The 72,089-nt window shown below is 43.0% G+C and overlaps 1 protein-coding gene and 1 pseudogene across 2 annotated transcripts; one reads left to right on the top strand and one right to left on the bottom strand.

Annotated features, from left to right (window-relative positions):
• Nucleotides 1–15,765: 15,765 nt before the first annotated feature.
• On the bottom strand, nucleotides 15,766–16,025 carry LOC309831485 (V-type proton ATPase subunit e 1-like; annotated as a pseudogene). The gene has a single exon. The product of its transcript is annotated as a V-type proton ATPase subunit e 1-like (transcript).
• Nucleotides 16,026–29,325: 13,300 nt separating this feature from the next.
• On the top strand, nucleotides 29,326–62,689 carry SLC22A16 (solute carrier family 22 member 16; the record flags this gene model as incomplete). The annotated part of the gene is made up of 8 exons (XM_082668702.1): nucleotides 29,326–29,393; nucleotides 39,170–39,649; nucleotides 42,742–42,859; nucleotides 48,344–48,875; nucleotides 51,990–52,117; nucleotides 54,238–54,347; nucleotides 55,360–55,459; nucleotides 62,443–62,689. 8 exons carry the CDS (start codon nucleotides 29,326–29,328, stop codon nucleotides 62,638–62,640), a joined length of 1,734 nt encoding a protein of 577 aa, XP_082524828.1. The 3' UTR covers nucleotides 62,641–62,689.
• Nucleotides 62,690–72,089: the final 9,400 nt, after the last annotated feature.

Here is a 72,089-nt window from a genome sequence, read left to right as displayed (position 1 = left end):
AAGAAAATGGTAATAGGAACATACATATCGATAATTACCTTAAATGTGAATGGATTAAATGCTCCCACCAAAAGACAGAGACTGGCTGAATAGATACAAAAACAAGACCCATATATATGCTGTCTACAAGAGACCCACTTCAGACCTAGGGACACATACAGACTGAAAGTGAGGGGATGGAAAAAGATATTCCATGCAAAAGGAAATCAAAAGAAGGCTGGAGTAGCAATTTTCATATCAGACAAAATAGACTTTAAAATAAAGAATGTTACAAGAGACAAGGAAGGACACCACATAATGATCAAGGGATCGATCCAAGAAGAAGACATAACAATTGTAAATATTTATGCACCCAACATAGGAGCACCTCAATACATAAGGTAAATACTAACAGCCATAAAAGGGGAAATCGACAGTAACACATTCATAGTAGGGGACTTTAACACCCCACTTTCACCCATGGACAGATCATCTAAAATGAAAATAAATAAGGAAACACAAGCTTTAAATGATACATTAAACAAGATGCACTTAATTGATATTTATAGGACACTCCATCCAAAAACAACAGAATATACTTTCTTCTCAAGTGCTCATGGAACATTCTCAAGGATAGATCATATCTTGGGTCACAAATCAAGCCTTGGTCAATTTAAGAAAATTAAAATTGTATCAAGTATCTTTTCTGACTTCAATGCTATGTGACTAGATATCAATTACAGGAAAAGACCTGTTAAAAAATACAAAGACATGGAGGCTAAACAATACACTACTTAATAATGAAGTGACCACTGAAGAAATCAAAGATGAAATCAAAAAATACCTAGAAACAAATGACAGTGGAGACACGATGACCCAAAACCTATGGGATGCAGCAAAAGCAGTTCTAAGAGGGAAGTTTATAGCAATACAATCCTACCTTAAGAAACATGAAACATCTCAAATAAACAACCTAACCTTCCACCTAAAGCAATTAGAGAAAGAAGAACAAAAAAACCCAAAGTTAGCAGAAGGAAAGAAATCATAAAGATCAGATCAGAAATAAATGAAAAAGAAATGAAGGAAACAACAGCAAAGATCAATAAAACTAAAAGCTGGTTCTTTGAGAAGATAAACAAAATTGATAAACCATTAGCCAGACTCATCAAGAAAAAAAGGGAGAAGACTCAAATCAATAGAATTAGAAATGAAAAAGGAGAAGTAACAACTGACACTGCAGAAATACAAAAGATCATGAGAGATTACTACAAGCAATTCTATGACAATAAAATGGACAACCTGGAAGAAGTGGACAAATACTTAGAAATGCACAACCTGCCAAGACTGAACCAGGAAGAAAGAGAAAATATGAACAGACCAATCACAAGCACTGAAATTGAGACTGTGATTAAAAATCTTCCAACAAAGAAAAGCCCAGGACCAGATGGCTTCACAGGCGAATTCTATCAAACATTTAGAGGAGAGCTAACACCTATCCTTCTCAAACTCTTCCAAAATATAGCAGAGGGAGGAACACTCCCAAACTCATTCTACGAGGCCACCATCACCCTGATACCAAAACCAGACAAAGATGTCACAAAGAAAGAAAACTACAGGCCAGTATCACTGATGAACATAGATGCAAAAATCCTCAACCAAATACTAGCAAACAGAATCCAACAGCACATTAAAAGGATCATACACCATGATCAAGTGGGGTTTATCCCAGGAATGCAAGGATTCTTCAATATATGCAAAACAATCAATGTGATACACCATATTAACAAATTGAAGGAGAAAAACCATATGATCATCTCAATAGATGCAGAGAAAGCTTTCGGCAAAATTTAACACCCATTTATTTTAAAAACCCTGCAGAAAGTAGGCATAGAGGGAACTTTCCTCAACATAATAAAGGCCATATATGACAAACCCACAGCCAACACTGTCCTCAATGGTGAAAAACTGAAACCATTTCCACTTAGATCAGGAATAAGACAAGGTTGCCCACTCTCACCACTATTATTCAACATAGTTTTGCAAGTTTTAGCCACAGCAATCAGAGAAGAAAAAGAAATAAAAGGAATCCAAATCGGAAAAGAAGAAGTAAAGCTGTCACTGTTTGCAGATGACATGGTACTATACATAGAGAATCCCAAAGATGCTACCAGAAAACTATTAGAGCTAATCAATGAATCTGGTAAAGTAGCAGGATACAAAATTAACGCACAGAAATCTCTGGTATTCCTATACACTAATGATGAAAAATCTGAAAATGAAGTCAAGAAAACACTCCCATTTACCATTGCAACAAAAAGAATAAAATAACTAGGAATAAACCTATCTAAGGAGACAAAAGACCTGTATGCAGAAAATTACAAAACACTGATGAAAGAAATTAAAGATGATACAAACAGGTGGAGAGATATACCATGTTCTTGGATTGGAAGAATCAACATTGTGAAAATGACTCTTCCACCCAAAGCAATCTACAGATTCAATACAATCCCTATCAAACTACCACTGGCATTTTTCACAGAACTAGAACAAAAAATTTCACAATTTGTATGGAAACACAAAAGACCCCGAATAGCCAAAGCAATCTTGACAATGAAAACTGGAGCTGGAGGAATCAGGCTCCCTGACTTCAGACAATACTACAAAGCTGCAGTAATCAAGACAGTATGGTACTGGCACAAAAAGAGAAATATAGATCAATGGAACAGGATAGAAAGCCCAGAGATAAGCCCACGCACATACAGTCACCTTATCTTTGATAAAGGAGGCAGGAATGTACAGTGGAGAAAGGATCGTCTCTTCAATAAGTGGTGCTGGGAAAACTGGACAGGTACATGTAAAAGTATGAGATTAGAACACTCCCTAACACCATACACAAAAATAAGCTCAAAATGGATTAAAGACCTAAATGTAAGGCCAGGAACTATCAAACTCTTAGAGGAAAACATAGGCAGAACACTCTATGACATAAATCACAGCAAGATGCTTTTTGACCCACCTCCTAGGGAAATGGAAATAAAAACAAAAATAAACAAATGGGACCTAATTGAACTTCAAAGCTTTTGCACAGCAAAGGAAACCATAAACAAGACCAAAAGACAACCCTCAGAATGGGAGAAAATATTTGCAAATGAATCAACTGACAAAGGATTAATTTCCAAAATTTACAAGCAGCTCATGCAGCTCAATAATAAAAAAACAAACAAACCAATCCAAAAATGGGCAGAAGGCCTAAATAGACATTTTTCCAAAGAAGATATACAGACTGCCAACAAACACATGAAAGAATGCTCAACATCATTAATCATTAGGGAAATGCAAATCAAAACTACAATGAGATATCATCTCACACCAGTCAGAATGGCCATCATCAAAAAATCTAGAAACGATAAATGCTGGAGAGGGTGTGGAGAAAAGGAACGCTGTTGCACTGCTGGTGGGAATGTGAATTGGTGCAGCCACTATGGAGAACAGTATGGAGGTTCCTTAAAAAACTACAAATAGAACTACCATATGACACAGCAATCCCACTACTGGGCATATACCCTGAGAAAACCATAATTCAAAAAGAGTCATGTACCAAAATATTCATTGCACCTCTATTTACAATAGCCAGGTCATGGAAGCAACCTAAGTGTCCATCATCTGATGAATGGATAAAGAAGTTGTGGCACGTATATACAATGGAATATTACTCAGCCATAAAAAGAAACGAAATTGAGTTATTTGTAGTGAGGTGGATGGACCTAGAGTCTGTCATCCAGAGTGAAGTAAGTCAGAAAGAGAAAAACAAATACCGTATGCTAACACATATATATTGAATCTAAGGAAAAAAGAAAAAAAAATGTCATTAAGAACCTAGGGGTAAGACGGGAATAAAGACACAGACCTACTAGAGAATGGACTTGAGGATATGGGGAGGGGGAAGGGTAAGCTGTGACAAAGTAAGAGAGTGGCATGGACATATATACACTACCAAATGTAAAATAGATAGCCAATGGGAAGCAGCTGCATGGCACAGGGAGATCAGCTCGGTGCTTTGTGACCACCTAGAGGGGTGGGATAGCGAGGGTGGGAGGGAGGGAGACACAAGAGGGAAGAGATATGGGAACATATGTATATGTATAACTGATTCACTTTGTTATAAAGCAGAAACTAACACACCATTGTAAAGCAATTATACTCCAATAAAGATGTTAAAAATAAATAAATAAATAAAAAAGGATGTACTGTTGAAGAAAACACAGAAGGCTCTTAAATATATGGAAAGATACTCAATCTCACATATAATAAGGAAATGCAAAAAAAGAAGAACAACTAAAAAGAACATTTTATATATCAATTTGGCAAATCTCATAAGTTTGCTAACATACTATGCAAGTGAAAGTGAGGGAAAAATGAACATTATTACACATACTGAATGGAGTGTAAATTGGCACAATGACTCTAAAGGGCAATTTGGCAATATCTATCAAGATTATAGATATGAATATATTTCCACCCAGCAATCATTTCTAGGAAATTAGCCAACAAATAGCTCTCATATGTGCAAATGGTATACGTGCAAAGTTATTCATTGTAGTATAATTTGTAATTACAAAATACTGGAAACAATCTAAATGTTCAGCAACAGAAGTTTGGTTAAATGAACTACTGTATATTCATCCAATGGAAAAAATGTCATGCAACTATTGAAAAAAGAGATGTGGTGACTTGGATTATTCTTCAAGATAGAGTACGGCAAGGTGCAGAACCATTTGTGTGAAAAAAGGAAACTAATAGAAATATATTTAGTTTTGCTTGTTTATTCATAAAGTGTTTCTGAGTGGATCCCCAGTATCTTAGGTCAGTCTGCAACTAGACTAGATGCCACAGACTAGATAGCTTAAAGAAAAATGAATTTTCTCACTGTTCTGGAGGCTGGAAGTCTGGGATCAGGGTGTTAGCATGCTCACGTCCTGGCGAGGACTCTCTTCCTGGCTGAAGATGGCTCTCTTCTCCCTGTGTGCTCACATGGTGGAGAGGGAGTAAGCTCTCTGGTATTTCTTCTTATAAGGGCACTAATCTAATCCCATTATGGGGGCTCTACTCTTATGACCTCATCAAAACCTAACTACCTCCCAAGGGCTCCATCTCAAGATACCATCCCATTGGGGTGGGGGGACTTAAGGCTTCAACATATGAATTTGGGAGGGGGGGATACAATTCAGTCCATAGCACTAAGTAACTGATAATAGCAGCTGTCTCTTGGCCCAAGGAGGGAAACAGGAGCTAGGGGATAGGACAGTAAAGGTGATTTTTCACTGTTTGCTCTTTATACCTCTGTAATTCCCCAACAGCAGCTGGATGTCCAACAATTTGATTCAATTCTGATACTATCTACCTGGAGTTAGTGTCAGATCCCACAAGTGAAAGGGCTCAGTCCCACAAGGCTGCCCCCACTTCAGATGCCAATCACAACTCCTGGGCCACCAGTAATTCTGACCAACCAGCTATAAATTGGGGGTTCCCATGACCCCTTTCTCAGGTATGATAATTTGCTAAAATGGCCCACAGAACTCAGGAAAACATTTACTGGTTAAGTATAAAAGAGGCAAATGAACAGCCAAATGAAGAGGCACATAGGAGAGGTCCAGAAGGGTCCTGAGTGCAAAAGTATCTGTCCCTGTGGAGCTGGGGCGCTTCATCCTTCCAGCATGTGGATGTGCTCACCAACCTGGAAGCTCTCCAAACCCTGTTTAGGGATGTTTATGGAGACTTCATTGCAAGGGTATGACTGATCAAATCACTGGCCATCGGTGATTGAACTCCATCTCTATCCCCTCTCCTCACCCCTCCCCAGTGGTTGGGGGGTGGGACTGAAAGTTCCAACCCTCTAATCAAGGCTTGGTCTTTTTGGAGACCACTCCTGATCCTGAAGCTATCTAGAGGTCCACCAAGAATCACCTCATTAGCACGAACTCAGACACGGTTGAAAGGGGCTTGTTATGAATAACAAAAGACACTCTGTCACTCAGAAAATTCCAAGGGTTTTAGGAGTTCTGTATCAAGAAGGGCATGGAGGGGGACACAAAGACCAAATATATATTTCCTATAATATCACAATACCTTTTCTTTTTAAATTTTTTTTGATGTGGACCATTTTTAAAGTCTCTGTTGAACTTGTTACAATATTGCTGCTGCTGCTTTTTTTTTTTTTTTTACCAGAATATTCTCACATTTTATTTATTTCAAGGAACTTTCCACCAGAAGTGTAAAGAGAAGAAATAAACTACCCTGGTAAAACATTACATTTTAACAAAACAGTGAGATCCAAATGAGACAAAGCAGAAAAACTGACATACTTAATGTTCATTATCTTGAAATGGCTTAAAGTAGTTTGCCTGCTGAAAAAACAGAGACTGCAAAAAGGAGGAAACAGAGAAGTCTGCCAAGATGCCCCCTTGAAGATTTTCAGCCCATGGGGAAGGAACTAAACCCCTTAAACAAAGGTAAAGAACCGAAGAGTAACATCTGAATTCTCCACATCTCGCCAGCACCCAGCTCACATGGGTTTTAGAACTGGCTGATCAAGTCACTCACTGACTGAATTGGTGAATAAAATAGCAACACTTCTCATGAGCATTTAACAACATTTCATGCACGTGACAAACCCCATTCAGGTCCCAATAGTTTATGGATGATTCTTGTCCATTACTATACATCTCAAACCCTCTATTTTGAAAAATATGTCAAATTGATTATATATTAATTATGCACATAAACGATCTTATATACACTAATAATAAAGGACTAGGAATATGCTGAATTACCTGGTGCTTTTCAAAAAATGTACGGTTTTATCTCTACTTCCCTAATATTTTCCTTCCAGCTTCTGCTGTATTTAACTCTTAATTTCCTGAAGATTAAAACCCCCTTTCTCCTTAACTTATTTTTATCTTCAAACCTCAGAGGAAATGATTGTACAGAAAGGTTACATCTGAGGCTGATGACGGAGACAGAATTGAAATTCATCACTTCTAGGGGGTAAGGAAAGGACCCCCGCCCCAATCCTCACAAGGTCCAAAGGGCAGCACAAAGGGCCAGTCTAGGCCCTGAATGGTCTACCAGGACCGCAGCAGTTGTGCCTTTGCACCCGTTACTGAATTACACCATCACCTGGGGAAGGAAGGAAAAACATGGAACGCTTCATGAATTTGCGTGTCATCCTTGTGCAGGGGCCATGCTAATCTTCTCTGTATTGTTCCAATTTGGGTATATGTGCTGCTGAAGTGAGCACTGTTTCTGTTTTTTATGTTTTGGGTTTTTTTGGCCGTGAGGCATGTGGGATCTTAGCTCCCCGACCAGGGATCGAACCTGCACCCCCTGAATTGGAAGGCAAAGTCTTAACCACTGGACCGCCAGGGAAGTCCCCCACAATACCTTTTGAATTTTGACCTATGTACACACACACACAAAATAGTATTAAAATACTGAAGAGGGGGGAATGCTCAAAAAGCCTGAGTTAACCAAGTTCACATAACTTGCTAGGGTGAGACCTGGGCGTCAGATTTCCTTACTTCTATTTAAAGATTCTTTAAAATGTGTCATGATTATTTTTTCATCTCTTTGAAGATGTTTACTGCTTTTGTGACTTCAGGGGTCTGAGATTTCTAGTTTTCATATTTTAAAAAGGTGAGTCCTCCAGACTTTGGGGCATGGGACACTTGTGGGAGATCAACATTAATGTAGTTTTTCTCCAATGATCAGTGCAAGACATAATATACAGAGACAGTTATTTTATATCATGCAAATTGGGGAAGACTTGGAAACCATCCCATACAAAATACCTCTCTACTAGTCTGTTCAAAGACCTGAAAGAAATCCTACTACTGTAAACCTCTTAAGAGAAATGCAAATATTTCTAAGAGAGGTACTCTCACACTCTGAACAACCATTATTAACTCCGCCTGAAAAAATGAGTTTATTAGGTTCCTACCTCCAGGTCAGATTCCAAGAGCAAGCTCCTAGAGGAATGGGACTAAGGATAGTAAATTTCGGTAAAAAACAAAGTTTTAAGGCCCAGTTTTATCATCTGTAAAATGAGTGGGCTAGACCAGTGTCGCCTCAGATTTTCTTCCTAAATACTGCTCTGCTACATACCTTATTTCGTTTGTTCCATGGAAAAACTGGGATGTGTGAAAAGGGGAGAGGGGATTGTTTTTCTTCCTTGTCAGATGAGGAAACTGAGGCTCGAAAGAGTTGGGTCTCTTGTCCAAGATCATCAGGCAAGGAGCCTGTTTGACATGATCATTAAGTCCAGGTTCAGTGACCTTTCCACATCATATTCGTTGCTTCATCTTTTGAGCCCCTACTACAGTGTACGGTGCTGGGATACAAAATTGAAAAGATGAGGCTCCTGCCCTCTTGGGGTCTGGCCGCCATTGGAGAAGATAAGTACCTAGCCACATGGTCAGCTCCATGCTGGAGAGAGAGATAGATGGGAGGATGGAGAGTTGGGAGTGGGGATCAGCTAAAGCTTCACAGGAGAGGCACATCGCTGAAGCTGAACTCGGAAGGATGAGCAGGTGTTTGGCATAAAGAAAGGGAGGGCCAGTGCTCTCAGGAGAAAAGATTTCACCTTAAAGTGGGACGCAAGGTGCAGTGAGTTGTCTGCAGCAGATTGTCAGAGAGAAACTTTGGGGCAGAGGGGCCTTTCAGCTTCTTTTGGATAACATCATTTGTCATTCCCTTGTTCAGGTCTGTGCCAGATTGTTGGGGTCCTAGGCTCCTTCTAACTGGCTCCTCTGCCATCCCTATGTGGTCCTTTATTAAAGGGGCTATATTATGAAAGAGGATGAAAAGTGACAGACGAATAACCGACCACGCCATAACTTCTTCAGTTGTTTTATACTTAGTTTTACTTCCCAGATTATGGAGTAGGGGATTGGAATCACCCTTGAAGTTTTCACAAGATTCAGTAACACACCCAGGTTACAAGTGAAGGACAAAGACAAAATTTTCATCATTGATTAAAAGAAGAAATCCATCAAGGCTACTGCCTGGGCCAGCTGGAGTCATGGGTGAGGGCTCCTGGAACGGGACAGGTTGCTACCAGTTGGCTTTGAGACACCGCATTGTGCAAGCCTCCCCTTAACATCCCAGAAACGCACTTTGGAAGTAGAACTAGGAAGTCTCTCTCTTCCCTTCCTCACGTTTGCTCCTCAATTTTTGACCACTTGGGTCAGTATCACTCTGACATACATCTGTCTCTGACATGTCAGTGGTTCTCATTTAGCTCACTTACAGACAGACAGACAGACAGACAGACAGACACACACACACACACACACACACACACACACACACACACATACAGACCTCTTGTACCTCTCTCCTGAAGTGGGTGAAATCCATCTTCTGCTACACTCTTTACATTTCTGACACAGATACAATACTCAGGGCTCCTAGCCAAAACTAATTAATTTCATGTTCTTAAAAGAGACCTAAGTTATTCCAAATCTTTTGTCCATTTTACAAATTCCCTCTTGTTTGCTTGTTTTCTTTTACGGTAATGGGGGAACACTGCATTCACCTGAGTCTTTCTTAACACATTGCATTTGTTTATAAGTCAATCCTTTTAAAGCTGCTCCAGGTAGATCCCTTGGTGGGTGTGCAAGTGAAATGCACCAGAGAAAGACTGTGCTGTCTAGGATAAGAGAAAATTGCATAGTTCACGAAAGAGAGTGGGAGGGAGGGTGAAGATGAAAAGAGGAAGGAGGAAAGAGAGGAGCCCGAGGGGCCAGGCCACCATCTTCCCAGTCAGCCAGGTTTGTAACCTCAGGGACTTCTCACCTCTTCACATTTATGTGCCCTCCCCAGGCAGCCAGCTGCCAAAGCCTGCCATTCTTCCTTCTCTGCCTTTTAAGTGGGAATCTCCTTCATTCTGTTCTTACTATCACATCTTTAACCGGGATCCTGAACACTGAGCTCGGAGTATATCAGCCTCCCAGCGGACCAATTTATCAGCTTCCCGGCTGACCTTCCTACCACCAACTTCTCTACCCTCTGTCACACTCCCATTATCAGACCAATCTTCCTAAAACATACTTTGTCCACCACATTGGACAAAGCCTTGGCGGCTCCCCACAGACGTTTAACTAAAGCTCGCTAGTTTTAGCCTAAAATTCAAGGCCCCATGCATGTGGCCCTAACTTATTCTTTTTGGCCTAGCTTCATAGCATTAGCTATTAGTAAACACTTACCAAGGGCCAGGCACGCTGTTAAAAGCTTCTAAATGTTGTTTGGCTAGTTGGAATCTCTTTCCAGGAAAGGCGTTTGTTCCCCCGTTAGTGAGATCCCGTCGGGTGGCCATTAACGAGAGCTGAGCATGTGACACAGACCAGCCAATCAGAGCATTCTTCCACCCCAAGCCGCAGGCCAGCCAATCAGAGCATTCTACTCTCCCCCATCTCCAAGCCCAGCTGTAGGAAATTTGACTTAAAGGTACGAGAGAGAGTGGGTTTCTCTCTTCTTCTGGGGTTGAAATCTACACAGAAAAGCAGAGAAGAGCAGAGAGGAGAAGAGATGGAGAATGAGAGAGAGGGGGAAACCTGATGACATTGTCCCTCTGGATCCCACCACGCAGGCAGCTAGTTATACGTCCGGCCTTTTACCATGAGTCAAAAAGTCCGTTCCTTACTTAAGCTTTTCTGAGTTAGGTTTGCTGTTATTTGCAACTGAAACGATGACTAGAGCACTTTACAGGACTTAGCTCATTAGACCCTTACCATGGCCCGGTGAAGTAGGACTGTCACTTTCAATCATTTTGATGAGTCAGTGACACTAGAGAGATGTGCCTTTCCCAGGGTCTCGCAGCTTTTATTGCGGAGATATTTACGACCAGGCGTCCGACTACAGAGCTCTTACGGTGTGTTCTAAGGCCCTTCAGGAAGACATGCCCAGTATTTCCTGTGTGCCAGGTAGGAGGCTGAGTGCAACACACGCCTGCTCCCATCCCATCTGCTCATGTGTTGCACACTATGGCCTCACGCAGGTCCTGACTTTTTACATCTGGATCTTTACTCAGGCTATCTTCTCCACCTGAGCATGCTCCCTACCCCACCTCTGCCCGGCCATATATACTGAGCCTTCAAATCTGAAATCAAATGTCAAATCCTTCTGGAGGCCTGTCCTCAAAGGCCTCACCCAGAAGAAATTACTTCTTCCTTTGAGTTTTAAAGACTTTGACTTGAACACAGGGCCAAATGGGTGTTTTCCGGGGCTTACTGCACAGTAACTTGTGGGCATTTCTGATGGAGGTTGAGGGGACTTGTGGTTTGAAGTCACCAGATTTCCACTCCAGTCATTTCAACGGTAACTCTGCAAAACCCACACGTTTTGTAGCAAGCAGTGCCAGTGTTGTGGTCATGAGTGGTAGCTTTAGAGTGTACAGGGCTGGGCTGGAACCTGGCTCTGTAACTCTCAAGCTTCGGCAACCTTAAACAGATTGCTTGTTCTCTGGGTGTTTCATTTTTCTTATCTGAGTACGGAGATGAGAACAGCATTGATTTAGAGAGCTGTGAGAAGTAAATGAGATAACCAACATTAAGGCCTTAGCATACTATCTGGCATATAGCATATATCTCTATCTATCTATCTATCTATCTAAAGTTTTTATGTAAGGGATCATAGCTTCTACTCATGTTGCCTCCTCATACAGAGCAGACACAAGTAAAACGTGTATTTATTAAGCGAAGGACCAGTCTTACAAATATCCACTCCCTTAAACCGTCTCCCAGGCTTCTACAGCAAATGACCAATTACAGCTGCTTGAGGAAATGAAAGACAGTTGGAAGCAGCAGGATAGAGGTGGTGGGGTGGGAAGGAAGAGGGAAGATGGGGGTCAGGAAATAAAAGCCCCTTTCAAGGAAGAGTATTGGGACTTCCCTGGTTGTCCAGTGGTTAAGACTCACCCTCCAACACAGAGGGTGTGGGTTCGATCCCTGGTCAGGGAGCTAAGATCCCACGTGCCTTGTGGCCAAAAAAGCAAAACATAAAACTGAAGCAATATTGCAACAAATTCAATAAAGACTTTAAAAATGGTCCACATCAAAAAAAAAATCTTAAAAAAAAAAGAGCATTATAAGAGCAGCGAAGGTAATCAAAAACCGGAATTATTTTTGTTCCTTAGACCACCCCTTCCTTCATCCCTTATTTGTCTTCTCTCAGTGGACATCAGGTGAGGTAGCCAATGACATAGGCTCCATTATCTTTTGGAATTGTGCAGCATTACCAGTTCAATCCTCCTCCTATAAGTGGGCATGAGACGGTCGTGCTACAGTGGTGGCAGCAGCTGCACCTGCAGTTGCAGCAGCCTGCTGACTTCTGGGCTGCAACTATGGTGGTGTGACCTTGAAACAAATATTCAAGCTGTGGCCCCTGACTCCTCCTCCAGCCCTTCCAACAATATTGAAAGCATATAATCCCTTTTATTGTATCCCTCTCTTCTTGAAATACCTAGAGAGGTTTCTGTTTCCAGCACTAACTTCTGCTTAATACATATAATATATTTAAAACAGCATATTAAAATTAGTTTTAAAATGTTAGTCAATTTAAAGTTTATTTTAAAATATATTTATAAACATGATATATAGATATGGAAATTATCATGAAGATGATCACCCATGGCTGGATACTAAAGTTGAGGAGACACAGATCTCATTTAACCCTCATAACCAAGTTGGCACTATTATTACCTACAAGAGAAAACTTTGAGAGGTTAAATGACTTGCCCAGGATCACACAGGTACTAAGTGATTGTTCTGACTCCACCTTTTTTAAACTGGAGAAAGGACTTGGAACTTCATTTGATTGTCATCAAGGATCAGACATCAAGCAGCACCTGAGCTGTGTCCCGAAGAATTAATTGATTTAGCCAGTAAGTTGGGGAGGTGGGGGGGGATTTCTAGGCTGAAAGAACAGCATGAGCAAAGGGATGGTGGTGTGAATGAACATCCCTCATCACAGGATCCAATGGAAACTTACAATTCTGGAGAAGAGGGATATGACTGGAAGTGATGCTTGAGAGGTAAGCAGGGATCCAGTCCTGGAAGGCCTTGGAGGCCATGCTGAGGAGATGAAACAATTCTGAAAGCCAGGGGGCATGGAAGGATTTTACTGATGGCATGGTCTATTTACATGGGAATTTTAGAGAGGTCATTCTGGTAATCTGAGGCGTGATGGGTGGAGTTGTCCAGTAGAGAGCTGGGATAAGGGGCTAGAGCTATGGGAGAGCAGTGGGCTGGGGGAGTCTATAGGTAGGTGATGAGAACAGAAATCATCTATCTTTTTTTTTTTTTTTTTCTTTTTTTGCGGTATGCAGGCCTCTCACTGTTGCGGAGCACAGGCTCCGGACGCACAGGCTCAGCGGCCACGGCTCACGGGCCCAGCCACTCCGCGGCATGTGGGATCTTTCCGGACCGGGGCACGAACCCGTGTCCCCTGCATTGGCAGGCGGACTCTCAACCACTGCACCACCAGGGAAGCCCAGAAACCATCTATCTTTGCATGGTTGATGGTCCACATTGAACAAGACGGGCCACATTGGGATGAGGGCTGGGATCTGGAGGCTGTGGGACCACAGGACATCAGAATATTTTCTCACATGCCAGGGACCCTAAGTCACCCAATCTAACAACTACTCTTAGATTTAGAAGGATGCACGAACACTGTTTTCTCTTAGGCCCCTTCCTTTATCCCCTCCCTATCTGCCCATGTCCCTTCCACCCACTGGCAGAAATACATCTGCACTGTATTTGTGTTAAAATAACCTCATTGTATTTCTAAGATGGAAAGTGTGCTGTTAGTGGGCTCCTCTTTAGGAAAACCCAAGACTTGTCTGAGTGGTGGGTAATGTTTGAGCCAGGCCCTTTTAGTTTTCTTCCATTCATTTGTGGAGAAACTGGTGCCCTTAGGAAACTGCTTAAATTTTGTTTCATTATTCCCTATGTTTGGATTATGTCCATTCAGTCATTCAATACATACTGACTGTATTCAGTCATTCAACACACCTGCTATATGTCAAAGTTCCTGCCGTCATGGAGATTATATTCTATAGTAGTGATAATATATATATATATATATAATATAGTAGTTATATATACATATATATATATAAGGTTGAAGAAAAATAAAACAAGGTGGCATGGTAAGGGGTTAGAGAGTGATGAAGACTGATACTTGAGGAGGAGCAGAGGAATCTTCTCAGAAGAGGCAACATTTGAACAGTGACCTGACTGAAGTAAGGAAGTGGCCATATGGTTCTTGGGGAAAGAGGTCTCAGGTAGAGGAAATTGAACTCAGAAACAGAGACTAGATTTGTGGTTACCAGGGGCAGGGGGTGGGGGTAGGGGTAGGGAAAATGGGTGAAGCTGGTCAAAGGGTAAAATTACCAGTTATAAGATGAATAAATTATGGGGATCTAATGTACAGCATGATGAATACAGTTAACAATACTGTATTGTATACTTGAAAGTTGCTAAGAGAGTAGATCTTAAAAGTTTTCACCAAAAAATTATGTGAGGTGATGGATGTGTTTCCTAACCTTACTACAGTAATAATTTTGCCATTTATACATATATCAAGTCATCACATTGTACACCTTAAAATTACACAACGTTATATGTCAATTATATCTCAGTAAAGCAGGGAAAATAAAAGTTACAGGAAAGTTTCCAGACTGTGGCAGGCGGGGCGTGGTTTTTTTTTTTTTTCTCGTTGTTTTGGTTTTGGTTTTGGCCGTGCTTTGCGGCTTGTGGGATTTTAGTTCCCCAACCAGGAATCAAACCCAGGCCTTTGGCAGTGAGAGCGTGGAGTCCTAACCACTGGACCACCAGGGAATTCCCTGTTTGGTTTTATTGTTGTGGCTGTTTTATTTGGGACATAATCTTAAATTGAAAAATAAAAAGAAAGTCAAAGTGAAAAAACAAAAAAAAAGAAGTTCTGAAGTCGAGGGAATAGCAAGTGTAAAGTGCAGGGACCGGGATGTGTTTGCTGTGTTAGAGGAATGAGCTAGGAGGCCAGTGTGGCCGGAGTGAAGAGTGGTTGAGAAAGAGAGGTAGGAGATGAGTCAGAGAAGCAGCCAGGGTCATGGAAGGACTTTGATTTTATGCTAAGTGTGCTAGGAAGCTGCTGAGCAAGGGAGTGTCATGATCTGAATTTTATTTATATATATATATTTTTCCCCATAGAAAGCAGAAAAATTATTTATTCCAAAAGATGGCAGAAATAAGAAATTCATCCTGAAAATATACTTTGGTATATATTTTTGGTATAATTCTGGTGAGACAGATTTTCCCTCTGAACATGTTCTCCTACTGACTGCCCCACTGCAGTCTTACCGTGTATAACAGTTTTCAAACGCTTCCCTCATTCTCATGTTGTGAGCAGGCAGCAGCCACCTTCAAACCCACAGGATCCGAGGAGACACAGTAACATTATTTCTCAGAAGGATGGTACTTTCTATCTCGGAAGAGTACATAAACATTTTGTGGAGGCAGCACAGTTTAGATTAAATAGACACATCATTCATCAAATTGTAAAGAAGGAGACAGGAAAAAATACTGCATTCTAGAATAAGATATTCAAATGTGGTGTGAATGTTTAAGGCAGCTGACGGCCAAAGCAGGCAAGTCAGGGAAGGTGGTCTGGGTATGGAGGTGCTTTTGCATCTAGAGGAGTTCTCTTCGTGACCTCAATGACTGAGCCCTGGCGAGCAGGTCTTCTTCCTCAAGACCAATGATGTTTGAGGTACCTACCAGATGGTTTCATTTTTCAACTGTGGTCCAAAGCGAGGGTTAAGTTGGGCCAGAACTGCAATCAGCCAGAAGAGATAGCAGCAAACTGAACAGGTCACCAAGAGGGTGATGATGATGATGATAACTCCCCAGTTGGGACCCTTAGGGATGAACCCAGGGCACCAAGAAGCCAAGGAAGCCCTAGAACACACTCATCACGACGAGAGGCACTGTGAAGCCAGTATACGCCATGGTTGCTGCGGGAGGTGTCAGTCCCTGCCCCGCCACCTCACTTTGGTCCCCTCCGGAAGTGTCAACTTGAATTATATTTTTCAGGAACGCTTGCCTGCTGTGTGGGGCGAGGGAGGAAGCAAGGGGATCAGTTAGGAGGATGTTGCATAATCTAGCAAGGGATGATGGTTTGGATAAAGAGGTTAGCAGTGGAGGTGGAGAGAAGTGTTCAGAATCAAGCTCTATTATAAAGGCAGAGCAACTAGAATTTTCTGATGAAAAAGGATGTGGAGTGTGAAAACGGGAGAGGAATAAAAGAAGATACCAAGGGTTTTGGCCTAAGCAACTGGGTGAAAGTAGTGCCATTTACTGAGGTGGGAAGTTCTGGAGAGAAGCAGGATTGAGGGTGGCCATGGTAAGTTTGAGGTGGCTTTTAGATAGGTGATGGAGACATGGAGAAGGTAGTGGTATTAACAAGTCTGGAGTGCTGGGGTGAGGTCAGCTTGGACATATAAATTTGGGAGTCATTAATGTAAGTTTTGAAAGCCATAGGACTAGATCACGGATTGGTATGCTGTTTTCTGTTTGCCAGCAGAAGGGCAAACAGAAGGTCCAGATAGTAAATATTTTGGGCTTTGTGGGTCATACAGTCGGTCATAGTTACTTAAGTCTGCCACTGTAGTATGAAAGCAGCTGTAGGTAATCTATGAATGAATGAGCATGACTATGTCCCAATAAAACTTTATTTGTAGAAGCAAGTGGCAGGCCAGATTTGGCCCATGGACTGTAGTTTACTAACTCTTGGGTTACATGATGCTACTAGGGAGAGTGTAAAAAGAGAAGAGAGAGCTCAGAGCCCTGGGGCTCTCCAACATATAGAGAAAATGGGAGGAAGAGGAGGATAGAAGAGACTGAGATACAGAAAGTGGCAAAGAAAGAGGAAAATCAAGAGATGGGGCTGGCACAGAAGCAAAGGAAGATGTTTCAAGAAGGACAATATGATATTGTGGTGCCAGTAAACACTGTGAAAGATTTTGAAATGAGCGCCCCCCCCGCCCCCACCTGCCAAATAGAATGTCTGTCTAGTATACCCTTTAGGGTTATCTTCATCTTTCATTGTCTTTGAGCTATTTTATAACTTTTTAAGTTGTGGAAAACTGATCATAACCAATGATTCTTGTCCACAGAAATGAATTGCATCCTGTGGAATGCAACTGATTGCGCTGGTGGAATGCAATTACCCTGTGGATAGACCAGTTCTGCATCTATTTGTAAATCTGTTCTAGCATTCCTTATTGCTTTAATACTTGGGCTTCATTGAATTCTTCTTTGAACTGATTGTAACACCTTATTAGTTCCCTCATTAATTAATGATTAAAAGAGGGGCTTCTCTGGTGGCTCAGTGGTTAAGAATCCGCCTGCCAATGCAGGGGACACGGGTTCGGGCCCTGGTCTGGGAAGATCCCACATGCCGCGGAGCAACTAAGCCCGTGCACCACAACTGCTGAGCCTGCGCTCTAGAGCCCACGAGCCACAACTACTGAAGCCCGCACGCCTAGAGCCCATGCTCCGCAACAAGAGAAGCTACTGCAATGAGAAGCCCACACACCGCAACAAAAGAGTAGCCCCCGGGCTTCCCTGGTGGCGCAGTGGTTGAGAGTCCGCCTGCTGATGCAGGGGACGCAGGTTCGTGCCCCGGTCCGGGAAGATCTCACATGCCGCGGAGCGGCTAGGCCCGTGAGCAAGGGCCGCTGAGCCTGCGCGTCCGGAGCCTGTGCTCTGCAACGGGAGAGGCCACAACAGTGAGAGGCCCACGTACCGCAAAAAAAAAAAAAAAAAAAAGAGTAGCCCCCACTCGCCACAACTAGAGAAAGCCCACACACAGCAACAAAGACCCAACGCAGCCAAAAATAAATAAAATAAATAAATTTTAAAAATAAAATAAAATCATTGATGTGTTCATTGTATATTTGTATGCGAGTCATGATTTTACCTTTTTTTTAATTTTTTTTAATTCATTTTAACATCTTTATTGGAGTATAATTGCTTTACAATGGTATGTTAGTTTCAGCTTCACAAAAAAATGAATCAGTTATATATATACATATGTTCCCATATCTCTTCCCGCTTGCGAATCCCTCCCTCCCACCCTCCCTATCCCAACCCTCCAGGCGGTCACAAAGCACCGAGCTGATCTCCCTGTGCTATGCGGCTGCTTCCCACTAGCTATCTACCTTACGTTTGGTAGTGTATATATGTCCATGCCTCTTTCTCGCTTTGTCACCGTTTACCCTTCCCCCTCCCCATAGCCTCAAGTCCATTCTCTAGTAAGTCTGTGTCTTTATTCCTGTTTCACCCCTAGGTTTTTCATGACATTTTTTTCCTTAAATTCCATATATATGTGTTAGCATACGGTATTTGTCTTTCTCTTTCTGACTTACTTCACTCTGTATGACAGACTCTAGGTCTATCCACCTCATTACAAATAGCTCAATTTCGTTTCTTTTTATGGCTGAGTAATATTCCATTGTATATATGTGCCACATCTTCTTTATCCATTCATCCGATGATGGAAACTTAGGTTGTTTCCATCTCTGGGCTATTGTAAATAGAGCTGCAACGAACATTTTGGTACATGACTCTTTTTGAATTATGGTTTTCTCAGGGTATATGCCCAGTAGTGGGATTGCTGGGTCATATGGTAGTTCTACTTGTAGCTTTTTAAGGAACCTCCATACTGTTCTCCATAGTGGCTGTATCAATTTACATTCCCACCAGCAGTGTAAGAGGGTTCCCTTTTCTCCACACCCTCTCTAGCATTTATTGTTTCTAGGTTTTTTGATGATGGCCATTCTGACCGGTGTGAGATGATATCTCATTGTAGTTTTGATGTGCATTCTCTAATGATTAATGATGTTGAGCATTCTTTCATGTGTTTGTTGGCACGCTGTATATCTTCTTTGGAGAAATGTCTATTTAGGTCTTCTGCCCATTTTTGGATTGGGTTGTTTGTTTTTTTGTTATTAAGCTGCATGAGCTGCTTATAAATTTTGGAAATTAATCCTTTGTCAGTTGCTTCATTTGCAAATATTTTCTCCCATTCTGAGGGTTGTCTTTTGGTCTTGTTTATGGTTTCCTTTGCTGCGCAAAAGCTTTTAAGTTTCATTAGGTCCCATTTGTTTACTTTTGTTTTTATTTCCATTTCTCTAGGAGGTGGGTCAAAAAGGACCTTGCTGTGATTTATGTCATAGAGTGTCCTGCCTATGTTTTCCTCTAAGAGTTTGATAGTTTCTGGCCTTACATTTAGGTCTTTAATCCATTTTGAGCTTATTTTTGTGTATGGTGTTAGGGAGTGATCTAATCTCGTACTTTTACATGTACCTGTCCAGTTTTCCCAGCACCACTTATTGAATAGGCTGTCCTTTCTCCACTGTACATTCCTGCCTCCTTTGTCAAAGATAAGTGACCATATGTGCGTGGGTTTATCTCTGGGCTTTCTATCCTGTTCCATTGATCTATATTTCTGTTTTTGTGCCAGTACCATACTGTCTTGATTACTGTAGCTTTGTAGTATAGTCTGAAGTCAGGAAGCCTGATTCCTCCAGCTCCATTTTTCGTTCTCAAGATTGCTTTGGCTATTCGGGGTCTTTTGTGTTTCCATACAAATTGTGAAATTTTTTGTTCTAGTTCTGTGAAAAATGCCAGTGGTAGTTTGATAGGGATTGCATTGAATCTGTAGATTGCTTTGGGTAGTAGAGTCATTTTCACAATGTTGATTCTTCCAATCCAAGAACATGGTATATCTCTCCATCTATTTGTATCATCTTTAATTTCTTTCATCAGTGTCTTATAATTTTCTGCATACAGGTCTTTTGTCTCCTTAGGTAGGTTTATTCCTAGATATTTTATTCTTTTTGTTGCAATGGTAAATGGGAGTGTTTTCTTGATTTCACTTTCAGATTTTTCATCCTTAGTGTATAGGAATGCCAGAGATTTCTGTGCATTAATTTTGTATCCTGCTACTTTACCAAATTCATTGATTAGCTCTAGTAGTTTTCTGGTATCATCTTTAGGATTCTCTATGTATAGTATCATGTCATCTGCAAACAGTGACAGCTTTACTTCTTCTTTTCCGATTTGGATTCCTTTTATTTCCTTTTCTTCTCTGATTGCTGTGGCTAAAACTTGCAAAACTATGTTGAATAAGAGTGGTGAGAGTGGGCAACCTTGTCTTGTTCCTGATCTTAGTGGAAATGCTTTGAGTTTTTCACCATTGAGGATGATGTTGGCTGTGGGTTTGTCATATATGGCCTTTATTATGTTGAGGAAAGTTCCCTCTATGCCTACTTTCTGCAAGGTTTTTATCATAAATGGGTGTTGAATTTTGTCGCACGCTTTCTCTGCATCTATTGAGATGGTCATATGGTTTTTCTCCTTCAATTTGTTAATATGGTGTATCACGTTGATTGATTTGCATATATTGAAGAATCCTTGCATTCCTGGGATAAACCCCACTTGATCATGGTGTATGATCCTTTTAATGTGCTGTTGGATTCTGTTTGCTAGTATTTGGTTGAGGATCTTTGCATCTATGTTCATCAGTGATATTGGCCTGTAGTTTTCTTTCTTTGTGACATCCTTGTCTGGTTTTGGTATCAGGGTGATGGTGGCCTCATAGAATGAGTTGGGGAGTGTTCCTCCCTCTGCTATATTTTGGAAGAGTCTGAGAAGGATAGGTGATAGCTCTTCTCTAAATGTTTGATAGAATTCGCCTGTGAAGCCATCTGGTCCTGGGCTTTTGCTTGTTGGAAGATTTTTAATCATAGTCCTAATTTCAGTGCTTGTGATTGGTCTGTTCATATTTTCTACTTCTTCCTGATTCAGTCTTGGCAGGTTGTGCCTTTCTAAGAATTTGTCCATTTCTTCCAGGTTGTCCATTTTATTGTCATAGAGTTGCTTGTAGTAATCTCTCATGATCTTTTGTATTTCTGCAGTGTCAGTTGTTACTTCTCCTTTTTCATTTCTAATTCTATTGATTTGAGTCTTCTCCCTTTTTTTCTTGATGAGTCTGGCTAATGGTTTATCAATTTTGTTTATCCTTTCAAAGAACCAGTTTTTAGTTTTATTGATCTTTGTTATCGTTTCTTTCATTTCTTTTTCATTTATTTCTGATCTGATTTTTATGATTTCTTTCCTCCTGCTAACTTTGGGGTTTTTTTGTTCTTCTTTCTCTAATTGCTTTAGGTGCAAGGTTAGGTTGTTTATTCGAGATGTTTCTTGTTTCTTAAGGTAGGATTGTATTGCTATAAACTTCCCTCTTAGAACTGCTTTTGCTGCATCCCATAGATTTTGAGTCGTCGTGTCTCCATTGTCATTTGTTTCTAGGTATTTTTTGATTTCCTCTTTGATTTCTTCAGTGATCACTTCATTGTTAAGTATTGTTTAGCCTCCATGTGTTTGTATTTTTTACAGATCTTTTCATGTAATTGATATCGAGTCTCATAGCGTTGTGGTCGGAAAAGATACTTGATACAATTTCAATTTTCTTAAATTTACCAAGGCTTGATTTGTGACCCAAGATATGATCTATCCTGGAGAATGTTCCATGAGCACTTGAGAAAAATGTGTATTCTGTTGTTTTTGGATGGAATGTCCTATAAATATCAATTAAGTCCATCTTGTTTAATGTATCATTTAAAGCTTGTGTTTCCTTATTTATTTTCATTTTGGATGATCTGTCCATGGGTGAAAGTGGAGTGTTTAAGTCCCCTACTATGAATGTGTTACTGTCAATTTCCCCTTTTATGGCTGTCAGTATTTGCCTTATGTATTGAGGTGCTCTTATGTTGGGTGCATAAATATTTACAATTGTTATATCTTCTTCTTGGATCGATCCCTTGATCATTATGTAGTGTCCTTCTTTGCCTCTTCTAATAGTCTTTGTTTTAAAGTCTATTTTGTCTGATATGAGAATTGCTACTCCAGCTTTCTTTTGGGTTCCATTTGCATGAAATACCTTTTTCTATCCCCTTACTTTCAGTCTGTATGTGTCTCTAGGTCTGAAGTGGGTCTCTTGTAGACAGCAAATATATGCGTCTTGTTTTTGTATCCATTCAGCCAATCTGTGTCTTTTGGTGGGAGCATTTAGTCCATTTACATTTAAGGTAATTGTCGATATGTGTGTTCCCAGTCCCATTTTCTTAATTGTTTAGGGTTCGTTATTGTAGGTCTTTTCCTTCTTTTGTGTTTCTTGCCTAGAGAAGTTCCTTTAGCAGTTGTTGTAGAGCTGGTTTGGTGGTGCTGAACTCTCTCAGCTTTTGTCCTTGTAAAGGTTTTAATTTCTCCATCAAATCTGAATGAGATCCTTGCTGGGTAGAGTAATCTTGGTTGCAGGTTTTTCTCCTTCAACACTTTCAATATGTCCTGCCACTCCCTTCTGGCTTGCAGAGTTTCAGCTGTTAACCTTATGGGGATTCCCTTGTGTGTTATTTGTTGTTTTTCCCTTGCTGCTTTTAATATGCTTTCTTTGTATTTAATTTTTGACAGTTTGATTAATATGTGTCTTGGCGTATTTCTCCTTGGATTTATCCTGTATGGGACTCTCTGTGCTTCCTGGACTTGATTAACTATTTCCTTTCCCATATTAGGGAAGTTTTCAACTATAATCTCTTCAAATATTTTCTCAGTCCCTTTCTTTTTCTCTTCTTCTTCTGGAACCCCTATAATTCGAATGTTGGTGCATTTAATGTTGTCCAGGAGGTCTCTGAGACTGTCCTCAGTTCTTTTCATCCTTTTTTCTTTATTCTGCTCTGCAGTAATTATTTCCAGTAGTTTATCTTCCAGGTCACTTATCCGTTCTTCTGCCTCAGTTATTCTACTATTGATCCCATCTAGAGTATTTTTCATTTCATTTATTGTGTTGTTCATCATTGTTTGTTTCATCTTTAGTTCTTCTAGGTCCTTGTTAACTGATTCTTGCATTTTGTCTATTCTATTTCCAAGATTTTGGATCACCTTTACTATCATTATTCTGAATTCTTTTTCAGGTAGACTGCCTATTTCCTCTTCATTTGTTAGGTCTGGTGGGTTTTTATATTGCTCCTTCATCTGCTGTGTGTTTTTCTGACTTTTCATTTTGCTTATCTTACTGTGTTTGGGGTCTCCTTTTTTGCAGGCTGAAGGTTCGTAGTTCCTGTTGTTTTTTGTGTCTGTCCCCAGTGGCTAAGGTTGGTTCAGTGGGTTGTGGAGGCTTCCTGGTGGAGGGGACTAGTGCCTGTGTTCTGGTGGATGAGGCTGGATATTGTCTTTCTGGTGGACAGGTCCACGTCTGGTGGTGTGTTTTGGGGTGTCTGTAGACTTATTATGATTTTGGGCAGCCTCTCTGCTAATGGGTAGGGTTGTGTTCCTGTCTTGCTAGTTGTTTGGCATAGGATGTCCAGCACTGTAGCTTGCTGGTCGTTGAGTGAAGCTGGGTGCTGGCGTTTAGATGGAGATCCCTGGGAGATTTTTGCTGTTTGATATTATGTGCAGCTGGGAGGCCTCTTGTGGACCAGTGTCCTGAAGTTGGCTCTCCCACCTCAGAGGCACAGCACTGACTCCTGGCTGCAGCAGCACTGACTCCTGGCTGCAGCACCAAGAGCCTTTCATCCACAGGGCTCCTTAATTTGGGATGATTTGTTGTCTATTCATGTATTCCACAGATGCAGGGTACATCAGGTTGATTGTGGAGCTTTAATCCGCTGCTTCTGAGGCTGCTGGGAGAGATTTCCCTTTCTCTTCTTTGTTCTCACAGTTCCCAGGGGCTCAGCTTTGGATTTGGCCCCGCCTGTGCGTGTAGGTCGACGGAGGGTGTCTTTGCTCAGACAGGACGGGGTTAAAGGAGCCGCCGATTCGGAGGCTCTGGCTCACTCAGGCCACGGGGGCAGGGCGGGTCACGGAGTGTGGGGCGGGCCTGCGGCGGCAGAGGCCGGCGCGACGCTGCTAGCCCGGGGCGCGCCGTGCGCTCTCCCGGGGGAGTTGTCCCCGGATCCTGGGAACCTGGCAGTGGCGGGCTGCACAGGCTCCCCGGAAGGGCATGTGGCTAGCGACCCGCGTTCGCACACAGGCCTCCCGGTGGTGGCAGCAGCGGCCCCAGCGTCCCATGTCCGTCTCCGGGCTCCGCACTTTTAGCCGCGGCTCGCGCCCGTCCCTGGAGCTCTCTCAAGCAGCGTTCTTAATCCCCTCTCCTCGCGCACCAGGAAACAAAGAGGGAAGAAAAAGTCCCTTGCCTCCTCGGCAGGGCCAGACCTTTCCCCAGACTCCCTCCCGGCTAGCCGCGGCGCACCAACGCCCTGCAGGCTGCGTTCACGCCGCCAACCTCAGTCCTCTCCCGGCGCTCCGACAGAAGCCGGAGCCTCAGCTCCCAGCCCCTCCCGCCCCGGCGGGCGAGCAGACAAGCCTCTCGGCTGGTGAGTGCCGGCCGGCCCGATCCCCTGCGCTGGAATCTCTCCGCCTTGCCCCCCGCACCCCCGTCGCCGCGCTCTCCTCCGCGGCCCCCAAGCTCCCCCACTCCGCCACCCGAAGTCTCCGCCCGCGAAGGGGCCTCCCAGTGTGTGGACACTTTTCCTCCTTCACAGCTCTCTCCCGCCGGCGCAGGACCCGTCCCCATCCTTTTGTCTCTGTTTAGTTTTTTCTTTTGCCCTAACCAGGTACGTGGGGGGTTCCTTGCCTTTTGGGAGGTCTGAGGTCTTCTGCCAGCGTTCAGTGGGTGCTCCGTAGGAGTTGTTCCACGCGTAGATGTATTTCTGGAGTATCTATGGGGAGGAAGGTGATCTCCGTGTCTTACTCTTCCGCCATCTTCCCGGAAGTCCATGATTTTACCTTTTAAAATTATTTTTTAACGGTGGACATTGAGTAAAATAAGGATTGAAAACTGACCATGGAATTTGGCATGGAATTTGGCAAAGTCATGGTGACTTTGGTAAGAGCTATTTTGGAGAAGTAGTAGTAAAAGATTGGAGCAGATGCATAAAACTAAATGATAAAGACACATGGGCACAGGAAAAAGTAAATAGACCAATGGAACAGATTTAAAGAGTCCAGAACAAACCCACATGTAAATAGAAACTTTATAGATGGCAGAGGTGAAAATGCAGAGAAAAGGATGGAATATATTCCATAAATGGTGCTGGGACAATTTTTTACATGTATGGAAAAAACCAAAATTGGATCTTTACCTCAAATCAAATAATCTGTTCCAGTGGCTTTAAGACCTAAATAAGAAAAGCCAAAGGCTAAAACTTTTAGAAGAAAATAGAATATTTTTGTGACCTCATGGAAAAACAAAAATTTAAAACAAAATACAAAATCACAAACTATAAAGGAAAATATTTATGGATTTGACTTAATTAAAATAAAAAAGTACCACTTCTGATCATCAAAAACACCATAAAGAGATTGAAAATACAATTATTCCTAATGCTTAACTGACAAAGGTGTCTGGAATATGCAAAAAGCCCTTACAAATCAAAATAAATAAAAATAACCTAATAGAAAAATGTGCAAGAATATGAATAAGCAATTCTCAGGAAAGGAAAACCAAATGATCAATGAAGATATGAAAAGATGTACAACCTCAGTACTAATTAGGGAAATGCAGATTTAAACTCCAACATAATACCATTTCACATCTCTGAAACTGACTAATGTTTAAGGGTCTGATGAAACAAGTATTGTGACAAAGGTGTGGGGAATTTTATAGCCTCCCAGTTGGAAGGCAAATTGGTATGACCACTTTGGAGAGCAATTCAGCAATATTTAATAGTTGATGTATGTGCCTTACAACACAACAACTCCATTCCTAGGTGTATACTTTAGAAAAACTCTAATATATGTACATAGGCACTCTTTATAGCAGTATTGCTGTAGTAAAAATCTGAATACAATCTGCATGTCCATCAATTAGAAAATGGTTAAGTAAATTGTGGTTTGTTGGAACAATGGAGTACTAAATAACAATGAAAAAGAAATGAACTAGAGCTACACATATTAATATGTATGAATTTCACAAACATTCAGAGGAAAAATCAAGTTGCAGAGTACATGCACATACCTAGATTTTAGTGATATATCTTGCACATTTTTTGTTAGATTTATCCCTAAATATTTATATTTTCAGTGCTATTAAAATGTTTTTTTTTAATTTCAATTTCCAGTTGTTCATTGCTAGCATAGAGACATACAGTTAATTTGTTGTATATTAATCTTGTTATCATGCAACTTTGCCAAAGTCACTTTTTCTAATAGGTTGTTTTGTGTGTTTTTTTTTTGTAAACTCCATCAGATTGTCTACATAGATTATCATATCATCTGTGAATACAGACAGTTTTACTTCTTCCTTTCCAATCTGGAGAACTTTTTCTTTTTCTCTTTTCTCGCCTGAACCCCCAGTACAATATAGTGGCAGTGAGAGTGGACATCCTTATTTTATTCCTGATCTTAGGGAGAAAGCGTTCAGTCTTTCAGACATTAAGTATGCTATTAGCTATGAGTTTTTTGTTGATGATTTTTATCAGATTGAGGAAATTCCCTTCTGTGATATTGTAATATAATAAGAAATACATATGCCGTCTTAATTCTCAGTTCCTGATACAGAGCTCCTAAAGCCCTTGTAAGTTCCTGAGTGATAGGGGTGATAGGAGGATCTATTGTTATCATATTTGGTCTTAATTCCCAGTTCCTGACACAAGAGCTTCTAAGACCCTTAGAATCTCTAGAGTGATAAAGGTGTCTTTCTGGTAGTAAGATGACAGGTGGCTGGAGGCCCCTAGATAACTTAAAAATGGGGGCTGGTTTCTAGAAAGACCAAGGCAGGCATTAGAAAGTTAGAACTTTCAGTCTTACTTTCTGACCTCCCAGGAAGGCAGGGGGCTGGAGTGTGAGTTAATCACCAATGGCCAATGATTTAATCAACCATGCCTGTGTAATGTAACCTCTATTGAGGTTGAGAGAGCTTCTGGGTTGGTGAACATATGGGGTGCTGGAAAGGTGGCGTGCCTTCTATGCTTCTTCCTCCGTACCTCGCCCTATGTATCTCTTCATCTGGCTGTTCATCTGTAGCCTTTTATAATAAACAGGTAAATGTAAGTAAAGTGTTTTCCTGAATTCTATAAGCTGTTCTAGAAAATTATTGAACCTGAGGAGGGGGTAGTGGGAACCCTGATTTTTGTCAGTTTATCAGAATTACAGGAAGCCTCGGACTTGCGATTGGCATCTGAAATAGGGGACAGTATTGTGGGACTGAGCCCTCAACTTGTGGGATCTGATGCTAACTCCAATAGTTAGTGTCAGATTTGAATTACATTTAGGTAACCCAACTGGTATTTGGAGAGTTGGAGAACTGGTTGTTGGTATGAGCAAAAACCCACACATTTCATGTCATAAGTGTTCTATGGGCAGAAACAGATCATAATACCTTCTATTACTAGTTTGTTGAGTGTCTTTATTACGAAATTTTGTTAGGTTTTTTGTCAAATGCTTTTTTTTGCATCTATTGAGATAATCATATGGTTTTTCTTTTTTAGTTTGTTAGTATGGTGAATTTTTTTTTTTTTTTTTTTGCGGTACGCAGGCCTCTCACTGTTGTGGCCTCACCCATTGCGGAGCACAGGCTCCGGACGCGCAGGCTCAGCGGCCATGGCTCACGGGCCCAGCCGATCCGCAGCATGTGGGATCTTCCCGGACCAGGGCACGAACCCGCGTCCCCTGCATCGGCAGGCGGACTCTCAGCCACTGCGCCACCAGGGAAGCCCAGTATGGTGAATTTTATTGATTGATTTTCAGATGTTAAACCACTCTTGCTTTCTTGGGATAAACCTTACTTGGTCATGATGTATTGTCCTTTATATAGAAAGATGCATTCAATTTGCTAAACTTTTGTTAAGAATTTTTTATGTCTATCTTCATGGGGTATACTGGTCTGTGGTTTTCTTATGTCTTTGCCTGGTTCTGGTATCAGGATAATACTGGACCATAGAATGAGCTGGGAGGTATTCCCTACTCTTCAGTTTTCTTGAAGTGTTATGTGCAGAATCAGTATTATTTCTTCATTAAATGTTTGGGCCTTGGCTTTTCTTTGCGGGAAGGTTTTTAACTACACATTCAATTTCTTTAATAGATATAGGGCTATTCTGGTTATCTGTTTTTTTCTTGAGTGGGTGTTGGTAGTTTGTGTCTTTCAGGGAATTTGTCCATTTTATCTATGTTGTGCCATTTCTATTTGGTGTAATTAGAATAGCAGATAAAAGTTCAACTTTCCCCATATCTCCCCCCCTTCCCCCACCACGTGTACCTCCCCAGCATTTCCAACCTTAAGACTTTCTAGTTAGTAAAAATCTACCTAATTAAAAAAAAATCCATTCCAAATTGTTTATTACTTAATGGATTAATCATTCCAGGAGCATTTGCATTTCAAAAGAAAATCGAATTATTCATAGCAAAAATAAATAAATCGTTAATGGTGTTATTTCAGGCTTTGTGACAAGTAGGTAAGGGAAGTACTTTGGGAGATGCGCTTTCCTCTTTTTCAAATCCTCTTCAAGTACAAGTTTGCTATTTTCACTATTCTGCTTAAGTTTCTACCCAGGGAGTTCCCTTTGCCCTTTGGTTAACATAAGATATTTCACACAGCTCTGCAAGATCCTGCCACTTCTCAGGGTCATCAGAATCCATTCTCTATGCCCTGCTCTTGTACATCCCTGTCCTGGTCCTCAAAAGGGTGGACTTCTCTGAGAAAGCGGTATTTGTGCCCAAGAGTGGCGTCCAGAAATGTGCATATAAAACCAAGTGCTGGGGTAGACTCACGCACAAGTTTGAGAGCCACGGAGGTAAGGCGCGCGGTTCCAGACCGAACCCCGGCCTCCGCATTCCCGCCTTGGGCTGTCGGGCGACAACCTTTACCCAGGCACCGGCGCTTCCCTCGAGCGGCGACCCAAACGGACGTGGTAAGTGTCCAGAGTCTGATGGGGCGGCGGGGAGGCCGCGGGAAGTGGCGGGGCTGGGCGCACCGTGCTACTGCGGGCTCCGGGAGCACAGCGCACTATGAAAGAGGCCGCGGCGGCGGGGACTCGCTCGATGGGAAGAGAGAGGAACAAAGCCTGGCCCCGCGAGCGGCTCGAGCACTTTGACGCGCGGGGGACGCAGAAGCCGGGGCGGGCCGAGGCGCGGCGGGCGGGGGCCGGGCTGGGTTGGGCTAGGCTGGGCTGGGCTGGGCGCTGTGCCCGCAGCCCCCGGCTCTAGGCGAGCCTCGCGCGTCCTGCTTAGGAGCGCGGGGCACGGCGGCAGCATGGGGTGCGGCAGCGTGGGGTCCGGCAACTTGGAGCTGATTTTTGACAGCGTGGGGCACTTTGGCAGGTAGGGAGTTGGAGTGGGGGTGAGGAGGGAGGTCGGTGCCTGGGGGCGGAGGGGGAGCCGAGTCGGGGGAGGCGCCGGTGGGGTCTGTTTCTTCCAGTTGCGACGGGTTTCTCGCGCTGAGCTCGCGATCCGAAAACATTTCCATCCCTCCTTTCCCAGAGAAGTCGGGAGGCCTGCGTCCTGACTCCTGGCCCTGGCTGGGCTCATCCTCTCGAACTCTGGCGGCGGCACCTCCCCAGAGCAAGCAGTGGGCTCTGGGGCTCGCTTCGGGAGTGGTGGGTGCAGGGCTCGTCCGGCGCGCCTACCGCTTGACAGGTGGAACCTGGGGCGCGCCGTCTGCGGGTGCCGGCGTCCGGAGCCCCGGCTGGAAAGCCAGCTCACAGGAGTAGAGGAATGCCGGTTCTTGGCGGCTCATTTCTCTAATCGGCCAAACGGGCTCCTCTTTCACTTCCCCAGACGACTGCTGCCCCGCCCCGCCCCGCGGTAGAGTCTTCCTCAGTGCCTGGCAGGTATTGAATTGCTCCAGAAACAACCTTTAGCGGTTGTTGTTTTGTTTTGTTTTGTTTTGTTTCTGTTTATAGAAACCTAATATGTGCCAGCTACACAGTGCTTTATTTGATGCCCACGGAATCTTGCAAAGGGGGTGAATCCTTATCTTAATGATTGGGAAACTGAGGGACCCACAGGTCCCTCAGTCTGTGGGTCAAGGACCCAAAGCTACGGCAAGGTGGGACCTAGGTTTAACCTTTGTACGATTGTCACCCTCTTTTCATTTGTCAAGTTAATTTTAAAAATTTAAAGTGTATTCATTCATTCATTCATGGAGAAAACACTTCTCTGTCTTACCTGGAACGTTTTGGGAGGAGAGGTAGCTGGGTGAGGGGCCATACAGCGTGCGGATCAGAGGTTGGGAGCTCAGTCTGAATCCTGGCCTGCCACTCACCGCGAACGTGACCATGGGAATACTGTGCCTCAGTTTCCTATCTGCCAAGTGAGAATTATAATCATTCCTGCCTTTAGCTCCCTCCCAGGCTTGTGGTGAAGAGATGATGATGTGCTGTTCTCCAGGGTGGAAAGTTGCACAAAAAGTTGGTTATGATTCTCAGTGTCCACAAAAAAGAAGTGGTGGAGCAGGTAGAGGAGGGGCAGGAGGTGCCAGCTCTCCCCTGCTTCCTCCTGACACCTGCGTTATTGAATGCTGAGCTGTGCCTGGCTCTGTCATAAGTTCTTTGTATATGTTACCTTCTTTAACCTTCACTACAGTCCCATGGTATGGGTGGCATCACTCATTTCACACATGAGAAAACCAGGCCTTGCGCCTACATCACAAATCTGTTAGTAGCAGAGCAGAACTGGACGTCCACTGGCCTTCACAGTCCATGCTGTCAACCATGGCGCTCTCCTGAGCACAGCCCTGGGACTCAGCCAGGCCCTTCATGTATTCCCAGGATCACGTTAGCAGTGAGTGGCAGGCCAGGATTCAGACTGAGCTCCCAACCTCTGATCTGCACGCTGTATGACCCCTCGCCCAATATTATCTCATCTTAGACTCCTTGAAGAAGAATAGCATGAGGATTACAAAATCAGCTCCGGGGATGGATGTCTGAGTTCCGATCCTAACTTACCAATTATTAACCGTATGGTCTTGGACATTTGACTTACCACTTCCTCATCTGTAAAATGGGGGTAATAATAGTACTACAAATGTTTATTGTAAGCACTCCACCTTCAGCCTCTCATTTCATCCTCACAGTAACCCTGTGAGGTAGTAGTTACTAATGCCATTCTTTCCCCATGTATTTTAGGGATTAACTAAGATACTTAGGTGCTATAACAAAAAGATCCCTCAGTTGGAGTTTGTTCCTCTCTGGTAACTGTGCAGGGCAGGTTGTGCTCCATGGGGCTGTCCAGGGACCCAAGTGGGTGAGGCAGCTCCGCCATCCGTGGCACCGGGGGCAGCTGCTCCATGTCCTTACCCGCATGGTCAAATGTGGCTCACCATGGTGGGAGAGGGGAGAATGGATTTTGAGAGACAGCTCTTAGCCAGCCACAATAATGTATGCAAAAGTCTTATTATTCAGTGAGTTCTCAATAAATCATGGCTATTATTACCTGAGTCCCCATCCTAGTGGGAAGGGTAGATTGTGAAAGCTGCTTATAGGAAGGAAAAGGGTAACAAGTCAATGCTTACAGCAAAAGGTGAAAATAGTGTAAAATACTATAAAATATCACAGTACCCATATTTTCTTTGGCATTTGCTCTAATTGGTCTTTTTATTGTTTATAAGCAGAGAGTTTATTGTGTATTATTATTATTTAGTCTTAAGGAAACCTAGTTTATTGTGTATTATTATTATTTAGTCTTTTTTTTTTTTTTTGCGGTACACGGGCCTCTCACTGCTGTGGCCTCTCCCGTTGTGGAGCACAGGCTCCGGACGCGCAGGCTCAGCGGCCATGGCTCACGGGCCCAGCCGGTCCGCAGCATGTGGGATCTTCCCGGACCGGGGCACGAACCTGTGTCCCCTGCATCCGCAGGCGGACTCTATTATTTAGTCTTAAGGAAACCTAGTGAAAGTGTTAAGTAGAAAACCCTAATTATCTCTCATTTCTCATTAGTCATTTCTAAGGTGCGGAAGCACTATCCTAATCACCTTTAAGAGAGGAAAGCGGGACACCTAAGAAGAATTAGGTTTCCAGGACTCGTCCTGAAGCCATATTGAAGTTACAAAAACTTCATGGCTTAAGTCCCATGTTAGAGGGAGTTGAGGAAACCAAGATTCAGGCATCTGTGTTGGGGGATCTAAGAACCTGGATCTTTGAGTTATCTTGGGATAAAGGGAGAGATGGTTTAAAATTTCAGAGTTGGAATGTTGAGCCTTGTGACTGACTTAATCTATGGATGTAGGTACTGGGGCCAATATATGAACCTTTTAGGTTTTTTTTTTTTTATTTTGGCTGCATTGGGTCTTCGTTGCTGCACACGGGCTTTCTCTAGGTGTGGTGAGCGGGGGCTACTCTTCATTGGGGTGCGCGGGCTTTTCATTGCAGTGGCTTCTCTTGTTGCAGAGCATGGGCCCTAGGTGCGTGGGCTTCAGTAGTTGCGGCGTGGGCTCAGTAGTTGGGGCTCACGAGCTCAGTAGTGTGGCTCGTGGGCTCTAGAGCGCAGGCTCAGTAGTTGTGGTACATGGGCTCAGTAGTTGGGGCTCGCGGGCTCAGTAGTTGGGGCTTGCGGGCTCTAGAGCACAGACGCAGTAGTTGTGGCGCATGCGCTTAGTTGTTCTGTGGCATATGGGATCTTCCCGGACCAGGGATCGAACCCTTGTCTCCTGCATTGGCAGGTGGATTCTTAACCACTGCACCACCAGGGAAGTCCCTTAGGTTCTTTTTTGACTTCACCTTATGAACATCATAATAACTAGCACTTTTATGCACCTACAGTATGCCATAGTGCTTTCCATGTATTAACTCTTTACATTCCCACAACAACCCATTTTTCACGTGAGGAAACTGAGGCTCAGAAAGGGTAAGGATCTTGCCCAAAGACCCAGATGGTAAGTAACCAGAGACAAGATTCAAACCATGGCAGTCTGGCTCTGGATCCATGCTCTTAACCACAATGGGATGACACTAGTTATGCTTCATTATACAGAATTACACAGAATTATATAAATCTAGGACCATTATACAGAATTATATAAATCTAGGACCAAAAGTAATCTTCTTCACCTGTCACCCAGATAGCATGAGTCTGTTTCCTGGGGGTTCTGATCATCTTTGCTTTTCCTTGCCTCTGGGTTTCCTGTCTATTGTGTCTGTATGACTCTTTTTCCATTAGTGTTTCTCTCTAGCTGTGGGCACAGTGATATGTTGTGTCTCTGTTGTTCTTTTTTTTTTTTTAATTAAAAAAAATTTATTTTGCCTGCACCACGTGGCATTGTAGGATCTTAGTTCCCTGACCAGGGGTGGAAACTGAGCCTCCTGTAGTGGAAGCGTGGAGTCTCTAAGTCTGTTTTTCTGAAGGGGCCTTAGGCTGGGGGGGACACCTTATGGACAACAATCTTTATAAGGGACAAAGTGATATGTTGGAATGCTAGACACCTAAGGAAGTAGGGTTTTGTTTTTTTCAGGAAGTTATCCTTGTAACAGGGAAAGGGAAATTCAAATTGAAAGAGCGCTCAAGACCTTCCCAGCACGTAGAAAGTATAATTATATGAACTAGCATGGTTTGTTTGGGGACTGCTAGGTGGCTTATTATTTATGGAGTATAAAGTATGAGGGTGAGAGAAGGCCAGTGAGGGGTACACTTAACAGTCATCCACAAGAATATTTTCGATGTCATGCTAAACAGTTTGGGTATTAGGATCACTGTGGAGAATGAAAGGTGCATTGGAGGGGCAGGAGTTGGGGCAAAGAGACCAGAGAAGACCCAGGTAAGAGCCCTGGTGGGAGATAATGAGGGTCTGGACCGGAGCAGGGGCAGTGTGAGCAGGTAGGATGGGATAGTTTTAACCGGTGGAATTGATAGGTCCTCCAGGCCCTAAGGCATGAAGGAGAAGTGGGAAGGACCATGAGGGCCCCCCATGCCCTGCCCCTACCCCATATTTCTGGTTTGTGTGGATGGTGGTGCCCTAAACTCAGAAGCAGTTACACTCCAGGTGGGGCAGGCTTGGAACTTAGGTATTGAGACCCATTGGAGGCTCTTAACGCAAATTCATTGTGGGAATTCCAATAAGAAGCCAGTAAGTGGTATTACATTGATACATTAATGATAGAGGCTTGATGGACACAATTTGACACTTTTATAATTGTAATCATTGTTTTTGAATAGCTAGAAATGCTCATAATGTATATGTCTACACATTCCTATATTTGTGTTGTTTTTTGAATGTTGGGCCATAGTTTATTCCTGCAAGTCACATTGAAAAGAAAAAACAGCTAACATGGAGGTGGTGGGTGTATGCTGCTGTTAGAATCTTGCACCACTAAAGTTCTTCATGGCACAAATTATACCCCTTTTGTTGTCATAATAGATATACATAAATTTTTAAAATTTAGAAGTGCCAGTCTTTTTTTTTTTAAACATCGTTATTGGAGTATAATTGCTTTACACTGTTGTGTTAGTTTCTGCTGTATAACAAAGTGAATCAGCTATACGTATACTTATATCCCCATATCCCCTCCCTCTTGCATCTCCCTCCCACCCCTCTAGAAGACACCTTCTTGTCAGCATGGATTGGGTGGCCAACCAGGGCTGCAGTCTAGACGATACGCACCCTGTGGACAGATTGGGTGTGCCTCGGCAGCCATTCCAGTCACACCTCAGCAGGGGCGTTGCTGAATACTTTTTCCTCTCCCTGGGTCTTGCAAATATAAGACTTCTAAACTGATGTATTATGTATATACAGAAAAGTGTGTACCCTAATCTACAACTTGATGAATCATCATGAAATGAACACATACGTGTTACCACCCCAGATCACCCCTTCTCATGCCCCCTTCTCTCCCCCAAACTCACTACTATCCTCACGTCTAACACCATAGGTTAGTTTTGCCTGATTCTAAACTTTGTATAATTGGAGTAAAAAATCACGTACTCTCTGTCTGGCTTCTTTTGCTCAACACTGTGTTTGTGAGATTCACACATATCGTATGTCACAGTAGTTTGTGGATTTTCATGGCTGTATAGTATGTCATGGCATGAATATTCCACAGTTTATTCATTTACTGTCAACAGAGATTTGGCTTGTCTCCAGGTTGGGTTTATTATGAATAGTCTTTCTTGTATATGACTTTCGGAGCTCATGTACACATTTCATTGGGTATTTTCCTAGGAAAGGAATTGCTCTGTTACCTGAATGTGCATGTGGTCAGCTGCCAAACAGTTCTGCAAGGTGGTTGTAATAAATGACACCCTCGCAAGTTGTTTATGAGACTTCCAGTGGCTCCACAACAATTGTTAAGTATTTTGAATGCCAGACGTTGTGTCAGCATATGGTTAAACCAGGGAATTCAATTTTTCGGAGCAGGAAGCTTGCTTGCTTATTTATTTATTTATTTATGTACTTATTTACGGCTGTGTTGGGTCTTCTTTGCCGCACGCGGGCTTTCTCTAGCTGTGGCGAGCGGGGGCTACTCTTCCTTGCGGTGCGTGGGCTTCACATTGCGCGGGCTTCTTTTGTTGTGGAGCACGGGCTCTAGGGTGCACGGGCTTCAGTAGTTGTGACATGTGGGCTCAGTAGTTGTGGCTTGTGGGCTCTAGAGCACAGACTCAGTAGTTGTGGCGCATGGGCTTAGTTGATCTGCGGCACGTGGGATCTTCCCGGACCAGGGCTCGAACCCGTGTCCCCTGCATTGGCAGGCAGATTCTTAACCACTGCGCCACAAGGGAAGCCCCTCTCCTGGGAAGCTTATTAAGCTTGTATAGAGTCCTGGATCCCACCTCAGGCCTCCTGAGGGTGGGGCAGAGAAGACAAATCCTAGCTTCAGAGGCCTGCCAGGGTAGGTACTCTGTTGCGGGGACTGTGTGTGAATGGAGAATGAGAATAGAACACTTGTGTGACTCTGTAGAGAACTCTAGTGACAACTGTGGGGTTCAGGTTGGCTGGGGAAGGACCTGAGGCCAGGAATATGGTGACAAACTAGAGAAGCTGGTGGGATTCAAAGACTGGAGCCCTGGACGGTGCAGGAGGTGGGGTGAGTGGGAGGGACAGGGGGAGCTGGGAGGATGGGAGGCCGTGGTCAGAGGGCAAAATGTGAGCTTTTCAGCAGTGGAGCTGCACCAGGTGATGAGACTACTTAGGAACCAAACCCAAACGCCTTCAGGGGCAGGTAAACTTCAGACAAACAAAATCTGTCTGCTGCTTGCGGGGGCTGTGTTGTACTTTGCAGTGTTGGAATTTGGGGGGTGGGAAGGAGTGAAAGACTTATAACAATGATGTATGTTACATTCTCAGTCATATTCATATAGGATGCCTCTTAGGTCCCAAACAGGATTTGGTTGCAAGAGGATCTGGTGCCCAAGTCTTTCATTGCCTCGGTGTCTGGCAGTTAGACACGGGCCCACCGCAGACTCCAGTCTGTGATGATCTAGACAGGGTGATTCTCCCTCTGTTCTAGACACCAGGAGCTTGCCTTTAGTGAAAGACTCCATGCTGCCCTTTTCCTCTGGCATCTCCCAGGCAGCATTTATAACTTTTACCATAATTTATATAACTAATCTCCTGCTGGAAGACATTTAAATTTCCAGTGTTTTCCAGTTACAGACTAAACTTGTACATTAACTTTGGGAGAGTTGATATCTTTATGATGTTGAGTACTTGTTACTCCAGGGAAGTAAAGAATAAAACTTACTCTCAAGGGCAGATGGTAATACCCATTAGTCTAATATCTTCTAGTGTAGTAGAGATGCTTAGGTGCTTGATTTTAAAAAAAGAATTAGTAAATCTGAACTCTTTTCTTAAGTAAGATTAGCTTTCCACTTTATTTACATGAGTAATTTGCTAAGCAAAGATTGACCAAACTTCAGGTCACTGTCGGTTTCAGTCTGTAAATTTCAGACCCTACATTTACTTTTAAAATTTTGAATAAACTTTTAATTTTTGGACAATTTTAGAGTTACAAAATAGGTGCAAAGAGAGTAAGGAGTGTCCCTGTGTGACCCTCATCGTTTCCCCCATTGTTAACACTTTATATTACCATGGGATATTTGTCAAAACTGAGAAACAGACATTAGTACGTTACTATTAGCTAAACTCTAGACTTTATATAGATTTCATCAGTTTTTCCAGGAATGTCCTCTTCCTGTTCTAGGATCCAATCCCGGGTACCACACTGCATTTAGTTGTCATGTTATCCCACTCTTCTCTGGTCTATGGCAATTTCTCAGTCTTTCCTTGTTTTTTATGACCTTGACACTCTTTAGGCGTATTGACCAGGCAACCTATAGAATGTCCCCCAATCTGGGATTATCTATTGTTTTTCTTATGATTAAACTGGGGTTATGGTTTTTGGAAAGAAGGCCACGGAGGTGAAGAGCCTGTTCATCACATCACATGCGGGGGAATGTGATCATCCATACAACATCACTGAGGATGTTAACCGTCAACATCCGGTTAAGGTGTGTTTGCCAGATTTCCCCACTGTGAAGTTTCCTTTTATCCTACTGTGTTCTTTGGAAATGAGTCTCTAAGTCTAGCCAAGCGGGAAAGAGTGGGAATTAAGGTCCATCTTCTGTAGAGAGGGAATATCTACAGGTATTAGTTGAAATTCTACTGTAAGAAAGATTTGTTTCTTCTTTCTTTTTTCTTTATTTGTTCAGTCATTTTCTTATATAAGTATGGTGTATTTGTCAGGGTTCTCCAGAGAAACAGAATGAGTAAGAGATAGATAGATATAGATAAAGGTAAGAGGAGATTTATTGTAGGAATTGGTTCATGTGGTCCTGGAGGTGAGAAGTCCCACAATGTGATGTCTGCAAGCTTGAGACCCAGTGCTATAATTCAGTCCAAGTCCAAAGGCCTGAGAACAAGAAGCTGATGGTGTAAGTCCTGGTCTCAGTCCAAAAGCCCAAGAACCAGGAATGCCAGTGTCTTTGGAGAGCAGGAGAAGACGGATGTCTCAGCCCAAGCAGAGAGATCAAATTCGCCCTTCCTCCACATTTTGTTCTATTCAGGCACTCAACAGATTGGATGATGCCCAACCCCACTGGTGAGGGCAATCTTCTTTACTCAGTCACATGCTAATTTCCTCCAGAGTCACCCTCACAGACACACCAGAAATAGTGTTTTATCAGATGTCTGGGGATCCCTTAGCCCAGTCAAGTTGACATGTAAAATTAAACAACATAGTATAGGACATCATATCATATGACATCATATCATATCATATATCATATATCCCAAAGTATTAAAAGGATTGTCAGTGCAGGCTATCTTTCAACAGGTTAAAAAAATATATATGACACGAATGCTCACTAGATCTGATTTGCCTTCTGAATGACATAGTTGTGAATACATTTTATTCAAAAGCTATCAGCATGTGTACTGCTGGAGTTCAAATAACTTTAAATGTTGTGAAACTAATTTTATTAATGTAGCTAGTGAGTGAATGGCTCTTTCACATTACAGTGCTACCTCAGGTTTTAGCTTGACATTTGGAAAGAGCTTGCTTTGGCTTAAGATAGACTGAATTTATCTCCCAGCTCTTAATTCTGTGCTCTGAGCAAGTCACTGGCCTTCCCTGAGCCTCAGTTTCCCTCTCTGTAAAATGGAAATAAAAACTACTTCATGGAATTCTTTAAAAATGTTTTATTTTATTTTATACTTTGGATTATACTGTGCTATTTATTTTGTTGCTCAGATCGTCTCAGCTTTGCCCTTTGGGAGCTCATACTGGTTCCTCTGTCCCCCTGACACGCCACCACGTTTTCTGTATTTTGAATACTTCCTTACTTTCTGATACTGTAAGATGCTCCAGGCTTATTTTGTATTCTCCCTGTCCTGGTCTTAGAATCAGACAATTTTCCTGGTTCCTTTTATTGGAGAATGATATCTAGAGCCCAAGATCTGGGCACCGATGTGCTTGTTGCTCTTGGGATATCATCGCTTTTAGGCCCTGTTGACAGATATATACACATATGTATACACACATATCTATAATTATTTCTGTGTTTATCCCTTTATCCAAGCTAAGGCATAATGGAGACCTTTCATATTTGCATATGTCTTTTTTTAGCCCATAGGCCAGATATAATAACTTGATTTTTTTTTCTCTTTGCAGATACCAGATATTCCTCTATTTTATATGTGCCTTCCAGAACATCTCTTGTGGTATCCATTACTTGGCTTCTGTGTTCTTGTCAGTGTCCCCACAGCATACTTGCAGGCCCCCAGGCAATGTGAGTCGGGTCCTTTTCCAAGATATCTCTAGTTGGAGGTTGGAGGACATCTGGACCCAGTTTTCCATCGGCCGTGAAGATCACATCATAGTGCAGCTACAGGACGGTGAGATTTGGGAGCTCACAAGCTGTCACAGGTTCCGGAGGGATGACAAGTCGAGTTTGAACTATGATTATAACGGCCGTAAGAGTAGTTTCCCTTGCTTGGATGGCTACATCTATGACAAGAGCAAGTGGCGCAGCACCGTGGTGACTGAGTGGGATCTGGTGTGTAACCGAGAATGGTTTGGAAGGCTGATCCAGCCTACATTTATGCTTGGAGTCCTGCTGGGAGCCGTGATCTTCGGCTACCTTTCTGACAGGTAAAATGAAATGTTTAGTATTGTTACATCAGTGTAGGGTTCATTTTCCTATCTGATTTTCTTAGGGGACAGGGAATTATGTTCAAAACTGTAGTCATTTTCATACCTCCTATCTCAATTCCTTGTTGATCTGTTATTTAGAGACACAAAATAACATAGTGTTTAGGGGATGGGTTCTGAAGACAGTCTGCCTGTGTTCTGCCATTTATTAGCTGTGGGACCTGGGTGAATTGCCTAACATGTGTTTTAGAATCTCATGTGTAAGCTGGCAATGAAAATAATAGCGCTCACCTCAGAGGGTTATTGCAGAATTAATACAGAAAAAGTACCTTGGACACATAACCACTCAGTAGTGAATTTTTTTTCTTTAAATAGATTTGCTTTTTAGGAGGATAGTCTGGTCCTAAGCAATAATATCTATGAAATTGTGTGATATACCAGCCATATTTTTAAGAAATACACATTAAAATGAATATGTAGCTCTTAAAATAAAGCAAAGTCCATCTCTATATGGACATGGACCACACTTTTCGTATCTATCCTAAAGTACAGAGATGAACTTATTTATTTGGTCCCCATAGTTGTGAGTTTTACAGGTAAGTGCTGGGCACTGGGAACCTAAAAACAACTGCTTAGGTCAGAAATCCTTGCCCTCAGGGTGTGCTAGTCAAATGGGGCCAACAAACATGTCCAAATAAAAATTATAGGGCTTTGTTTTGTCCAGGGCCATACTAGAAGTAAAAGCAATGGAGGCAAAGACTGTGGAAGCCTAAAGGGAGGAGTACCCAGGTCTTTCCCCCCAACACACACATCCCCTCCAGGAGGTGGCATTTGAATAATGAAATTGGAGCAGAAGCGGAGTCTAGTTATTATTTGGTGATTGAAGTTATGTTTCAGTGTTTAAGAATCTTCTGCTTCATAACTGTCTTCCTGGGAAGTGTGGAAGTTAGGGTGTCAGTGGGGAGAGGAACAAAATAGGAGATGAAGAGGCAGATATTCCCTTTTGGTAAGTCTGTCAGTGGAGGAACTGCAAGATGCAAGGTGGCTACCAGAGTGATGGGGTCCAGAGAAGCTTCTTGTCTTTGACTGGAAGAGACTTAAACTGAAAGGGAGAAGTCAGAGGTGAGCGAAAGACAGAGGAAAAAGAAGTAATTGGTAGAATAAGGCCTCAGAGGAGGTGGGAAGAGACATGATCCTATACAAAGACTGCAAAATGGTATTTGGAGAGAAAAGGGTGTGGTCTCTGGAGAGGAGGAAAGAAGAGAAGCCTGAAGGCAGATGCAGGTCATGTTGGCAGGTGGGCAGACAAGGAACTTGTGGGGCTTTCTCTTTGATGGTCTCTGTTCTCTGCAGGAGAGGGCTGCTCATCTGCTGAGAGTGAAGACTTTGTGGGTGGTACAGGGGGTTGATCAGGGATGGATGAAAAATAGTTTTAAATGGCATTCAGGACTCAAATGAGATTGGGAACATTTATGTGCAGGGCCAACAATCCCTACTAATGCATGTGGGAGCAGAGAAGGCTGAGGCCATGAAAGTGACTGTTTCCAGTTTGCTTGCATACCCTCTGCTGCACTGGGCAAGCCTGTTGGTTGGAATCTCAGGACTGTATTTTTTTTGCCTTACAATTATCTGTCAGGGACATCTCACAGGGAGAAAATATCTGCAAATCACATGTCTAATGACAGTCTAGTATCTAGAATATATAAAGAACACTTATAACTCAACAATAAGAAGACAAATAACCCAATTTAAAAATGGACAGATGATCTGGATAGATATTTTGCAAAGAATATATACAAATGGCCAAAAAACACATATAAAAATGCTCAACATCATTAATCATTAGGAAAATGTAAATCAATGCCACAGTGGGATAACCCCTGCTCACTAGAATGGCTATAAGCAAAAAGACAGGCAACCACAAGTGTTGCCAAGGATGTGGAGAAATTTGTGGGATTGTCAAACTGGGGCAGCCATCCTAGAAAACAGTTTGGCAGTCCCTCAAAAAATTAAGCATAAAGTAGCTTATGACCCAGCAATTCCACCCCTAGGTATATATCCAAGAGAATTGAAACATAACTTTACACAAAATCTTGTTCGCAAATATTTATGGCAGCATTATTCATAATAGCCCAAAAAGTGGAAACAATCCAGGTGTCCATCAACTGATGAATGGATGAACAAAAGGTGGTATTAGCCATGCAATGGAATGTTATTTAGTCATAAAAAGGAATGAAGGACTATAACATAGCTGAAGATTGAAAACATAATGCTTAGTGAAATAAGCCAGGTTATATATTGGGCAACTCCATTTATATATAGAGAGTCCAGAATAGGCAACTCTGTAAAAACAGAAAGCAGATTAGGGGCTGTCAGGGGCTAGAGGGAGCAGAGCATGGGGAATGGTGACTCCTGGGTGCAGTTTCTTTTTGGAGTGATGAAAATGCCTTGGAACTAGATAGTAGTAAGAGTGGTACAACTCTGTGAATACACTAAAAGCCACTGAATTGTGTACTTTAAAAGGTTGAATTTTATGGCATGTGAATTACATCTCATTTTTTTTAAGTCTGCAGGCATATAATTGTTATTTGTTTGCTTTTTAGGCAAAGAAATGCACTTCCCAATTATGAAAATATAGGGCAAGTAAGCAGCTTATTCTAGTAGCAGGATGTAGCAAGACTTCTGTTTTTAGAGGGGCTTAGTAAGAGTTGTCTCCCCTTGGTGGGCTGAGCCAGCCCAACAGAGAAGATGATCCAGCAGGTCACAGAGCAAGTCCTGACAGGGAAAGAACAAATCTTCCCTCTCCTTGCTCCCAATCTCAGGTTAGGTGGTCCTTTGGGGACCACCCAGAGTGATCGAGTGTGTATATTAGCAGCTCAGGTGGAGACCAGTCACTGAAAAACTGGCCTCTTGAAGAAATCATGTGTTACCTCATCATTTGCTCAAAATAAATGAATGAGTAACAACAATCAAATGTTGATACATAAGCTATTAAAATATAGGTAGCACTTATCTTTCATGAATTAGAGTGGATGTTTTAAACTGTTGCAGCCACACCTTGCTCCTTCCTCTGTGTAATTCTTATTTTTCAGGGCAGGAAGACGACTTGTCTTGTGGGCCACAAGCACCGGTGTATTTTTGTTTGGCATAGCAGCGGCGTTCACGTTTGATTATTACAGCTTCATAGTCGCACGCTTCCTTCTTGCTATCGTGAGTTGGGTTGTTGTTGGTTTGTTTTGTTTCGTTTTGTTTTGCCTCTTTAATTCCACTGCAGGACTTTTATATTAAACCTTAACTCTCTTAGTCTTGTTCATTTAGAATCTAGTGAGAGAGATCAAGGACTAATCTTTGTTCACTCCACTGCAGAAGTCTTTCTGTAGAATATTAATGTCCTATGCTTAGAATGGAACTCATTCAAATGAAAAATTGTTGCTTAGTAGGCAGAAACTTTACGTTTGACTCGATGCCTGACAGGTGATCCACATTCCACGATTACTAACAGCAAGGATTTGTGGAACGTCACTTCCACTTGGCATTGTACTGGGGATTCTAGCTGATACTATAAAGCAAAAGAGAGAGAGGAGACATGGAGAACAAGAGGGAGAGAGGAAGGCATAAGGGGAAAGAAAGGGAAAAAAAGTCATCATTTGTAGCCATTACAAATAATTGCTACAAATTGTTTTACTTCTGAGCAATTGTATGGGTCTAGTCAGGCTTTGTATGCATGAGCCAAACAGAAGTTTCAGTTGTATTGTTAAGAAAGTCATTTGTATAATGTGCAGGAAGAATGAGAACAAGAAGGCATCGGGCATTTCTGTTATGGGGAACAGGGTAGTAGAGTGGAAAGGGCATGAGTTTGAATCCCAGCTTTGTCATGTATTGGCTTCTCAACTGTATGACCTTGGACAAACACCTTATCCTCTTCAAACCTTAATTCCTGATCTATAAACTGTAGAAAATAATACCTGCTTCACTGGGCTGTTACCAGGATTCATGTAAGCATCCACAGTTCAGTACCTGGCCCGGACTTGGCACTCCCGACAAGGGTGCTATTATTGGAAGTGGACCAGAGAGTGAGGAAGCTGTTTGCACACTTGGTGAGGCTTCCAGACAGCTTCCAAACTACCAAACAACAGCAGCAGTGGTTCTGTTTGGAGGTCACTGGTCAAGGATAACCAGGTGAAGTTTTATCTTCAGGGAGAGCTTGTGATCTTGCTGAACATAGAGCAGGTCATGCATCCCCTCTCACCAGAATGGATGATCCAAGGGTCTGGAGAGAAGCCAAGGACTTCAGTCTCAGAAGAAGAGGTCACTGCACCCCCTCAGAGGGCAAGGTGGTGTATTCTCTTTTGGAGTCTTCATCGATGGCTGGGAAGGGTTCCTAGAAAGCCACACAGATGGCCAAGGATAGGAGGATGCATTAAAAAAAATTTAGGAGAATTGAAGGTGTTGCATCTTAAAAAAATGTACATATATCTAGGTATGTAGAGAGTTTTTAATACAAAAAATAACAACCAGCAGTTCTGTCTCCACTGAGGATGGAATAAGAGGAAATGGCTCTGTAGCTACAGAGTGAGATTTGATAAGAGACCTTCTGGAGAGAATGATGGTACAACAGAGGCACAGACAGGACTTGAGAGGGTGTGGAGCCCTCTTTTGGAAGATTTAAGAGGATAATTCTAAAAATATCTGTTTCAGTCTTGCAAAATACCATGAGTTGATTTCCAGAGCCAAGAAAATGAGACAGGCCACCCATAGAATACATCTGTAAAATGTGGCCTTAATTTTCTGTGGCTCCTTCCTTTGGTTTTTATGGGAAATGTATTTGTGATACAATTTTGAGTAGGGAAGATGCAGGCAGATTCATTCACTCGGCACATTTATGGATCTGCCTACAGAGTGTAATGCTAAGTAAACCTGACCAGGCTGTTTCAATATCCCTACATCGTAGAGCAAGTCAAGACACTGACGGGCCATTTTAAAAACCCATACAATGTTGGCGATGGAGGACTAACAGTGGAGGGGGTCCCGCAGCGGGGGATGGGATGGGGAGTCTGGAGAGTCAGGGGCTTTTTAGTCTGAGGGGTGGGTGAGAGAAGAACCTTCCAGGCAGAGGCAGCAGCAAGTGAGAAGGCCCTGAGACGTGAAGAAACTGAAGGTGCCGATGCCTGGAGAATAGAGAGGAGGTGAAATACATGATAAGGCTGAAGGAGAGAGAGAGGATGAGGCAGGGCCTTGTAGGATGACAAAGAGTTTGCCTGGTTTCCTAAAGGCAATGGGAATCCCCTGAAGGAGTTCAGTGAATTCAGGGGTGAAGTGGTCATTTTGGCTGCTATGTTGGCGGTGGGGTCAGGGTAGATGTGAAGAATAGAGTGTTATCAGTGGAGGTGACAGGTATGAATGGTGTCAAGGAGGCTTCTGGAATTATTTAGGCAGTTGTGCAATGGATTGTTTGAACCCAGTGACAGAAGTAACCAGTAGGAAGTGGGAGTGAACACAAAAAGAACTGGCACTGAAAAAAACATTTTGGGGACTGATGTTATAACTTACTTTAATGGGGAAATTTGTAGTATTTGAAGGTTTCAATTTACCAAACAACTGGATTCTTCAGTTTGGGAGTCCTCATTATCAGGGTTCGTTATCTGAGTCTTGCAATTGCAAGGTTTCGTGGGGAAATAAAAGCTGTTGCCACAGAATATGAAACTGACCATTAATACAATAGTCCCCATCCAGCACCTCTCTGCTTACTGCTAGCAGGCCAGCCTCTTTGCGACTCTGACGCAAAGTGAAATTGCAGATCTTACCAAAGATTCTGGATTACAGAAAGTCTTTGAAAGCAGTGGGGGAAAACTGCCTGAATCCTACACAGATCCCTTGACCAAGTGGGATCTGGCAGAGATAAACCAGTTAACTTTTTTTTTTAATTAATTTTTATTGGAGTATAGTTGATTTACAATGTTGTGTTCATTTCCTCCGTACAGCTAAGTGAATCAATTATGCATACACATATATCTACTCTTTTTAGATTCTTTTCCCATATAGAAACCAGTTAACTTTTGAAGAAATTAGCATCCACAAGGATAATGACAAGATGAGCCTTCAAAAGAGTATGATTCAAATATCAAAGGATTAAGAGAGGCCTTTGGAGAAATCAGTGGCACTCTAGAATAATTTTGCAAAAATTAATTTTACGATTTGTTTTATAAAAGTCAAATGTGAAATAATTTTGTAGGAAAAATTCTAATCCTTTCACCACCACCCCCCTCCACACACACACACAAAAATCCATCATTTGTTTCATACCTTGTTTATTCCATGAGGGATCACACATTGTTATTATAATCTAAATTTTGTTAAATTAAAGATAGGCCTATTTTGGGGGGCTTACCTGGTGGTGCAGTGGTTAAGAATCTGCCTGCCAATGCAGGGGACACGGGTTTGATCCCTGGTCCGGGAAGATCCCACATGCTGCAGAGCAACTAAGCCCATGCACCACAACTACTGAGCCTGCGCTCTAGAGCCCGCGAGCCACAACTACTGAAGCCCGTGTGCCTAGAGTCAGTGCTCTGCAACAAGAGAAGCCACCACAATGAGAAGCCAGTGCACCGCAACAGAGAGCAGCCCCCCGCTCGCCGCAACTAGAGAAAGCCCACACGCAGCAACAAAGACTCAATGCAGCCATAAATAAATAAATTTATTTATTTATTAAAAAAAAAAGATAGGCCTATTTTCAAAATAAAGTTTTTTCCCCCATTTTTTTTATTGTGGTAAAATACACATAACAATATTTACCATCTTAACTATTTTTTTTTCTTTTTTCTTTTTTGCGGTACGCGGGCCTCTCACTGTTGTGACCTCTCCCATTGGGGAGCACAGGCTCCGGACATGCAGGCTCAGCGGCCATGGCTCACGGGCCCAGCCGCTCCGTGGCATGTGGGATCCTCCCGGACCAGGGCACAAACCCGCGTCCCCTAGCATCAGCAGGCGGACTCTCAACCACTGCGCCACCAGGGAAGCCCCAATCTTAGCTATTTTTAAGTGCATACAGTTCAGTACATATTAAGTACATTTATATTGTTGTGCAAGCATCACCACTATCCATCTCCGGAACTCTTTTCATCTTGCAAATCTGAAACTCTATATTCATTAAACAATAACTCCCCATTCCCTCTCCCCCCCCCCGACCCCTAGCGACCACCATCCTGCTTTCTGTCTTATGAATTTGACTGCTCTAGGTACCTCATAAAAATGGAATCACATAGTATTTGTCTTTTTGGAGTTAGCTTATTTCACTTGGTATAATGTCCTCAAAGTTCATTCACGTTGGAGCATATGTCAGAATATTCCTTTTTTAAAGCTGAGTAGTACTCCATTGTACGTATAGACCACATTTTGCTTATCCATTCATCTGTTGATGGATGCTTGGCTTGCTTCCACATTTTAGCGACTGTGAATAATGCTGTTATGAACATGGGTATAAAAATATTTCTTTGAGCTCTCACTTTCCGTTCTTTTGGGTATATTCCCAAAATAGGATTGTTGGATCATATGGTAATAATATTCTTAATTTTTTGAGGAATTCCCATACTGTTTTCCATAGCAGCTGTACCATTTTACATTCCTACCAATAGTGCATATGGGTTCTGATTTCTCCACATACTCACCAACACCTGTTATTTTTTGTTGGTTTGTTTTTTTGATACTATCCATCCTAATGGCCATGAGGTGGCATCTCACTGTGATTTTGATTTGCATTTCCCTAATGATTAGTAATGCTGAGCATCTTTTTGTGTGCTATTTGCCATTCCTGTATTTTCTTTGGAAAAATCCATTTTTGAATTTGATTGTTTGGTTAGCAGACGTTTGTTCCTGTCCAAAGCATCCATAAAACATTTGGTCCAGGCCAAAAGGTACTTGATATTTGGTCCTGTCCAAAACCGTTTGGCATAGACCAAATATGCTCATGGATGTTTTGGATAGGAGCAAATTTCAAGGACCTTTAGGTGTGGACCAAATGTTTTGTGGATGTTTCTGACAGAACCAAATATCCTGTAAGGGTTTGTTTTATTGTTGAGTTTTAGGAGTTCTCTACATATTCTGGATGGTAGTCTCCTATCAGATACATGATTTGCATATATCTCATTCCGTAAGTTGGCTTTTCACTCTGGTGATAGTGCCCTTTGATGCACAGAAATTTTGAATTTCCCTGAAGTGCAGTTTGTCTGTTTTTTTTGTTGTTATTGCTATTGCCTGTCAAAATGAAGTTTCAATCAAATCTTTTTTCTTCCCACTAGTTACCATAAATTGTTTGTCCCCATTTAAAATTTAGGATTTGATAATAAGGCTCTTCTCTATGTAGATAAATTGATACACACATTTGCAAGGAACTGAGACATAAATTCACACTGTAAAGGAATATTTAAATGAAGCAAAAGGCAGTGTCTGACATTTATATCATGCATAACCAGTCAAGTTTTGCCATTTGGGGTGGACAGGGTGTGGGAAGATGAAAGGACCCATTTAAAGAAGAAGGATGGATCGGATTAAACGCCATTGTATAAATATGATACGGGTTTCAGAAAACAATGCTTTGTCATTTTCTTTCTTGCCTATGTGTGATTTGCAGAGAGATTGGACTCAGTAGTTACGTGTGTGACCTTAAATCTGGACCACCCTCCCTGCTTTGTTTTGCAGTCTGGAAGTGGCTATCTCGTGGTGGTGTTTGTCTATGTGACAGAATTTGTCGGCATGAAGTCTCGGACGTGGGCATCCATCCACTTGCATTCCTTTTTTGCTTTTGGAACCATGGTGGTGGCTTTGACAGGCTACTTGGTCAGGACCTGGTGGATCTATCAGATAGTCCTCTCCACAGTGACTGTCCCCTTCGTCCTGTGCTGTTGGATGCTCCCAGAGACACCTTTTTGGCTTCTCTCAGAGGGAAAATATGAAGAAGCACAAAAAGTAATTGATATGATGGCCAAGTGGAATAGGACGAGATCCTGTAAACTGTCAGAACTTTTATCACTGGATCACAATGGTTCTGCTGGTAATAAGCCCTCTCAAGTTGAGAAGCACACCCTATCAGATCTGTTTTATGACTGGAGAATTGTAACAAGGACACTTATTGTTTGGCTGATTTGGTTCACGGGTTGTTTTGGGTTCTACACCTTCTCCTTGAATTCTGTTAATTTGGGAGGCAATGAATATTTAAATCTCTTCCTCATGGGTAAGTGGTTAAATTACATTTAAGTTGTAGCCATGAAGTGAAATTTCTACCAAGTTTTGAGAGTGTTTCTATTGTCTTTTTTTTCTACCAGGAACAATACTGCCAACTACGTGATTATGGTCTCTTTTAGTGTTACACATGTATATATTCTCTTTAAAAAAATGCAAACAGTTAGAAAACTTGAGTCCCTCCTTCCTCTTCTGCCTCTTCTCCTTGTTTGCTTCCTTTCTTTAAGCCCATTGCCATCTCAGAACTATCTTTCAGAGGTAACTTCTATAACCTTTGGCTTGTACTTTCAGATCTCTTTTTATGCATCTCCATACATTTGTGCAGATAAACGTTTTATATTTTAACATAAATGAGATTATTCACTACATACTGTTCTTTGCAAGTTGCATTCCTTTTAATATTTAACATGTCTTGGAGACCTTCTGGTATCTTTCTACCTTCAAATGTCCTTAATTTAGGAATTTTAGTCAGTAAAATAACCTAAATACATGCAACTGTAATTTATGTTGTCATGCTTCTTTTAATTAAGTAGCAGGTTAAAATAGCTTCAGATACTGCTGTGATAGCTTGAGGCGTGACTCCTAGGGTAAGCCAAATTCATACCAGACACGAGAGAATTATCAGAAATGCATTTGTCCAGCTGGTTACTTCCATGTAGGCTGCTTGTATTTGATATTATCCCCAGAAAAGTTTGCTTTAAAATTTTTATACATAGCTAACATCCCTTCTCATTAAAGTGCTCTAATGAGACACCTGTTTTTGTTTATTATAGCTCAGCAGAAATTATGAGATAAGTAATTTTAAGAAAAAAACTTTACTCTTTTTTTGGGCAGACCAACAAGTTTGTAAAAAGAGCCTATCTTGACTTCAAACACATTCTATGTGTCAATTGGAGAAAGGATGCAGTATTCGTAGAACAGAGCAGCAAATGGTAGGAGAATGAAGTAGGGTGGGGTGTGGCATAGGGAAGCTTAGGAGTGCTGGAGTTTTAGATCTTTATGCTATAGTCTTAATTTTTTTTTTTTTTTTTTTTTTTTTTTTTTTGCGGTACGCGGGCTTCTCACTGTTGTGGCCTCTCCCGTTGCGGAAGCACAGGCTCCGGACGCGCAGGCTCAGTGGCCATGGCTCACAGGCCCAGCCGCTCCATGGCACGTGGGATCTTCCCGGACCGGGGCATGAACCCGTGTCCCCTGCATTGGCAGGCGGACTCTCAACCACTGCGCCACCAGGGAAGCCCCTATAGTCTTAATTTTGATGGAGATGTAAATTCTCAAGAAACCGGGCAATCTTGTAAATATAAAAATCTTTCCGAGACAAATACCATGGTTTTATAGTCTCCACTGCCTTTGATTTTTCATGTCATTACCCTTGCCAGCAGCCCTCTGCCTGACAGGCGATTCTAGTCAACACTTCCGAGCTGTGAAATTTTTGAACAAGTTTTCACCTCCTGAGATGGTTTGGTGCTGGTGGGAATTTCAGCTTAGGTTTTGTGCTACTTGCAGGTGATAAGCGCTACAGTAGCCTGAAGGCATATCTTTGAGGTTATGTGGAGACAGGAGCAGAATGGAGTTATACATTATAAAGTAAAGAAGATAAGGGCACATGGTCCTAATCCCAGACAGATTGGGCCTCATTGGTTGCACCATTTCTATCCCAGATATAGCCAAGTCAAAATTTAGATGCAGCATCTATACAACAACTCAAGAAGCATCAAGGTGGAATATACTTTAAAAGGTCTCTTCAGCTGTTTCCCAGTTGCTGTGCAGCTTTGCTAGACTCCAGGAAGTTGGTTGGTGGCCTTGCACACAGTGCTGTAGAGAGGGGAGCCCTGAGTCAGACGTGGAGGGAACCAGACCTGAGGGAGGGAGGTTGCAGGAAAGGGGCCTTGGCTCCCAAAGACCAGTCCCTGAGCTGTCACTTACTCACTGGGCTCAAGTCATTTAATCTGAGTTGGAAAGTGGGGGTAATAATCCAGGCCTATTCCCATGAGGTTCTTTGGAGAATCATTGACTTATTTGACCTTGAAAAGTGTTTGATAAACAAACAAGCAAAAAAAAGAGTAGAGTAATAGATGTACCTACTGTTCGGGCCTGGAGGCATGGACCCTACAGCAGGGTCTGTGAAAGGGAGGCCTTTTCTCTGGAGTTGTTTATTTTCCATGTTAATGAAAAGGAGGGAGGCTGTCTCTCCAATGGGGCTCAGAATGTTATTTTTTTGTCTTTGCCCAGCCATTTTTTTTGTTTTTTTTCTGAGCAGCTGCAACTGAGTTTAATTTCTGATGTACTGCTAAGAATGTTAACTCAGAAAATATGTGTCCACCTGCAGAGATATGTTCCCAAAACTGTAAGAGACATGTAGACCCAGACCTGCCGGTCCAGGTGCTTGCAGCATTCTGTAGTTGAATGGGAAAATGCACATCAGTCCTAAAAGGCAGTGGTGGGTAGTGTCCTGGGATTAGGCAAGGTCCGGAGGGTCGAAAGAACGGACCTTTGAATTACGTGGACAAGCTGGGCTAGTAAACAGTGACAGTTTCTCAAAGGCTATTATTGGGTTTGGTCAGTTTTGCTGAGAGAACTTCTTGCTTGCTCCCTGATGCATTCTGGCTGATAGATGTAAAGCTGGCACTGAATTTTCTACTTTAATTGCTATGTTCGAAGTTACAGTACAAACATTTCCCCATAGTTCTGCCAAGCAGAAGAAGCCAAAGGTCAAAAAAGATCAATGTTGCCTATTAATTTACATATTTATTCATTCAACCAGCCCATGCTCCAGTCACTGTGTTGTGTCCTGGGGAGCTTCCTGCCTAGTCCGGGATAAGATTCCGAAGACAGGTGATAAGTGCTAGGCAGATTATGTGAGCATTAGCGCACGTCACAGCAAACATCCTGCCCGCTCCAGTGAGTTTAAAAGTCGTGGGACTTCCTGCCTCTCAGGCAGTTGTTAGTTCTTAGAAGCCCCTGGCAGCAGAGAGAGGGCTGAGCATTCCTTTTGGGGGGCATAGGGAAGCTCTTTAGAAGGCAGGGTCCCCGTGTTAGAAGGCAGGGTCCCCTTGTTATTCAGTTGGACACTGTGGCTATTGAGATGTATCATTTTGCTCCATGACAGGTGCAGTGGAAATTCCTGCCTACATCTTTGTGTGCTTTGGGATGGACCATGTGGGGAGAAGAAGCATTCTGGTTTTCTCCCTTCTCTCAAGTGCAGTGACCAATGGTGTGATTATGGTGATCCCCAAGGTGAGTTACTTTATGTGTTATTTAGGGAATGGTTAGTTATACTATGACAGTGTGATGGGAGCATTTTCAGCTTAGGAATATGAAGATGAATTAAGACATATGGATAGAGTATATGCTGTACATAGTATTTTAAATGTTTTCTTTAAAAGTGATTCTTTCTCTGTTGAGAAAGTTTGAAAATAGTTGAAGATAGTTGAAAATTTAAGGAAAAAAAGAAATGTGGGGCGGGGGTAGGGGGAAAAGCCTATAATCCCACTTCCGAGAGATGGCCACGGTTGTATCTTGCCAACCTGATCATCCTGAGTGAGAAGAGTGGATTGCACCTTCCAGTAGTTATCGTCATCTTAAACTTTTATTCATTCATGAGAGATCTATCCAGCATCTAGTATGTGCCAGGTTCTTTTCTAGGTGCTGAGGATGTGCAGTAAGTCAAGTTTCTCTGAGTATAATAAAGAAAAGCAAAATAGGATGAGGGATGGAGAATGACTGTGTATGGAGGGGGAACACACATGTGAACTATTTTATTTTATCTAAGGTGACTGAGGATGGTGTGCCTCTCAGAGAAGGTGATATTTGATCAGAAACCTGGAGGGAGGAAGCCATGGAGACAGCTGAAAGATATGATGAGTCTTATGTTCAGGATTGGTCCAGTTTAAGTAGTCTTGTTTTTTTTTTTCCACTGTGGTAGATTAGTAGTTTCCAATTTCTAGTGTGCATAAATCCCCCGAGGAGCTTGTTTTTAAAATTCAATTTCTTAGTGAGAAACAGTGCCATAAACTACTGAAACGACTTTCACATTCCTGTATTTTGGCAAACTCCATCCCCTAGAATACCTCTTGCACCCAGAAGTGCTCTTCTCTTTCCCCCCAAAATGGAAAACCTGTATTTTCATTCTCAATATGGAAAATGTGGTCACTATGACAATACTTTAAAATACTTTGTTTTAAATCGATTTAATAATTATTAAGCAATAGTATCTCAACATTTAGATCAAGGCATTTTAAGTTTTGCATATTGTTTGAAATTTAACTTAAGCTAACCAGTGACTTCCTTTTATAGTAACGCTTCACTTTGGTGAATCAAATGTTTTAATGTATTGACGTTTCCAGCTGATTGATATATACGACTGATACACATCAGTTAAAACTGCTTAAGACAAGGAGGTCTCTGCCAATTTGAGGGAGCTTCATCCACACCCTTTTTGTTTGTGTTTTTAAGTAGCTTGCAGTTATATTTGTTGAGTTGATGGCAGCTGTCTTTGAGCGGTGAAGATTTAGGGAAACCCTAGAACCTTCACGTTCTACGGTGGTTGAGCCCCAGCGGCAATGTGGAAGACAGGAAAGTGGCTGATGGGGATTTCTAGAAATAGAGTACTAACCCTTAGCCACAAATTTTTCCCCTCTAATAACACTTCTCTCCAAATGGTAATGTCACAATACAAAATTTTTAAGTCCCATTAATTCATCCAACAAATATCGTCTACAATAGTAATTAAGGTGGCAAGGTGACATTGGTTGCCTTAGTAGAGGCACCACCAAATCTCAGTAACTTCACATCATAGACATTTATTTCTTGCTCATAGAAAGTTCGATGTGGGTGTACCTCGTTGGTGGCTGTGGGAGTGGTGAAGGGGGTGTTCGGCTCCATGGAATCATTCAGGGACTCGGGTTGACAGAGGTGCTGCCACTCCTCACACATGAGCTCCAAGGTCACCTGGGTCTCAACACCCAGCTGGCAGACAGAGGAGGAGAGAAAAGATCGACTGTGGGAGGTCTCTGAGAACCACTGCAGGAAATAGAACATGTCAGGGACGACAGCAGAAACCATCTGGGAGGGTCTCATTCCAAAGTGTCTCTCCCCAAATAGCTTTTCTTATTTGGTAATTTGAAATCTCCAAGGCTGCAGGGAGGCACAATAAAACTTTCCTTTAAATTTCATAAAGATGGAAAGCTTTTGCAGACCATGTGTCGAGTTTACAAAATAAAACTCTTCATTGTTCTGAAAAATACTGGAGAATTAGAAAGTTTTAAGTAATAATTTTAAGGATTTTCTATTTTTCTTTTAAAAATATTACTTGATGACAAAATGATGGTCTATTTTGCTAATATATATTTTTTCAGGATTACCATGTTTGGTGTGTGGTGGCAACTATGGCTGGAAAATTTTCCATAGGGGCAGCGTTTGGCCTTATATACCTTTATACAGCAGAGCTGTATCCAACCATTGTAAGGTAAGAGTTACTTATTTTTCTGTTGTTTTCTTGGTATCTTTCACTTATGTGTCATTTGATTACATCTGGCCTTTGAGTATAAATGCTTTCTTTCCGTAGAAGTTACTGGAGCTCCAAGCTATGGGAGGGTTACATGACGACGCTAATTCTGAATCTGAGGCTTTGTCTATACGTCATTAGCAAGGATATTAGAGAACTTGTTTTGAAATAACACTCTTATTATCCTAAAACCATTTTAAGTCTCAAATACAGTCGACTTACATGGACTCAAGGCTAATTTTCTCAGGTTGTATCTCTTGATGTCCTGATGTTAGTTGTGTTAGTTTGTCGGGGCTGCCATAACAAAGCACCACAGACTGAGGGGCTCAAACAACAGAAGTGAATTTTCTCACAGTTGTGGAGGCTAGAAGGCTGAGATCAAGCTGTGTGGCAGGTTTGGTTTCTCCTGGGGCCTTTCTCCTCAGCTTAATAAGAGATACTTATTCCTGTTGAAGGCACATTCTTTGCTTCCTACTAGACATTCTATAAGGTTTAAATAACTTTTAAAGGAAAGCACGTTAAGATATTGCTTGACTTTAAAAAATTGAAATAGGATGTTCCATAGATATAAATCTTTCGGTTTCCCAAATCCCCACTCCACACCCCAAATAAACTCCTGCTCTACAAGACTGATGTTATCCTCAATATTAGACTCAATGAGCGTATGTAAGGGCCTCATCTGCATAGCTGATGCTGATTGGTTTCCCTGCTTTTTTGGTCTTGAATTGTCTTGAATTATCTGCATGTTTGTTCACACTGCTGTTTCACAGAATGAGAATATAAATCATGAATGATTCTTAAAAAATCAAAGTAAAATTATTTCCAAGTATATTAAGCTAAGTTAAGTTTTACTATTTATTCTCTGCTAGAAGCGTGGACAGGGGCTCTGGGCAGCTGTTCCCTCACTCTCTGCAACCAGTGCCTTTCTCGTCTTCTGTTCTTGCTGCTGTATGAATCCTCTCTGCGTTTCCAGGTCGCTGGCTGTGGGGAGTGGCAGCACGGTGGGCCGTGTGGGGAGCATCGCGGCCCCATTCTGCATTTACCTCTCCAGCGTTTGGATCTTCATGCCACAGGTGTTCATCAGTTGATAGAACTTTACTGAGATAGCAGCGAGGCAGAAGAGCTGACTGCCTCCTTTATTTTTATTTATTGGAAGCCAATTTATAATTCGGTTATGGGGGTTTATAGAAACCTAATTAACAGCTCACCAGCTGGTAAGTAGGGTGGTGGGTTGCTGTTTTTCTTGTTCGTTGATTGCCTTCTCCCCCTCTTCCCCATCCCGCCCCGCCTCCGGCCGTGAGCTGTTAATCAATCGCAGCTCTGCCAGCCAGAGCAGGGCCTCTGCTCAGCACATCGTGAAGCCGGGACTGCGCAGGGAGAGCTCTGGTCTCTGGTCTCTCAGCCTGCGCCCCTCTGTCTGGATCCGCAGGCTGCCTCCCACCCCCAGCGCTTGCCTCTGTGTTCCCACCGTGTGACGGCTGGTCAAGGCCAGTTCTGGAGGCTGCTGCTCCCGGAAGGACCCAGTGGTGTCTGGCGGAGAGGTGTAGGGATCTGTGGTTTCCAGCTTCCCCAAAACTTGAGGGGCTCTTCACAGGCAAGGCTGCCTGCGTGCTTCCTCCTGGCTCCGGCAGTGTGAGCCGTCCTCCTGGTTATGAAGTGTGCGAGGGGTTCTGTGCAGTTTGCACGTGTCCTCGTGGCCGGGCTGAGAGTTTGGGAAACCACGCGGACCACTGTTACACACCCGGGTCAGGATGGGGGGAGGGGAGGGGGCAGGGAGATGCGGACAGTGCGGAATGTCGGGGGTGGCCTGAGGGGCTGCACCACCAAGGGGAGAGCCCTGGGTGTGCCGGCCCTCCCTCCCCCTCCAGGCTCGCTCTCCGGGACTTCTTGGTCCTCGTTCTCTCTAGGCTGTTCCCTCTGGGGCTCCTCCTGTGCTCCTGTCTTCTTCTGATTGCTTCATTCTCCAAGAGCCATTCTGGCTGTCTTTCTCAGTCCCTGCGCGGGTGACCTCTCCTGATTCTGACTTCTCTTCCAAGCAGCAGACCCACTAGCCCCATGGATAGTCTCCCTGGGTGACTAAACAGCTTCACCGTTTCCCAAACCCAGCCGGCCGGTGACTTGCATTTTCTCCACCCGTCTCCGCTCTGCGGTAGGAGTCCGTGGCCTGCAGCGTGACCCTTGAGCACCAACTTTTTATTCTCCCACCCCCTCCAACCCACGACACCGAGTCCTCTCCTTCTCTCTCACAAGCAGCCTACTCACCTACTCCAGTCCAGCCCCTCATCACCGCCTGCCTCTCTGGTTCCTTCCCTGCACATGCCCCCGGCCCCATCAGAGTAGTTTGCCGAACCGGAGCTCTGGTCCAACTGCCCCTCACCTTCAGAGCAAAACCCAAACTCTGCCTGATACTCATGGCCTTTCCAGATTGACCCCCTGCCCATGTTCCCTATTTTGTTTTGTTTCCTCACACACTTCCCCCTCCTCTCCACACCCTGTTCTCATTCATCCCCACCGGCGTCCTCTGCCCGAACATCCCCTCTGCAGAGAATGCTCCTCCCCCCACAAACTTCATGTATCTTTATTTTTTTTAAGAGAATGGGACCAGTTTTATACATTCTGTAGCCATGAAAGTAATGTTAAAACCAGAAAAGCAGATGAGGCTTATTGACTAAATCAGGACCACCTGTGGAGGAGAGAAGGGGAGGCTTCTGGGGTACAAGCAGTGTTTTCTTGTGGGTGATCAAGACCATGATGTGTTTGCTTTATAATTATTTCTTAAACTGCATTTGTTTTATGCATTTAAAAAAATTATGTCATTTTATGGTAGATAGGTAGATAGATATAGACTTTTTTTTTTTTTTTCCTTTTTGAGAGGTAAATCCAAGAACTTTTAGGATCCAGCCTGCCTCAGAAGCTTGCACTCCATCTGGGTCAGAGCCCTGAGGGCTCCCAGGACCGTAAGATGCGTTAAGGCAGTGACTTCTTCCCAGTATGTCTATGAAGTCCCTTTCACAGGGTCTTCCTGGGCTTCGTGGAGAGCAACGGCCTCACCAGGTTCTTCTGGATGAGGATGTCCTGGAGCTTTAGTGGCTGTGACTTGCATGGCTGGGGAAATGAGACCAGAGCTGGACCCACTTGCCTCATTCCTAGTTCGTCCTCCTGCACTGCCTCTGCCGGACAACTAGTGGAAGGCCCAAAGCTCTAGGGGTTTAGATGAGGCAGCTAAACCTCTTTTAAGACCAGAGCAAACCCCACTTCTTTAAGAAGCCCACCCAGATCCAGTGATGCAACCTCTCCCTTTCCCAGGTCTGCATAGCATTTCGTGTGTACCCTTTCCACAGCCCGCTGTCGCAGTCTGGCTCTATTATTCACACGTATGTCTTTGTCCCCCAGTTAAATTGTTGAACTCTTGCAGGATAGGGCATTTTGTGTACCCACAACTGAGTCCACTGGAGCATTTCTCTCACCTTGCGTGCCATTCATGCTATAATTTACTTAATATTTTAAATCAAATAGAATGGCTTTTAAAATTTAGCTTTGCCCTAAACAACAGTAACAGTGAAATCATGGGTGTTATACTAGTTACATGTTTTTCTAAAATACACTAACAATCTCATAAGTAGTAAAACAAATTGTTTGAGATGTTCTTAAAAAAAAAAAAAAAATCACCTGGCATACACAGGTGGTATGCGTCTGCTCTTTGGGAATCATTGTCTCAGCATGGTTCTCTCTCGTGTCCCAGTAACAGGCACTCAGTCAAGTTTGCTTAATTGGGGGCGTAGGGTCTGGCCTACACAGGAAGGAGTTTTGGAGAATCCACCACTCTTTTTAGGTCACGGACTTTTCCAGAAGCATCTCCTTTGTGCTAGCACTTTATGTTCTTTGTTAAATAAATAAAAGATAAAAATGGAAAAGATGTTTTTAAAAATAAGCTAAGACACACAGAAGAAGATAGACAAATCTATAAAAGCAAACTGCTATAAAATCACTAAAACCAAATAAAGATTTTTTTTTAAAGGACATCCATAACGGTTCATTATGGACTACAGAGTTAAAAGGGGTTTTTAAATTTTATTTAACAGGTACTTAAATAGTGCTTGTTATGTAACAAGCTCTATTTGTTTGTTTTTTGCGGTATGCGGGCCTCTCACTGTTGTGGCCTCTCCTGTTGCGGAGCACAGGCTCCGGACGCGCAGGCTCAGCGGCCATGGCGCATGGGCCCAGCCGGTCCACGGCATGTGGGATCTTCCCGGACCAGGGCACGAACCCGCGTCTCCTGCATCGGCAGGCGGACTCTCAACCACTGCGCCACCAGGGAAGCCCACAAGCTGTATTTTAAGTGCTTTACAAGAAGTAGTCTTCACAGAATGCAGGTACTGTTTTTGTTATCCCTATTTAAGTGACAGAACTTGGGTTCAAACCCAAATACCATGCCTTTTGCATAGGTCAAACAAATAAACAACCAGTCCTAAAAGGGATACAGAGAAATAAGTTTTTCCTCCACCCTGACCCTGGTCCCCCCTTCCCCAGGACAACCTCTGTCAGCAGGGTCTTGTGTATATTTGCAAAATTATTCTGTGAAGGTACTTCCTTTGGACGTAGTAGATGTTACTTGTTATTTTTAATGAGTAAAAAAATAAATCATTAAATTTCTCATTAAGCTTATTTATGGGTGTCAAACTGCCTAGGGAGCCAGTATTTTCATTTTGAGGAATAGAAATGGTAATCTAGAAGATAAGCTTATATTTTCTCTTTCAAAAAGAAGCACATGAAAATCACTCCTTCTGTTGCTTTTATTATCAACCATCATTTTTTTAGTAATCTAAGGGAAAAAAGTGGACGCCTAATTCATATCCTGTTTGTATTCATGAACTCATTTGGCAAAGGTTGAGTGTTGATTTTGAATTAGCCTCCCTGCTAGGTGATAAGCAGCAGAGATGAAAGAAACAGCGTTTGTCCTGAGAGATGTCCAGTCTGGTGCAGAAGGCAGAAGCCCCAGAGAAGAGGGCTGTGGTAGGGAAATGCAGGGGTTATGGGGTGGTAGGCGAGGGCTACCAACCGAGGCTAGGGCCAGAGGGGAGGTTTCCCAGAGGAGGGGGCTTTAATCTGTGTCTGGAGGAGCCAGTGAGAGTCAGCAAGGTGGAGGGGGAGAGAAGGGAATTCCACGCCGAGGAAACAGGAAGGCAAAAACTTAGAGGGAAAAGGAACTTGACCAGTTTGAGTTTGGGTGCAAGCATTACTGCTAACACCCAGGGTGGGTTGAGGGAGCCAGGATATATGGGTGAAAGGATGGGCAGGATCTCAAAGGAGAGCAGAACAGAAGAACATTCAGACCTAAAGGTGGGTTGGAGAGGACAGGATGCAAAAGTTGTATCCACAGGACCCATGATGAGTTTGCATATGGTGGAGGGGGGCAGCTGGAAGGATGGGAAGCTTGTTCTCGGGGCTGGAGGGAACCCAGAGGGGGAACAAGGTTGAGGTGGGGAAGGACAGTGCACTTGAATTGTGGGTGATGAATGTGAGGTACCTGCTTGACGGCGGAGGCTGGGGGAGGCATCCAGGAGGCAGGTCTGGAGCTCAGGGGACACCCCCATGGGAGGTACAGATTTGGGAGTCAGCTTATGAAGAGGTGAGGGAGACTGAAGAGCAGAACCCTGGGAACGGTGGCATTTAAAGCCTGATGGGAAGAGGGGTCCAGGGCAGAGACTGAGATGCAACAGCCGGGGAGACAGGGAGGTGACCAGAACCCCAAAGGAGGAGGGCAAGTGAGGAAGGCAGGACAGGACAGCGGCTAAGAAAGAGCAGAACAGGGAAACGTGCATCAGGTTTGGCAGCTGGGAATCTGTGGCCTGGGAAGAGCAGCTTCTGTGGGTGGTGGGAGTGGGCCATGCTGTGGGGAGCAGGATGGAAGGAGAAGCAGTGAGCGCTGTGGAGAGGATGGGCTGGGGGCTGCAGTGGGTGTGGGCTGAGGCAGAGGGCCTCTTTTGCTTGTTTCAAAAGACTCGAGAGTAGTAATGATAGCTACCATTTATTGACTCCTTAACATAAGCCAGTCCCTGTTTTGAGTGCCCTAAATGTGTCACTTAATTTTATCCTTCCAACAGTCCTTTGGGGGCAGGTAGTAGTATTATTTCCATTTTACAGATAAGGAAACTGAGGAGCAGGAAAGTTAAGTCACTTGCCCAGGGTCATACAGGTCGCAAATACAAGTTCCTGGGCAGAGTGGGTACAGAAATTATAAGAGGCTCAAGAACTTCTATTTTTACCGAGGGAAGCTAGCCAGTGGAAAGGAAAGGATCAAACATCAGTGAGAATTGGGATTGACATATAGAGACTACTATATATAAAGTAGATAATCAACAAGGACCTATTGTATAGCACAGGGAACTCTTCTCAATACTCTGTAATGACCCATATGCGAAAAGAATCTAAAAAAGAGGGGATATATGTATAGGTATAACTGATCCACTTTACTGTGCAGCAGAAACCAACACAACATTGTAAATCAACTATACTCCAATACAGATCTTTTAAAAAGTTAGATCCAATTGATGCATTCCAAAAAAACAAATCAGCGGGTAAGAAGGGAGGTCTACTGATGGAGGAAGACCCCACCCCACCGGCACCCTTCCACCTCCCACCCGCAGGAGGAGGTGAGAGGTGACAAAGGCTCCTCCTTGCCGGAGGTAGGGGCGGGGGTGGGGGGGGAGGGGTGGGGGAGGAGGGCGAGGGGGCAGGGGGGAGTGGGAAGGGTTGGGGGGAGGGGGAGGTTTTGGGGATGCTTGTAGTGGGGTTGGGGGAGTTGGCCAACGGCCGTGGGAGACCAGGTCTTCTGCTGAGAGTGAGAGAGGAGATGGAGGGTTCTGAGTTTGTTTAGTGCCTGACTATTCTTACCACCAAGTTAAAAAGGTAAATCCAGTCTTGTCTTGGATATTCCATTTGATTCTATTTCTTGTTTAGACTTATTCAGTGTTTTTCACACCCTGGCAGAGGGCTCTTCTGGGGTTTCTACGTCCTTTGCAATGTCACTTTAGATTCTGTTACTGCTTCTAGGCTTACTCATGTATTTCTAGATTTAGGTTGTCAGCGTTCTGCAAACAAAGTAAGGAACCGTCTTCCCGGGTCACGTCTGTTAGTGATGTGGCCTCACAGCGCGTCACAGTTGCACTGTGTCTCAGAGGCTGTAAAAGCATAAGTATGCAGATTTATCAGAAAAACCGTGCCTTAATTTATTTTTATGGGGTCTTCCCGGGCAGTATTTTTTGCTAAAGGGGTTTAAATTATATAAGGACAAAGTTTTTACAGACCATAAAGAGATTTAGTTCTAAAATCCACCCAAAATCTACATAGTGATCAACAGAGAATAGACGTGCAGACTTTAGTTTTTAATGTGATTTGCATTTTTAAAAGCAGACACCTTGGTGCTAGTCTAAAAGGTTGCCTTTTATGTGTCAAAACCTGGAAAGTTAAGAAATACTGAATTTTTACAGGAAATCACTTGGACCCACCCCTCCCCCACAGTAGCAGCTAGTTTCCATTGCCTCTGTTTTGTTTCCCCCTAAATTCTGTAGGTTTTGGTTCATTGAAACATTCATTTGTGCATACATGCATTCATTCATTCCCCACCATTTATTGGATGCTGATAGCATGTCAATTTTTGGGGCCGGGGCAGGGTTGACTAAGACAGTCCCTGGCCGTCAAGTCCAAATCCAAGACTCTGGGTTTCCCCATGAGACTCTGGAGTCTGGGAAGACAGGGCAGGGACTTTTTTCCCCCTGTGTAGCTCCTAGGACAGTGCCTACATGAGTAATAATGCAGGTAGTAACTGGGATTTATTTAGTAGGTGGTTAATGAGTGATCAGATTAAGCCTAGTCAACAAATTAAAGAACCCCTGGACCAGCATAAGTAACCAAAAGGTCTCACTAAGGAATAAATGACAACTGTTAGGTCAAATTCAGTTCTGTTGCCCTCTGAAAAAGGTTCAGAAATGACTATTCTCTGAAGGATACCCTTCTTTCTCGATGTGTCACTTATTCCTTTTTTAATTCCTTCTAGCTGCTTGTTGGGACTTCAGCCTTCGTGAGTGGAGTGCTAACGTTCATGCTTCCAGAAACCCTCGGGAAGCCTCTGACAACTACTTGGGAGGAGACTGAAAAAGAGAGCAGTTCAGGCAAATTACTTTCCACAACCGATAATACTGCGTTAGAAAATATCACAGTGGTTAACTCTGAGGATTCCGGTCTTAATAAATAAATGTGCCAGACGTGCTGTGTAGCACCTGAAATATTGTTTAATGCTTTTGTATTAGAGGAACATTATTCTCATCTCCTGCATGTCACGTGTATGTGTCTTTTTTTTTTTAATTTTGTAAGAAAGTTTTGAAACAATGGCTTGGTAAAAGTAGGAGAAATAAAAAGCAAGATGAGAATTCGCATTCTTTTTACACTGCTTTCTTATTGCCACAGAATATTTTTCCGTATTTGTTCTTCTGTGTCACTGATTCTTGCAGCCCTGAGGGACTGCTACACACTCCCTTCAGTATCAGGATCCCCTCCCCCCAACACCGGGACTGTCGACTGGGAAGAGGAGGGGGCATGTGAAAGTGTGTTTCTTTTGACAAAGCCGCTCGAAGATTCTATTTCTGATATTCCTTCCTCTCTTAGGAGAATCATAGCTCTAAATTCAAGTTTTCAAGTCATTCAGAAATGCCCCATCAAAAAACACTTGTCTAACCATAAAAATTATAGCTACACAAAAAGATATCTTGCTTTCCAGCACCCTGAAGGAAGAGGGCTTGAATATGCAGACACATGTGCTTGTGTTTGGCCCAGTTAAGGGACACACATCTGCTAGGGGCCAGGAGTGAGTTTTCTAGCCTGACAGTCTGATTTTTCCTAAATTTACCAAATTCTCTCCATAAGTCTCATTCCCTGTACATAGAAGCTGTGGCATTTTAGTGTATTGCAAACTTTTTTTTTAAAAAAAGGGAACTTGATTTTTATTTATTTATTTATGTCTGTGTTGGGTCTTCATTGCTGCGCAGGCTTTCTTTAGTTGCAGCAAGCAGGGGACTACTCTTTGTTTTGTGCAAACTTGTTATTGCAGTGGCTTCTCTTGTTGCAGAGCACGGGTTCTAGGCACATGGGCTTCAGTTGTTGTGGCTCGCAGGCTGTAGAGTGCAGGATCGGTAGTTGTGGTGCACTGGCTTAGTTGCTCTGAGGAATGTGGGATCTTCCCGGACCAGGGCTTGAACCCGTATCCCCTGCATTCGCAGGCGGATTCTTAATCACCGCACCACCAGGGAAGTCCGCAAATATTTTAAGTTTGTAGATCATCTAGGAAATTGACATCTGGATCTGTTCCCAATATTAAAAAAACTTTTTAAGTATTCTTGCCTTTTAAACATAATTTATAGAAAGATTTACTTTTGTAAAGTAATAAACTTTGTTTCCTCAACTTCACTTTTTTTTTTGCGGTACGCGGGCCTCTCACTGTTGTGGCCTCTCCCGTTGCGGAGCACAGGCTCCGGACGCGCAGGCTCCGGACGCGCAGGCTCAGTGGCCATGGCTCACGGGCCCAGCCGCTCCGCGGCATGTGGGATCTTCCCAGACCGGGGCACGAACCCATGTGCCCTGCATCGGCAGGCGGACTCAACCACTGCGCCACCAGGGAAGCCCTCAACTTCACTTTTATCTCGCAAAAATAGATTAAGTTTCTGAACATTTCAGCAGCAAAATTATGGCATAACCTTATCTGTTAGAGGAGTTTGCATTCTACATAAGTTTCCCATAGGTTTTGGGTATTTTCTTCACTTGGTTTCATCAGAAGTTCATTATTTTTTCCTTTGCTCTTGAAATTTAGCTGTTGGATATGTCTTATGTCCAGTACATTAGAATTGATGAAGCGTTAGTGTTATCTGCAGAGGCAAGTAAAAGATTAAGACAATCGTAGAGATACTGTTGTTTAAAAAGCATTGCTGGGCTAAAAAGCATTGCTTGGGTCTTGATTTGTGACCCAAGATATGATCTATCCTGGATAATGTTCCATGAGCACTTGAGAAGAAAGTATATTCTGTTGTTTTTGGATGGAATGTCCTATAAATATCAATTAAGTGCATCTTGTTTAATGTATCATTTAAAGAAATGTGTTTCCTTATTTATTGTGTTTCCTTATTTATTTTCATTTTGGATGATCTGTCCATTGGTGAACGTGGGGTGTTAAAGTCCCCTACTATGATTGTGTTACTGTCAATTTCCCCTTTTATGGCTGTTAGTGTTTGCCTTATATATTGAGGTGCTCCTATGTGGGGTCCATAAATATTTAGAATTATTGTATCTTCTGCTTGGATTGATCCCTTGATCATTATGTAGTGTCCTTCTTTGTCTCTTTTAATAGTCTTTATTTTAAAGTCTATTTTGTCTGATATGAGAATTGCTACTCCAGCTTTCTTTTGATTTCCATTTGCATGGAATATCTTTTTCCATCCCCTCACTTTCAGTCTCTATGTTTCCCTAGGTCTGAAGTGGGTCTCTTGTAGACAGCATATATATGGGTCTTATTTTTGTATCCATTCAGCCAGTCTATGTATTTTGGTTGGAGCATTTAATCCATTTACATTTAAGGTAAATACTGATATGTATGTTCCTATTACCATTTTGTTAATTGTTTTGGGTTTGTTATTGTAGGTCTTTTCCTTTTCTTGTTTTTCCTGCCTAGAGAAGTTTCTTTAGCATTTGTTGTAAAGCTGGTTTGGTGGTGCTGAATTCTCTTAGCTTTTGCTTATCTGTAAAGGTTTTAATTTCTCCATCGAATCTGAATGAGATCCTTGCTGGGTAAAGTAATCTTGGTTGTAGGTTTTTCCTTTTCATCATTCTAAATATGTCCTGCCACTCCCTTCTGGCTTGCAGAGTTTCACTGAAAGATCAGCTGTTAACCTTATGGGGATTCCCTTATATGTTATTTGTTGTTTTTTCCTTGCTGCTTTTAATAATTTTTCTTGGTGTTTAATTTTTGATAGTTGGATTAATATGTGTCTTGGCGTGTTTCCCCTTGGATTTATCCTGTATGGGACTCTCTGTGCTTCCTGGACTTGATTATCTATTTCCTTTCCCATTCTAGGGAAGTTTTCAACTATAATCTCTCAAATATTTTCTCAGTCCCTTTCTTTTTCTTTTCTTCTTCTGGGACTCCTATAATTCGAATGTTGGTGCAGTTAATGTTGTCCCAGAGGTCTTTGAGACTGTCCTCAATTCTTTTCATTCTTTTTTCTTTATTCTGCTCTTCAGTAGTTATTTCCACTATTTTATCTTCCAGGTCACTTATCCACTCTTCTGCCTCAGTTATTCTGCTATTGATTTCTTCTAGAGAATTTTTAATTTCAGTTATTGTGTTGTTCATCATTGTTTGTTTGCTCTTTAGTTCTTCTAGGTCCTTGTTAAACGTTTCTTGTATTTTCTCCATTCTGTTTCCAAGATTTTGGATCATCTTTACTATAATTAGTCTAAATTCTTTTTCAGGTAGACTGCCTATTTCCTCTTCATTTGTTTGGTCTGGTGGGTTTTTACCTTGCTCCTTCATCTGCTGTGTGTTTTTCTGTCTTCTCATTTTGCTTATCTTACTGTGTTTGGGGTCTCCTTTTCTCAGTCTGCAGGTTTGTAGTTCCTGTTGTTTTTGGTGTCTGCCCCCAGTGGCTAAGGTTGGTTCAGTGGGTTGTGTAGGCTTCCTGGCAGAGGGGACTAGTGCCTGTGTTCTGGTGGATGAGGCTGGATCTCGTCTCTCTGGTGGGCAGGTCCACATCCGGTGGTGTGTTTTGGGGTGTCTGTGACCTTATTATGATTTTAGGCAGCCTCTCTGATAATGGGTGGTGTTGTGTTCTGTCTTGCTAGTTGTTTGGCATAGGGTGTCCAGCACTGTAGGTTGCTGGTCATGGAGTGGAGCTAGGTCTTGGTGTGGAGATGGAGATCTCTGTGTGATTTTCACCGTTTGATATTAGTTGGAGCTGGGAGGTCTCTGGTGGACCAATGTCTTGAATTTGGCTCTCCCACCTCAGAGGCACAGGCCTAACACCCAGCCGGAGAACCAAGACCCTGTCATCCACACGGCTCAGAATAAAAGGGAGAAAGTAAGAAAGAAGGAAAAAAAGAAAGGAAGGAAGGAAGAAAGGGAGGAAGGAAGGAAGGAAGAAAGAAAGCAAACTTAGAAAACAAATCCAGCAATGATAACAAGTGCTAAAAACTATACTAAAAAAGAAAAAAAAAGGACAGACAGAACCCTAGGACAAATGGTAAAAGCAAAGCTATACAGACAAAATCACACACAGAAGCATACACATACACACTCACAAAAAGAGGAAAAGGAAAAAAAATTATATATATCGTTGCTTCCAAAGCCTACTGCCTCAATTCGGGATGATTTGTTGTCTATTCAGGTATTCCACGGATGCAGGGTACATCAAGTTGACTGTGGAGATTTAATCCGCTGCTCCTGAGGCTGCTGGGATAGATTTCCCTTTCTCTTCTTTGTTCTCACAGCTCACAGGGGCTCAGCTTTGGATTTGGCCCCGCCTCTGCGTGTAGGTCGCCTGAGGGCTTCTGTTCCCGTCCGGACAGGATGGGGTTAAAGGAGCCGCTGATTCGGGAGCTCTGGCCGCGGGGAGGGAGGGGTACGGAATGCGGGGCGAGCCTGCGGCGGCAGAGGCCGGCGTGACATTTCAACAGCTTGAGGCGCGCCCTGTGTTTTCCCGGGGAAGTTGTCCCTGGATCACAGGACCCTGGCAGTGCCGGACTGCACAGGCTCCCGGAAGGGAGGTGTGGAGAGTGACCTGTGCTCGCGCACAGGCTTCTTGGTGGCTGCAGCAGCAGCTTTAGAGTTTCATGCCCGTCTCTGGTGTCCACGCTGATAGCCGCGGCTCGTGCCCGTCTCTGGAGCTCGTTTAGGCGGTTCAGTCCCCTCTCCTCGCGCACTCTGAAACAATGGTCTCATGCCTCTTAGGCAGGTCCAGACTTTTTCCCAGACTCCCTCCCGGCTAGCCGTGGTGCACTAGCCCCATTCAGGCTGTGTTCACGCTGCCAACCCCAGTCCTCTCCCTGGGATCCGACCTCCGAAGCCCGAGCCTCAGCTCCCAGCCCCCGCCCGCCGCGGCGGGTGGGCAGAGAAGCCTCTCGGGCTGGTGAGTGCTGGTAGGCACCGATCCTCTGTGCGGGAATCTCCCCGCTTTGCCCTCCGCACCCCCGTTGTTGTGCTCTTCTCTGGGGCTCCGAAGTTTCCCCCCTCCGCCACCCACAGTCTCCTCCAGTGAAGGGGCTTCCTAGTGTGTGGAAACCTTTCATCCTTCATGGCTCCCTCCCACTGGTGCAGGTCTCATCCCTAGTCTTTTGTCTCTGTTTTTTCTTTTGCCCCTGTTTTTTCTTTTGCCCTACCCAGGTACGTGGGGAGTTTCTTGCCTGTTGGGAGGTCTGAGGTCTTTTGCCAGCGTTCAGTAGGTGTTCTGTAGGAGTTGTTCCACATGTAGATGTATTTCTGATGTATTTGTGGGGAGGAAGGTGATCTCCGCGTCTTACTCTTCCGCCATCTTGAAGGTCTCCTCCTTTTAGCCATTATTGTGGTTTATCTCTACATTTACTTGGATTGTCTTTAATGTCTTTCAATGAAGTATAGTTTTCTCCATAAATCATGCACATTTCTTGTATTTTTCCTAGGTAACTATTTTTAGTACAATTAGAGATGTTAAGTTTCTAATATATTTTCTACTGTTTATTTTGGGCATAAAGGAGGGTGCTTGATTTTTCTATGTTGCTCCTATATCCAGCAACCTTGATAAAGAGTGTTTTTAACTCAAAAGGAAAAAAAACCCACTTTATTGGGAGAAAAATTGGGCTTTACAGCATAACAATTCACAGATATGTCATACAGGAAACCAAACATACTTTGTTCCTCTAGCATTTCTTAGTATGCACAGCTTTCTGATTTTATACTTGAAAAACAGTGATGTTGTATATCTATAATAGTTGGAAGCTAGTCATACGTAGCACATCAAACCCGTCTCTGGTTGTAAACATTTCAAGGAGTGCTTTACCACCACATTGGAAAGCTCAGAAAACAACCCACATACAAGTAGGTAAACTTCAGGCAGATGACCTTGTTACCAGTTCTGTTTAACTGTGGACCATACATCAACTTGACCTCAACAGGCAATGAAGTGTGAGGGGCAGTGGAAGCACGTGGATTCAAACAAACAAACAAAAAACCTGGCTATCAGCCTTCTCACTTGGGCAAATCAACCTCTCTTTACCTCAGTCTCCTCATTTGAAAATTCAGGATCATAATAAAATGTCGCTCACAGGACTGAAAAGATGAGATACTATATCTACATCATTTAGTGCCACCCTGCACAACCCAGATACTGTACCATGCTGTTTCTCCATGCACTTTATACGATTCCACCATGCAGTCAAGGAGAGTGTGGCAGCCGTCCTGTCCAGTCTTGGTCTTGGCCAGCTGGCATTTGGAGCCCATCATGCTGTCTCTGTCCAATTTGATTGTGTCCTACAACATATGTTTCTCCCTTGAGGACTCTGCAATTTAGATTGTTCTGGTGATAGTTTTGGCCCATAATAGCTGCAGGGAAGACTTACTGTGAAGCTAATGAGGCACAAACTTCAGACTCACTTCCCTCACTTGCACGGGCTCTTGAGAAAGACCTTAGCAATTGGTTTATTTGGTTATAAATCTTGGTAAATTTTGTAAAAAAAATTTGCAAAAGTAAGATCTATTCACTGCAATCAGTTAAGACCACTACCTCTTTCTACTCTGTTTTCCTTCTGTAAGATATCCCCTGTCAGATGACATCAAAGTGGTTACAGACATTTTGTTCTTTCATGATTTTGTGTGTGTATATATATATATATATATATATATATATATACACACACACACACAAAAGAGGGCTTAAACCTGTATAACTTCAGATCCCATAAAAACTGAATCTGTCCTCCTCCCCCCACCCCCTGAATCTCTGTTAATAGCTATGTTGTTAGGTATAAGTTCATATTAAAAATATACTCTCCGAACATATTCAATTGAACAGTCAGTTCTGAGGGGCTGACCTGTCCCCTTTTGATCACTCCTATCAAATACTTACCACATACTCAATACAAAGGGTTCATTCTGTAAAATGGCATTATGCGAAGGGGGTACATAAATTCTTGTGGTGGTGAAGAGGAATATTTTCTTGTTTAAGATTGTGAATTCTGACTGCGGAAACCAGTCTGTGGTATCTCCCCCCAACAGAGTGTCTGGGAGTTGTTGGTGTTCATGTCTTATCTGAATTTGCCAAGGGTCAGTAATGGCTGCTCATTTTATCTCTGAAGCCCACACTGTACCAGTATATACTGACAGCTTCTTGTTCCCTAAGTAACTTCATCTTCTTCCTTCATTCCCTGCCTCTCCCTGTGCCCACCTATCCCATCAGGGACCAAACGTTAGAGATTTTCTTGGATGTACAGGTAAGTCTTTTTTTTTTTTTTAATATTTATTTATTTATTTGGCTGTGTAGGGTCTTAGTTGTGGCATGTGGGATCTATGGTTGAGGTGTGCGGGCTCCAGAGCATGCAGGCTCAGTAGTTGTGGTGCGTGGGCTTAGTTGCCCCGTGGCATGTGGGATCTTAGTTCCCTGACCAGGGATCAAACATGCGTCCCCTGCATTGGAAGGTGGATTCTTAACCACTGGACCACCAGGGAAGTCCCTGTACAGGTAAGTCTTAAAAGTCTTATTTTATAAGGAAGAAAGTGTTCAATTATAGACTCTGCTCTACTTTTGTGTCCCAAGTCGGAGCTAAGCCAATGTATCACAGACTCGAATCTCCCTGAACTCACCCCTCCCATGCTTCCCTGCCCCAACCTGCAGCCATACACTGCTGAATCCCTGGTCCCATGAGCCTTGCTTCCTCAATAACCTCTGAAGAGGCTATTCAAGTTCCATTGGCTTGAGGCCCTTGATGTACTGGCAAACTAACACACCAGCAAGGCTAACATGTCTCGAGCCATTGACACCCATGGAGAGCAGAGCAGGAGGGGCTGGTGGGCAGGGAGGACCCCAACACACTGCACAGGTGAGCCTCTGGGGACCTCCAGAGCCCAAAGTAAAAAGTTCCTGAAAAATTGTTGGAGAGGAGTGTGAAGCTGAGCTCACCTGCAGTCTCGGGGAGATCACATCAACTCCTGGACTTCAGCACCTTGGCAGCCACAAGTCTGTTCTCTATGTCTGTGAGTCTATTTCTGTTTCTTAGATAAGTTCATTTGTGTCACATTTTAGGTTCCACATATAAGTGGTTTCATATGGTATTTGTCTTTCTCTTTCTGACTTACTTCGCTTAGTATGATAATCTCTAGGACCATCCATGTTGCTGCAAATGGTGCTATTTCATTCTTTTTTATGGCTGAGTAATATTCCATTGTGTATATATACCACATCTTTATCCATTCATCTGTCGATGGGCATTTAGGTTGCTTCCATGACCTGGCTATTGTAAATAGTGCTGCTATGAACATGGGGGTGCATGCATCTTTTCAAATTATAGTTTTGTCTGGGTATATGCCCAGGAGTGGGATTGCTGAATCATATGGTAATTCTATTTTTAGTTTTCTGAGGAACCTCCATACCGTTCTCCATAGTGGCTGTACCAGTTTACATTCCCACCAACAGTGTAAAAGGGTTCTTCTTTTTCCACACCCTCTCCAGCATTTGTTATTTGTAGAAGGAATTTTACACATCTTAATTCAGCAGGTGCTCACAAAATTAGTTCATTTCCAATTTTCAAATGGGGAAACTGAAACTCAGAAGCAAGGTGACTTGTTCAAAGTAAAACAGACAGGTCTCCTGACACCAAAGTACGTGCTTTAGTTAAGACTTTGAGCCTTGGAATCTAACACTCAGATGAAGCTTTGCCACTTAAGAGCCTTTGGGCCTGTCCTTAGTCTTTTGGAGCCTCAATTTGCTCATCTATAGAGTGGGAATAATAATAAAAGTACCTACCTCATAGGGTGATTGTGTTACATGGTATCATGAATGTGTCTGGCACAGGGTTAATGTTAAATACATATTAGTTACAATATTATTATCATTATTCTGATACTTCAAACTGCTTCCCTATAAACAGACTCACTGACTGTAAAGTGTCTACCACACAGTGGACACTCAGCAAATATTTGAATACGTGGGCTAAAGAATCATTTGATTCTTATCCTAGATTAATTCCTGAATCATTTTTTCCAGCTGCAATCAGGTCATCATCTTAGTGATCAACAACATTATTCTGCCCTCACCCAACCCCACTCCCACCCCCATCAGCTGACTCAGCAGAGCCCGGCACCAGGAGAGGGCCGCTAACTCGGGGCAGCCAAATGAGGAAAACGCGTCTGCTTCTGGATGGAACGTGCTGGAAGTTGGACAGGTTCACCCCTTATTTACCACGCTTACAAATCAGTTGGAGAAATCCCAGATTTGTGGCAAGACAGAGGGTTTGTAAACCAGGAAGAGAAGCGAGGGCTGCCAAGCACGGACCGGCTTCCAGGGGATCAGCAGAGCTGCAGCTCCACGGACGAGATGAGGTCAATCGCTCCTTTCTCCAGGGTAATAAGTGACAGAGACAGAGGCGTGTGGGCCAATGGAGATTAAGATTAGAGGGAATGTCCTTAATAAATCC

The sequence above is a fragment of the Grampus griseus genome, assembly GCF_964374135.1.
Source record: "Grampus griseus genome assembly, chromosome: 13".
Lineage (NCBI taxonomy): Eukaryota > Metazoa > Chordata > Mammalia > Artiodactyla > Delphinidae > Grampus > Grampus griseus.
Note: the sequence above shows the minus strand (reverse complement) of the source record. Positions and strands in the feature narration are given on the sequence as shown.